Source organism: Lactuca serriola, chromosome 4 (assembly GCF_051521515.1).
Source record: "Lactuca serriola cultivar US96UC23 chromosome 4, Lser_US96UC23_V15, whole genome shotgun sequence".
NCBI lineage: Eukaryota > Viridiplantae > Streptophyta > Magnoliopsida > Asterales > Asteraceae > Lactuca > Lactuca serriola.
The window spans coordinates 104,885,772-104,957,641 of NC_136411.1; the positions used below are offsets into that span (position 1 = coordinate 104,885,772).

The 71,870-nt window shown below is 35.9% G+C and overlaps 4 protein-coding genes, 1 non-coding gene and 1 pseudogene across 13 annotated transcripts; 2 read left to right on the plus strand and 4 right to left on the minus strand.

The window, feature by feature from the left end:
- Positions 1 to 2,259: 2,259 nt before the first annotated feature.
- LOC145098681 (protein CANDIDATE G-PROTEIN COUPLED RECEPTOR 7 pseudogene) lies at positions 2,260 to 2,949 on the minus strand (annotated as a pseudogene).
- A 5,063-nt stretch (positions 2,950 to 8,012) lies between these two features.
- ATSPO11-1 (Spo11/DNA topoisomerase VI, subunit A protein) lies at positions 8,013 to 29,261 on the plus strand. 4 transcript variants are annotated; one of them, XR_013706077.1, is made up of 23 exons: positions 8,013 to 8,131; positions 8,257 to 8,356; positions 8,986 to 9,059; positions 9,143 to 9,244; positions 9,429 to 9,502; positions 9,616 to 9,632; positions 9,695 to 9,764; positions 9,878 to 9,914; positions 10,044 to 10,091; positions 10,191 to 10,249; positions 10,319 to 10,350; positions 10,427 to 10,532; positions 10,616 to 10,736; positions 10,805 to 10,868; positions 10,953 to 11,062; positions 11,186 to 11,263; positions 25,675 to 25,789; positions 25,897 to 26,524; positions 26,590 to 26,673; positions 26,772 to 26,975; positions 27,514 to 27,584; positions 28,123 to 28,160; positions 29,055 to 29,261. XR_013706077.1 is itself a non-coding variant. In XM_079039598.1 (17 exons), the coding sequence occupies exons 1-16, from the start codon at positions 8,065 to 8,067 to the stop codon at positions 11,215 to 11,217; spliced, it is 1,113 nt and encodes a 370-aa protein (XP_078895724.1). In that variant the 5' UTR covers positions 8,013 to 8,064; the 3' UTR covers positions 11,218 to 11,263; positions 19,204 to 19,347. The 4 variants fall into 4 exon arrangements, 1 of the variants encoding a protein (XP_078895724.1); XR_013706076.1 differs by lacking the exons at positions 28,123 to 28,160; positions 29,055 to 29,261 and having other exon boundaries at positions 25,897 to 26,143; positions 26,214 to 26,524; positions 27,477 to 27,559; XR_013706075.1 differs by lacking the exons at positions 28,123 to 28,160; positions 29,055 to 29,261 and having other exon boundaries at positions 27,477 to 27,559.
- Positions 26,988 to 30,144, minus strand: LOC145102224 (uncharacterized). Of its 6 annotated transcripts, none has more exons than XR_013706080.1 (5): positions 29,633 to 30,144; positions 28,532 to 28,599; positions 28,078 to 28,139; positions 27,445 to 27,543; positions 26,988 to 27,196 (listed from the first exon to the last, which is right to left on the minus strand). XR_013706080.1 is itself a non-coding variant. In XM_079039602.1 (5 exons), exons 2-5 carry the CDS (start codon positions 28,547 to 28,549, stop codon positions 27,006 to 27,008), a joined length of 378 nt encoding a protein of 125 aa, XP_078895728.1. In that variant the 5' UTR covers positions 28,550 to 28,596; positions 29,633 to 30,133; the 3' UTR covers positions 26,988 to 27,005. The 6 variants fall into 6 exon arrangements, 3 of the variants coding, with proteins under 3 accessions (XP_078895728.1, XP_078895726.1, XP_078895725.1); XR_013706079.1 differs by having other exon boundaries at positions 28,078 to 28,136; positions 28,424 to 28,599; XR_013706078.1 differs by having other exon boundaries at positions 28,424 to 28,599; positions 29,633 to 30,142.
- A 3,940-nt stretch (positions 30,145 to 34,084) lies between these two features.
- LOC145098682 (uncharacterized) lies at positions 34,085 to 36,069 on the plus strand. Its single transcript, XM_079036294.1, has 2 exons — positions 34,085 to 34,312; positions 34,473 to 36,069. Exons 1-2 carry the CDS (start codon positions 34,085 to 34,087, stop codon positions 35,997 to 35,999), a joined length of 1,755 nt encoding a protein of 584 aa, XP_078892420.1. The 3' UTR covers positions 36,000 to 36,069.
- Positions 36,070 to 36,169: 100 nt separating this feature from the next.
- On the minus strand, positions 36,170 to 38,881 carry LOC145102225 (Sec14p-like phosphatidylinositol transfer family protein). The gene is made up of 11 exons (XM_079039603.1): positions 38,604 to 38,881; positions 38,494 to 38,522; positions 38,293 to 38,376; positions 38,132 to 38,185; positions 37,945 to 38,022; positions 37,733 to 37,786; positions 37,577 to 37,636; positions 37,397 to 37,492; positions 37,095 to 37,196; positions 36,898 to 36,978; positions 36,170 to 36,696 (listed from the first exon to the last, which is right to left on the minus strand). Exons 1-11 carry the CDS (start codon positions 38,755 to 38,757, stop codon positions 36,379 to 36,381), a joined length of 1,110 nt encoding a protein of 369 aa, XP_078895729.1. The 5' UTR covers positions 38,758 to 38,881; the 3' UTR covers positions 36,170 to 36,378.
- A 15,903-nt stretch (positions 38,882 to 54,784) lies between these two features.
- Positions 54,785 to 54,891, minus strand: LOC145103464 (small nucleolar RNA R71). The gene has a single exon (XR_013706556.1). It is a non-coding gene; the product is annotated as a small nucleolar RNA R71 (small nucleolar RNA).
- Positions 54,892 to 71,870: the final 16,979 nt, after the last annotated feature.

Below are 71,870 nucleotides of genomic sequence, written 5' to 3' on the forward strand. Positions count from 1 at the left end.
AGTGCATGACCCCATAAAGAGCTTGGAATTTCCTTTTGGAGCTCATAGGGCCATGCATGCACGTAAAGTTTGCAACTTTACGTGATAAGCATGCCCTAGGAGCTTAGATCTACGGTTTGGAACCATTGCATGTCTCAGATTTGGTTTGTATGGGAGGAGAGTGGAAGGGACTCGGCGAGTTCCAAAGTGGACTCGACGAGTTCTATGAAGATGGTCTTAGACTCGACGAGTTGGATGAACAACTCGGCGAGTACTTTGAAGATTGCCTGGTACTCGACGAGTTGTTCTTCAAACTCGGCGAGTCATATGAACTGTCACTGAGTTAAGACGGGTTTAAGTGTAGAAGGTCCAACCCTTTGTAGCTGCACGCAGAATTAGCAATTTAACGTGTAGCAATTGTCCCAGAAACCTAAATCCTCAAGATGGACGCTCTGGTGAGGATTTAAAATCGAGTAGGAGATCTGCTCGTGGGACTCGACGAGTTGTTCTCGGACTCGGCGAGTCGGATCGTGAGTCGGTCCAAGCGTCCCAAGTAGTGAGTTATGGGTGACTCAGTGAGTGGAAGAGGGACTTGATGAGTTAGTACCGGGTTAATAGGAGAGGGACTCGGCGAGTCTGTGCCATGACTCGGCGAGTCCAGTCAACTGGAAGTTGACTTTGACAAAGGAGTTGACCTTGGACCAGGGGTAGGTCAGTCATTTGACCTAAGGGTATTTATGAGTGACTAATCTATGTTATGAATTTATAGCCGGAGGATTACCGGTGCAGCAGTCAGACGTCTAGCAAGCAAACTTTCAGCAGCTACTTTTCGAGGTGAGTTTCCTTCCACTAGGAACGGGTCTAAGGCACCAAGGCCGGCCCGTATAGACGATATGATAATATCGGAGTGTGGGTAGAGCCCGTATCTTATAGTTGAGTTTGATGATGATATATGCTAGTGTGGTAGAATTTTTTATACTCGTTGTCTGTGTGATACTTGTATGTTTTGGTTTAGTAGCTGAGTGTGGGTGAGGCCCGTATCTCCCAGACAGCGGAGTGTGGGCGAGGCCCGTATCTCCCAGCTAGCAGAGCGTGGGCGAGGCCCGTATCTCTATGAGTGTGGGCAAGGCCCATATCTCCTAGCTGTTCATTATATGATTGTGTGGTATGTGGTATTATGGGGGAACTCACTAAGCTTTATGCTTACAGATTACAATTTTGTTTTCAGGTACCTCTTCTTCGAAGGGGAAGGAGCTGGCGCGGTAGCGGTACATCATACACGCACATTGTTTTCCACACCATGAGTTATTCTGGGATTTGTACTTTGACATTATGGTTGTTTTTATGTTTTGGTTTTCAGACACGAAATATGTTTATGAAATGATGGGATCAAAGGATGTTTATTCACAAATGTTTTCCAAAGTGTTGATTGAAAAATGAAATTTTTGGTTGTGAAAATTGGGTCGTTAAATTTTATTTATATGTGAAGTCTTGGATTTGAAAATATTCTTTAAACCATTTCAAGCTTTAATCTTAACATCTTAATCTTAAAATGTGTGGCCTCTTGGTTTGAAATTAATATTAAAACCAAGCTTTGATATTAATCATCTCCATCTTCATTCAGGGCATCCACAATGCATTGAACTCTATAGAGTTCAATGGAGTGTCACATCATCATTCACTATTCCATACAACTCTATTCATTTTTGTCTCACAATGCATTAAACTCTACAAGTTCAATAGAACATATTAAAAAAATATTCATTTAAAGATTTAAAGACTTTCATTTTTCTCATTAAAGAGTTCAATGGCCATTGAACTCCAAATCCATTGAATGCCAAGGTGGCATTTCACAATGGTGGAGTTGTATCCATTGAATGACAAGTAGGCATGGCACCTCATTCAACTCTTCCATTAAACCCCCATTGTGGATGCTCTCAAAACCAAGATTTCTGCCACCTTACGTGTCATACATGAAATAGTATTAAAATTTTGTTTTTAAAGAACTTTTATTCATGTTTTAAGGAATATGAAGTTTGGGTTTGATGGCTTTGATTTATGTAGGTATCATGTTCTGAAAAACAACTCTAATTATTAAAAAAAATCCAAAACTATCTTACATACCAAAGTTATAGTAGCTCATTACTCACGAAAACACCTATCAACGTACCTACACAAACCTAAAGCTTGTGGACGTTTTAAAAGAAGAAAAGAATATCAAATTGTTCTAGAAAATTAAACCAAAAAAAAAACATAGTATGAACAAGAAAAGATATTCTCTTAGGAATTTCGAACCCCATACTCCTCATCCAGCAAACCCATCCTAGCTGTCTTTTCTTCATCATCGTCCGAAACAAATGGTCTGTACATGTAAAACATCACCATGCAGAAAACAAGATTGACGATTTCCTCTCCGGCATTAATCACCCACGACCACTCGTAAACTACATCGTCAGCAAATCCATTAACAACTATCCTCATAAAAAGATATACAGAAACCACCTTCGTAAATGATAACAATTTCGCTAAATGTCTAGCAGCATTCCCATCAACCTCACAAGTCTCATTCAACAAAATATACGAACGATAAATGGGAACAAAAATAACAAAGCAGGTGAGGAAATCGAAATGAATAAAACCTATGTTCTAATTCAACCAGTGTTCACTATAAGGGGAAATATCATCATTACAAAAGCCCGTTTCCCCTATCAACATAACAGATCCATTAGCTATAACCTGAAACAAGAACACAACAAGCAAAACAATCTTTTCTCTTTCTTGCAAAGACGGATTCCATAAACACCATCCGCCACTTATCAACACGATCAATGTGAAGCAAAGAACAGTTCTGATAAACCGAAGTATGTAAAACAAGACATCCCATCCATAAATGCCTGTAACCTTGAGGTAATGTTGATCAACTGCGGCAGACATTACGTGAATCAAAGTCACAACAAGTATCACACCCATTACTAAATGAATCTTGTGAAAACATAGCTTGTTCTTGAAGCATACGAAGATCCAAAACCCCTAGATTAGTGGATCTTCGTATGCTATACAACATTGATGTCTACGGCACTACCAAAACCCCTAGATTGGTGGTTGCATTAGCCCAACTGATAAATAGTTTTTGATAGTGCCGTCGACATCAATGTTGTATAGCTCTGTCCGGACGTCCATCGTTACCTAGGATTGGTGGTTGCAGTTGGCGAAGTAGAGGGAGTGTACACCGGGATATGACACTGGATACGTTTTGTTAAAGGAAGATTGCGGATAAGGGTAAACATGATCTTGGAAAGTAAAGAGGAGTGAGATGAAGTTGTTATCCAAAGGGCACAGTTCAAGGTTTTTTCTGGATTCTTGGAGGTAATCGTCTTCCACTTTAAACGAGAGAAGGAAGAAACCGATACGTGAAGGATCAGGTTCTGGTAAGTTGGAGTTGACGGACACGGAGGATATGTCGAAGGAGACGTGACCGGTATGCGAGAATCCAAACTCCGAGAAGAGTATGGTAGACCTGTTATCGGATCGGAGCTTCTTAGATATGATTTCCGCCGTAGATGGTGCACTGAAGAGGAAGAAGAGGAGGAGAACAACAACGATAATTTTCCTGAAGATTCTCATGTTGGATTCCCTGTGGTGTGAAAAGTTCAGAGAAACAACATCACAAAGTAAGGTGTTTTCAGCGAAGACAAATAAATAGGATGAGAAAAAAGGGATACAGATGAAGTTTAAGAAAAAAAGGATAACAATGATCAAGTTTAAATATGAAAGTAGGAGAGAGACTAGGGATAGAGATAAAACGATTCCATAATCCAGATTTCCCTCTCATTGTGGAATAGCTATTCCAAGGAGCGAGGAAACCTTCCTTGTTACCATCTCAGAATCTTTATTTGTTTTGATGTCAATTTTTTTTGCTTTCTTTTTGGCTTAATAGTAAGAGACAAGACAAAACTGAAAAATTGGTCTTTGTTTGCGATTTTCTTTTGATTAGTGGTGTGTTGGACAAAACTAACTGGTAGCGGGTAGTTTGCAGTGTTTTGTTAAACGCTATATGAAATAGCTTTTGGATTTGGAGCGTTTTGTTTAAACGAAATGCTAGAAATTTGTAGTGTCAAACAAAACTTTCTGTTCAAAAAGGAACGTTTTGAAAAACGCTAAAAGCTAGAAGCCTTCAAACGCTCAGTGCCAAACATGCTTAAGGTCTAAAAAGTTTCAAACTTGCGGATTTGGTATTTATTGACGACTTTTATCGTGGTTTTGGTTTCTTCTCAAATTTTTATTTATTTATTTTATTATTTTGAACCGGCAAATCTAATCTACTCTTAAATTAACACTTAATTTTATCTATGTCCACGACATGACTTGAACCCTTGACCTAAAAGAGAGAGGACAACACTTGATACAGCTGGGCTAGAAGCTCTTTGGTCTCTTCTCAACTTGAAGTGACTATTTTGGCCTTCAAATATTTTTTTAATAATTTATTAGTTTTAATATATTGTTGGATGTAAACCCTTATCATTTTAAAGATAAAATTTTGGAACAATTTGTATAAAATATTTAAATTATTAATTTGAATATAACATTATAGAGTCAACTTAGATATAAATTTTAGTTGAACTTAAATAACCCAATAAATATTTTGTAAATAGTAAAAAGTTATTAATTGTAGTGTCTAATGATTATAAGTTGGTTAATAATGTTAACTAAATATCAAACCTAAAGTGTAATCATAAATATACTAAATTTCAGTTTTAAAATAATATTTTTACTTCTACTTATAAAGTTATGTCTTTAACTTTTAACATATTATACTTAATTTATTAGATTTAATATGTTGTTGTATTTAAACCATTATCAGTTTAAAGCTACAACTTTTGAACAGTTTAGACAAAATACTTAAATTGTTAATTTAAATATAACATTAAAATGTCAACTTAAATATAAAATTCAGTTCCACTTAAAAAAACCAAAAAATATTTTGTAAATAGTTAAAAGTGATAAATTGTACTGATAAATGCAAAAGTAATTGTAATCTCAATTTAACTAAACTATTTCCTAAAGATATTTTTATAATCGTTAAAAGTTTTCAAATAAATAGCTTAAAATAACTTACAATAACAATAGTTAAAAATAACTCTATATAAATGATTATATTGTTATCTTTAAAATCAAAAAAACAATGTTTGATGTTTTAAATAATTATAATGATAGAAATTAAAACATCAAGCAAATAAATTTTAAAAAATTAATTAAAAATAACAACTATAAATAGCATTAAACCATATATTACATTTAATTTTATTCATGTGTAACTCACATATAGAAGTTATTCAAACGATTGAGATTATGCAGTTATAATAGATGTATATATTACAATATAATTTAAAATAATCAATATATTATATCAATTTAGTATACGAATTATTATATCAAATTTAACAACGTTATTGCTATATTTAAAAAAATATATATTTGTAAAGACTTTAACTATATAGGTGTTTCTGTGCAACTCGCAGGCATTCGCCTGGTATCTTATAAAGCTAACATTTTTTCTTGAACCTCATGCATTTTAAACTCCCAAGACTATTCAACTTATATAATTTAATTTATGATTAATTGAAATGTTGTGATTTGTAACGTTCAAAACTCTTCAAATAATGATATTTAATTGATGGGTTAAATGAAATATTTAGCCTATATAAGAACATTGTAAATGCAAGTAAAATAAAGCTAGTATTTTTTCTTGAACCCCATACATTTGAAACTCCCAAGACTACTCAACTTATATAATTTAATTTATGATTAATTGAAATGTTGTGATTTGTAACATTCAAAACTCTTCGAATAATTATATTTAATTGATGGGTTAAATGAAATATTTAGCCTATATATGAACATTGTAACTTACATATTGCATGTTTGTCAACACAAAATGATAGATTTTATTGGTAGCGTTTGAAAAGTTATGTGAGTGGTTCCATGGATGTAAGAGAGCAATTACAACTTTTCTAAATGTAAATGCAAGTAAATGTAAATATTGGTGCATGTAAAGTTTTATATATTAACCAAGCTTCAAATTTGGGTATGTGTGTAAAGGCATACATGAAACAAAATTTTTAATTTTATATGTTATTGATCTTTTTATAATCACAAGATGATGAAGTGAGACTGATAATTACTTCTCACAAGCTTTTGACAAATCAATCTTCAAGCTATTTATCAATTAGAATAATTAACTTTGTTAACATGTATGTATCTTTATGTCGTCTTTCTATTTATGTTAAGACAATCCATTTCTATCCAAAAGAACATTATTCAACATGTATTTTATGCTATTAGTTATATACTATGTTAGTTTCTATCGTTTATTTTGTTATAAATAAAATCGATGAAACTTTGATAATTGATTTTGTTAAAAGGAATTTACAATTATTATTCCAAATTGTTGGTGATAATGATGAATTAGAACGAATGATTTTACATATGATATGACTTTATTTTTGAAACCAAGGATTATTTATGTGTTATAAAAATATATTCATTATGATCTTGCAAAATTTATATGTATGTATCCATTTTCATATGTTTTATAATAAAAATGAATACTGTATTATATCTTATTACATTAGTCAATTTCCATTTTCCTATTCGTTATTTACCATAAAGTTCAAGTAAAAATACAGGAAATATTAATACTTTTATAAAGAAATATAAATGATAAAAATATACTTCAAGTGTAACACTCCCTACTCTTAACCCATTTTAACATTTTTTTAAAGATTGGTCTTGGTACTTAAATATTACTATAACTTTGAATTTCAAATCATTATTTTATTTGGACGCTTCATTCCCTTCCAATATTTCATAGCTATAATAACAAAAGCAAAAGTATAATACTGAAGTACGATAACTTTTTTTTAAAATATAATAATGAAATTTTTTCGAACAAATAGTTTTTAATTAAATACAAATAATAATAGTTTAAAATAAAGTAAAACTACAAATAGATTATATTATATTAAAATGACTGTTATTTGAAATAATAATAATAATAATGATAATAATAATAATAAATGAAATAAAAATACTTATATAAATTATTTCAAAATCATTTAAAATTATCCATAATTATTTTTAAATTAGAAATTTTATTTAATTTAATTCAAACACAACTTATTATCTCTATCTTATCGCATACTTAAAATAGTTATAAAATTAGTTACAACTTAGTCTAAAAATCATTATTTTAATGATAAATTCTAAAAATATTGTTAGTATAACATATAATTGTCAATATTTATACTACATTATTGCATACAGCTCAAGTGTTTGAAACTTCTATTACAACACAAGATTTTTCTAATTTAAATTTAGTTTTGATTCCAAATTTAATGTAATTAGTAATGCCTCTTTATTTTTCATTACATTCAAGAGTTCTTTTAAGTTATAATTATTAATGTTAAATATTTTTTTTTATTTTCCACTTATCTATACACAGTATAGCATGGTACTATATAAATATGTTTTGATCAAAATGTATTTGAAAATATTTGTGATTCAAATATAAAAAAAGTTGAAAAAATGAGTTATGTCGTATTTCACTGCGATTTTTTTATAACAATGTTTATATATATCAAATGTATGTTGAGTTCTAAATATTTATTTTAAATGATTTAAAAATGTTTAATAAGTTTTCTTTGATGTAAATGTTATACTAAATGTATAACGTTTTTATGTTGTTAAAAGTTATAGTATTTTTTATATTATTTATTATTTGTTTTATATACAAATCAACATATGTTTTATATATAATTGCACAATTTAAAACACTATAAAATCATTAAAAGTTATAGTAGTATTTATTTTTTCATACTATGTTTGCTGTACGATTTACACAACATAAATCATAATTTATAAAATTTTATTATTTAAATTAAATATTATATTCGCGCCGGACGAATCGCTTAGTTTTTGGTATAGAAAGAAGTTACCATCTTTTACATTCCAAATTTAAACGCCCGGATTTTAAGGAAGTACCGATAGAAATACTCCTAGATACCAGGTTCGTAATTCTCGCACATAATGGAAAACAAAATAGAGGGAAAACGTTCGAGTTCAGGATCCAACCATTTATTGCAGAAGATAAGAGGTAAGATGCATTCAAGTTTGATAAATTTTCTTATATTTAACGATCTACAACCATTCTCCACGATGATTTTGATACTATTCCTTGCAATTTGTATACGCCGGACGAACACCGACGTGCATATGCAGATTTTACTCGTTCTATTGTTGAAGATCTTTCTCTTGGTCGTTCTCCGGTGATTTACATTCATCGTTTCCGTAATTACTGCACTGATACTTCAGGAAACTGGTTAGTAACGTTCGTTCTCCCAATTTCAAAAATTCTCACGAGTTAGGACTACACAGTCACTCAGTAAATCACGAACTGCTTTGTGTTATATTTCCGAAACCCAGACATTGAGAACCAGTCTAAATTTTTTCAAATTCTGATGATGGATGTGAATCCCATTCTTTGTCCTAATTTTCGTAGGGATTCCTAAAAGAGCGGGAGATTCAAATGGTTTATAGAAATATACTTCAACATAACATGGCTTTTCCTTTACTATGTGAATCTCTAGACACAATTCTATGGTCTCTTTTACTCTGTGACTTGTCTTTTACAAACAGAAATATGTTTTAGGAAACTGGTAACTTATTCATCTGTAGAGAGCAACTGATTGTATTACTTTATAGTTCTTGTGGTACTTTGAGGCGCATTAATGGAACTCTATTGTTACTTTTGGGATCCAGAAACTGTCAAGTTTTCTGGTGAAAAGGATCATGAGCTATAAGCTTTCTTGTCCATTTACAGTTGTTCAACTGATGTTTTGGTGTTATGTTATGTGTCTGAAAAAATGGAACAAATGCACAATTAACAAGAAAGAGATGAAAGAAAAAGTTCATAATACATATTGAAGCAATGATCTCTTATGTTTGCAGCTATTGCAGCCATGACTCAATTAAGGGAGTGGAAATCCTCACACTACAAAGAGAGTGCCATGCACGTAGGTTGGGTGCGTACACTTGGCCAATGTAACAAATTTTGCATTCAAATTGCTTTAATTTCAACAAATTTCTAAAATTGTTCTTTTCACAGATATTTTATTGCGAGTGCTACTTATTGTTCAACAACTTTTGCAAGAGAATAGACATGGGTCAAAGAGAGACATTTATTACATGCATCCTTCTGTGTTTCAAGGTGAAGTTGAATCTTTATAGCACTGATTGTATAATGTATACTAAAGTGTATCATGCCATCTTAATCTATAGATAAAATGTGTTTATACGCAAAGTATTTTTCAATTGCATACGTGTTTCTTCTTTGACACTTTAAATTTCAAGATTAATTTAATCCCTTAATATATCATACCATACAATACCAGAACAATCAGTTGTAGATCGAGCTATTAATGACATCTGCATCCTTCTTCAGTGCAGTCGCCACAACCTAAATGTTGTATGTATTTTTGTCTTTTCACCTTTTTCCATTTCTGTAAAAGTATATCTATGAATTTGCATCATCACAATTCACAATTAGTCTAATTCCCCTTTCTACCCCTTCCTCTGTAGGTCTCTGTTTCAAAAGGGTGAGTAGTTTAACATCATTAAAATCATTTTTGTTTCAAAATTTGAGTGAAAAAGTTTTCAGATTGGTGATGGGTTGGTTGAGATTCTCAGAAGCTGATAGGATAATCAATTGCCTAAACCACCCTGATCATGTAAGAAAGAAAATGTTATATATATATATATATATATATATATATATATATATATATATATATACACACACATATTTTTTTGAGACAGAAGTTGATTGGTTTATATCTGGTAGGCACACTCTATTCCAGTACATGTAGAAGAAGTAAAAGGTGTGTTTTTATTTTTTATTTTTTTATTCAATCACATAACCCCATCATCTATCTATCTATCTATATATCTATCAACATTCAACAATGATAACTGATATATCCTTTGGCTTTGGTTCTTATTGTGCATAGATATAATGAGTGTTGCAGACTATATACTAGTTGTGGAGAAGGAATCAGGTGAGAGGTCTAATTCTTTCTTTAGCAAAAAGCAAGAAGACTTTTTTGCTATTTGAAATTTTGATACATGTTTTTTTTTTTACACTTTCCACTATACAGTATTCCAAAGATTAGCAAATGATTGTTTTTGCAAGAGTAATCGTTGCATTGTCATCACTGTAAGTGTGTTGTCATCCATTGAAAATCTCCAGAGGAATCAGAGCCATTAACTAACTGTATTTCTACAGGGAAGAGGTTATCCTGATATTCCAACAAGAAGGTAAAAGATTCAGTTATTTGTAGGTTTTCCCTTTTATCCATAAATTGTAATAGCAATTAATGTATTTCTGAATCAGGTTCTTGAGGCTACTAATCCAACAGCTGCAATTGCCAGCTTATTGTTTGGTTGATTGTGATCCATATGGCTTTGACATCTTAACCACATATCGCTTTGGCTCAATGGTAATGGCATTGTAACAATCATATTTAATTTTCATGTCAATAATAATAATAATAATAATAATTATAAGTTTTCTCTCATGAAGCAAATGGCATATGATGCAAAGATACTAAGGCTTCCTGAGATTAAGTGGCTTGGAGTATTTCCATCAGATGTAGAGAAATATAATTTTCCACAACAATGTCTCCTCCCTATGACACCCCAAGGTGTGATCATTACTCTTACATTTTTTTTTCTTTTTGAATTTGAAAACTGTTTGTTTGTTTGTTATCAGATAAGGTGAAAACAGAGGCAATTTTGAATCGATGTTATTTGCAAAGACTAGTGCCAAAGTGGAGGTTGATGATGTTTTTTTTTGTCTGTATGGCTTTGCAAATAATAAGCGTTTAAAAATTTATATATCTTTTGCTTGTGGTAATTAGGTTGGAACTAGAGTTGCTGCTGAAAAATGGAGTAAAGTTTGAGATTGAAGCATTATCTGTGCACTCACTTAGCTTTTTATCAAAAGAGTATTTACCATCCAAGATTCAAGGTAAAATTTTCTTCCACTTTAATGGTGAAGTTGTGCCATGTGCAGACATCGTAAAACCATGTGGTTAATGTGTGTATAATATGAAGATGATGGATTTAACTGAATATTGTTTTGGTTTTGAAGGGTTATTATCTGAAAGTCCATTTCAACTATGAATACAGATGAAGATGATTGAAGTCTTTTAGGTTATTTCGATCCCTGGTAAGTTTTTATTTTGAATTGCATTATATTAGGGGTTTTAATAATGATATGAAGGAAATTGATTAAAAAAACCAGAACCAAAACAAAAACCCATGCTCCTTGGGTGGAAATTGACCCTCAAAAACCAACCCGCATCAATGCCATTTAAAATAATAAATTATTAAATTATATATATAAAATAGTACTATTAGCTTATTTCCTTATTTTATTATTTGATTTTGTCTTAGTGGTAGGCTTGAATTAGGGGGTGTGCAACTGTGCATAGGATCAAACCAAACCGCCCGCAAACCATTAAAAATCATTAAGTTAATAGTCCATTTCTTCGATTTCCAGCCCACAAACACTAATAACCCGGTGTGTAAGCCTAACCCACTATTTTAGGTTATATGGACTAATTTAATTGTTGTTGTTGTTTTTTTTTTTTTTCACAATTTGCTAACAAAAATATTGAAATACATGTGCACCAAGTTCATACTATATATAATCATTTTTAAAGCCTAATAGGCCATAAGTTGATAAATTCCTACCAAGTCATATATGTGGTATATTAAAATTCATGCAACCACAACAAAAAGTAACCATCATAGTTCACATTTCATAAAGAAATCATAAACATCTTGTTATCACCATGAAAAAGAAACAATAAATCATTATCCACTTAAACATTGTAAATAGAAAGAAAAACCGTAAAAAGTAAGGCAAAGAGCCCAAACAAAAGTTAAAGAAAAACCAAAATAACACAAGAGAAATATACACCAAAATATAATATGTGATGTGCTAGCAAGTGAATCCATATCTTGTGCATCCTTGGAAAATTTTTTGCACTTTAAAAGTGTATCTACATAAAAAAAAATATATGATAATATTAGTATGTGTTTGAAATATGAAGGTAGCCACCAACTTCTCATTCAATTCCTCTATTTGTTAATCCGGTATAGTACCAATTAGCTTAAGAACCATAGGTGACGACCGTATCTAATCTTCTATATAAATTAAGGCTTCCATGAATGACCCAATCGTCGGTACTAAATGTCGATTCCGATGTAACTGTACAAATCGACATTGTCAAGGCAAGCCTAGCTAGTTTAGACAATATAAGAGATTCAACTGAATTTGCTTTCCACCACCCCAAAAAATAGAATTTTTTTTTTCCGCCCGCTAAATAAATATTCACTTCAATTTTAGTCTCTTGATATTCATAATCATATTTGTGAAATTTAAGCTCCAAGTCACCAATAGTTGTGTCATCAAAACTACTCGTTTTTTTATTGGAAACACCATCCCCATTTGTAATTTTGTTTTCCTTTTATTTATTTATTTATTTTTATTTTTGTAGTGGTTAACGAATTCTTGAAGAATCTTCTCCATCTTTTCTAGTATCTTTTTTTTTGGAACTTTTACCAAAATTATTTCAATGTAAAAAGTGATGTCAAATGTTAATTTAAGACAACCACAACATACAAATACAAAATCCATGTTATCTTTGTCGTCCCAATATCTATCATATTTAACCTTCATCGAATTTCCCATTTTTTTTGTTCATCTAGACTCGAGGGCAATCATGGGCTCGGAAATATAATTTATTCGATGTTACATACTTGTACCATCATGTCTTGGTTGTAACATCGGAAAAAAATTCAAGTACTTTTAAATATAAATAACAACATGAAAGTATTCAAATGATTAATACAAACTATAAATCTAAAAAGTTAATCGTACTTGGCAGTCTTCCAATCAACTTCACTCGAAGCACCGATTACTATATCATTTCATTTCCTTTTCTTGTGCATCTACTTCATTTCAAAATAAGTTCCATAATTGGAGTCTATTCTATTGAGAAAATAAAACATACACAAGGTATTAGTTTTCTTAGTTAAAGAAAAAATCAATATACAATATACCTATTAAATGCTTTTCCACAAAATTAAATATGTTGAATGCCATCTAGTATCAACATCAAGAGAGATTTTGTTTACATGTAATAGCTACCCAAGCAAAATAGTTTTCACATTTTTTATGTCTACCCGGTGATGATCTCACATATGTTATCGTGCCTCAAACTTAAGTAATATAATAAAAATGTTCTTCCAAACCATTTCTAACCATGAGATTGATGATATTTGCACACCAACATTGGCGCTGACTTTTACAATTCAATACATCATTTGGTCATTTTAATGTCCTTTTAAAAATCAGATAGCTCCATCCTTAGAGGACGGATCATCCACCTTGACAGTAAACACATTATCAATACCCCATTGTCTTATGCACTCTTATACAAGGATCTCAATGGTGTCACCCTTATGATTCTTTATCGGTCGAAAAGTTATATATTTTTTTGGTTAAACCCAGTCATCGTTGATCCAATGTCACAAAAAGTAAGGCACATATTATTTTAATTTTGAACCAATGACCAAGTGTCAATAAGAAGACAAATTGTTTGATATTTAGGCATATCTTTTACTTTTTTCACTCCTTATTCATAATCAATAAACAATCTTGAGCTACGATCTATCATGAAGCCCTGCCACACTTAAAGGTCTAGTATGCACTTGTCTACTGGTACAAGCCAATACTTTAGTATTTTTCATCTTTTACTACATGCCTTCTACACATGTAAAATGCCTCCAAACAATTGATGTTTTTTATTTGTAAACTTATTTTCCTATTTGATGTTAACTTCACGTGTTGGTGCCATGGTTCTTCATCTAAATCTTTATTTTGTTTTATCCATATCTAGATCAATTACAGGTTCTTCAGTAGACATTGCTACATTTCTATTTGCTAGTCCTAAACTAAAAATAGAAGAAACACAAACATGTTTATCAAACACAAAGACCCCTTAACGTTTAACATGATTTAGGTACCACTTAATGCGTAAAGTCACAAATATGTCCATAAAAACAAAGATCACCAGACATTGCTACTTGCTAGTCTAGATCAATGACCACTTAATTCCTAAACATTTCATAATTTCACAATGGGAAGGTGGTAGTCGGCTAGTTAGAAATAGAGTCATAAACTACTTTAGTAGATGGCTAGATGCACCTGAAAAGTTGGAATTTATACTGAACTTTGAAATTTGTGACCGAAAACAAAGAAATTGCTACTTGTTCCTTTGATACTACTTAGTAACTAGCCGGTAATGACCAGTATAGTGAATAATGTACTATTTAGTAACACATCTTCTGTTAGAAATTTGGGGTATAGAAAGGCTTGGAAATTCTGAGAATCGTGTTAAACACTTTCATATTAAAGTATTTAGATGGTAATCACAATATTCTTTAATCGGATAAGACTCAGAGAGACAAGAACATAGAGTGTTTTGATGATGTTTTCACATATACCAGAAAATGAGACTAAAATTGACTTTAAAATCTTTGTCTGAAAACTGTCATATGACAGTTTCAAACTATCACAGACTACTAAAAACGGTCATAAAACGGGTATTTGAATAAAAGTCAAAATGAGTTAATTCTAAAAAAATAGATTTCTAATGCATTTTTATATAGTAACATAACCCCGTTCAATATCACATTATAATATTTATCAAACTTAAACAAGTGTGTACTCCACACCAAAGTAATCCCATTACACTTAAATAATATTGATGATAACAAATCACCAACCCCCCCCCCCCCCCCCCCCCCCTTTAAGTGTACTCTTGGTTAACTCAAAATGAAACATAACACCAACTAATTGATGCATAAATAAAATGTCGTGACGATTGAATTTCACATTATTATACAATCCAAATATTCGAATATCAGGGTGTCATTAAGGATTGAACCCTTTCTACCCATAGTGAATACATGAAGATAATACACACAACAATTTACATTTTCATAAGTTCTAACTTGACACTATATTTTACTAGCTTGTGTCCCATCCTTCAATAAGCATATCAAAGCCAAGTCCTAACTTCATGAAGCAGCTAAACTTCTTGCTTATATAGGTAGTTCTTTTATTCGTGCACCTATAAGTCAAACCATAATCCTTGGTTCCTTTCAAATACTTGAATATTCTATTTACTGCTTGCCAATGATGTGCAGTAGGATTACTAGTATATCTACTAAGTTTACCCACAACAAAAGCTATATCATGCCTAGTACTAATCTTGACATACAAGACAACTAATTGCTCTAGAATAATAAAGTTGAGAAACTGGAGATCCTTTATTAGGTAGAAGTTTAAGATTAGGATCTATAGGAGTGCTTACAGGAGAACAATTCTCAAAGTTAAACTTTTTCAATATCTTTTCAATGTAATGAGATTGAGAAATTGAAACCATTGTTTCCTTTTCTAATTCTTATACCAAGAATTACTTCAGACTCCCCTATGTCTTTCATGTCAAAACTAAATGATTAAAATTTCTTGGTATTATCAACTTCACCTTGATAAGTACCAAAAATTAACATATCATCAACATATAGACAAATTATAACTCCTTTACCAGAAGAATCAAATTTGCTATATACACATTTGGTAGCTTGGTTTAATGCAAAACCATTAGACAATATCACATCCCCAAACTTTTGATGCCATTGTTTTGGTGCTTGTTTCAAACCATATAATGATTTTTTCAACTTGCACACCTTATGTTTATTACTAGGCATCACAAACCCTTCAGATTGTGTCATATAAATTTCCTCATCCAAATCACCATTCAAGAATGCAGTTTTCACATCCATTTGGTGAATCACAAGATTATGTACAGCTGCAAGAGCTAACAATAATATAATTGTGGAAATTCTAGCAACAGGAGCATAAGTATTAAGGAAGTCAATGCCTTCCTTTTACCTAAAGCCTTGGATAACCAATCTAGCTTTATATTTATCAGTTGTGCCATCCTGTGACAACCGTCAAATTCTGGTCAAGTCAAAGTCAAACAAAGTCAACAAGTCAAACCGGTCAACTTAGTTAACCCTTGTATATTAGGGTTTACGTTATGAAATTTCTGTACAACACGCTATTCTAATGAGAAATCATCAATTGAAAAGTTCGTATATCTAGATTTCTTTAACCTAAAACTGTGGTAAGTAATGAACCAAAGCGATAAGAGTAAATTACACGAATGGTCCCTATGGTATAGGGTGATTTGCTCGTTTGGTCCCTAACTTATTTTTTTAACTCGGAAGGTCCCTACTATTTGTTTTTGTTACGCGCTTGGTCCCTGTCTTACCTAAAAAAACTATTTCATCATTTTTCTCTATTTAAATAATAGTTTTTTAAGGTAAGACAGGGACCAAGCGTGTAACAAAAACAAACAGTAGGGACCAAACACGTAACAAAACCAAATAGTAGGGACCTTCCAAGTTAAAAAGTAAGTTAGGGACCAAGCGTGCAAATTATCCCAAACCATAAGGACCATTCGTGTAATTTACTCAAGCGATAAAACACTATTTCATATTCATCGGGAGTGTGTAAGATCCTTAAACATGGCTTAACGGGGTTTACGGACCTTGCGTTGCGAAGCCGGACACACAAAAAGGTCACAAAAGAAGCCTCTCCCAATCTCTCTCACTTTATTTCTCTATACCTCAAATCTCTCCAAGCATGTGAAATCTCTCCCAAATCTCTCCAAGCATGTGAAATCTCTCCCAAATCTCTCTAAGTATGTGAAATCTCTCCCAAATCTCTCCAAGCATGTCTCTCAACTTCTTATAACCACTCGGGGCATCCCGAATCTTAATTTAATCAAGAACCGAAACCTTCCTTTGAACCAAGCCTTCTCATAGAACCGAAAGGCAACAGCCGAGACCGAACCTCGCAGATAGCCACCGAGACCGAGCCTCGCCTTCTGTTCCTTCTCCTCGCACTCTTGGTTCCCTCTTCACACCTTCGATTCCTCTTCCCCTTCTCTCGATTCCTCTCCAGCGACCGAACCCTCCTCTCGGCTCCCACCTACTTTCGGTTCTAAGCATCAGGAACCGAACCTCCGGCCCAAACTTCAGATTTTCGCCTGTTTTTCCCAGTTTTTGACCATTTTCACATATTAAGCCCGTTTTTCGTGATTTTAACGCGAGATTTTCTCCAAAAATCATATTTTAACATATACGACCCTAAATATTCATAATTTAAACATATTTTTATGGAAATCTTTATTTAAGAATAAAATCTAGTGGGTGAATATCTGAGGTGGAGTGTTGACTTTACCTTAGTGTGTAACATAAGCAACCTCCCATACCCATTCCTTGACCATCCATAGTCACTATTCCACCATACCTAGTCAATCATTGTCCTCTTCCTACCATAATTCCAACCATACTCTTGGTCAAGGTCTAGAAAACTCTTATCTCTCCTCACTCTTCTCTCATTCTCCACCAAAGAACAAACACCTTTCTCTCTCACTTCTCTCTCTCTCTCTCTCTCAAATTCGAGATTCAAGGGTTGATCATCAAGTTTTCTTCCACTTTTGGTAAGTGATATTATCCTCCTTATGATTATTTCACTTCCTTCTACCCAAAATCATAGAATATTTACACAAATTCCATCACATTTGTGTTAGATCTTCGAACCTTTAAGGCATCTTCTAAGTGTTCTTGAGTTGAACACTTCTTTTCTTCAACATCCATTCACTAAGAACACACAAGGTGATTTCATACCCCTATCTTTTCACGATTTTCTTAAGTTTTAAGGGGGGAATACATGTTAAAACACCAAGAACACAACTAAACTCATCCAACAGCTTTCATCAGAAAAGTTTAACACCATTCACAGACTGTTTTGGTCAACTTGAATATTTTAGTTTTCAAAACTGTATTAGGTGCAAATAGTTCAGGTTTATACCTTTAAAATGACTACCTGCACATCTCCATACGATTTTTCTACAATTTATGGTGATTTTTACAAAACTGCCTATCATTTCAAGAACAAATCCGGACCAGTCTGTGATTATGGACTTTTCACACAAGTTGGAGGTCACTAAAAATCATAATAAAATTTATGAACAAACTAGAATCATTTTCCAAACTTTCAGAATTTACAGATTCTGATTTGGACCTTTGATGATTTTTATATAAATTTTCTAAGAACAGTAATAGAAATGTTAACACTAGAAAAATGCTATCAATTTCATTTGCACCTTGTAACTTGTTGAGCAAGGTGTGTATCATTATGTGTGTTTTTACATTACATGTCATTTCGTCTTGGTGTATTGACATACATCAGAAAACAAATGGATTTTTACCTTCATAAGTATGGTAATTAATTTGTTGTTATAAACAAAGTTTACATCTGTTGTATACAAACATTTGATAAACTAAGGAAATATACTTTATGTTGCTTTTACATTATAAATGATTATAATAAACTATAATAGGTATAGTTTATGTTTCATTACATTTCAAACTCTTTACCTAAGGTTTCAGTTCCCGTAAATCTGTTAATGAATAAATTTGTGAGACATTCGCTTCGCGTTACATCTAAGTAACGAAATCAAAAGTCCTGTAAATTGTAACCAGAGTCTCTTGTAGGGAGAACGTGATAGTTGTGTATAGATCTATATTGGGTATGACAAATCCACACCTGAGCTGCATGCAATAGCTAGACCGGCAGGTCTGAGATGACAAGTGTCATTTAACTTGCGACGCCTGAAGAATGTCGTATTACGAGGCCGTCTGAGTCATAGTATGGTTATAATAACTCACATGTGGTGTTAACAAAACATAAGATCTACGGGTTTTACTTCTAAATTTAACGAGTTTATGTCGATTTAAACTTGCATAAATTTCTTTAAGTATGGAAAAATACTTGTACACTTCGGTCTTGACTTTTAAGATTACAATGCATTACATAAGAAAACATGGGATCTTTCTCGAACAAACATAACTTTTACAAGAAAAGGATTTTAGCATCACCTTCAAAAGCTTATGAACTCACCAACTTAATTGTTGACACTCTTTCAAAACTACTTGTATTCTCGGGAAATCCATAAACAGGTAACTAAGTGCTTTTGAGGATGGGACGTAAGGCGTCAAAGATTTCATTTTTTTTGTCAACATAATGTAATTTATTTGGAAACATGTAAACTCATACTATGGTGTAACTTTTTCAATTATATTTATGTTGGTTGTGTTTACTTTGATCACTATTGTAATTGTTGTTATGATACTATACATGAAGTCCTCCACCCCCGGACGTTTCCGCCATCCTTGGTTTGGGGCTGTGACACATCCACCTTCATTTTCCTTTTGAGGATCCACTTACTTCCCAATGCCTTGCAACCAGGAGGTAAATATAACAATACCCACGTATTGTTATGCATGATAGAATCAATCTCATCCTGAATTGCTTCTTTTCAGAGATGAACATCCCTAGAAGCCCTAGCTTCACTAAAAGTGTTTGGATCCTCCTCAATATTAAAACAATATTGATGTTGACATAGAGTCTCATTCCTTGTTCCTTCAACTAGATAAAGTGGAAAGTCGGATCCAAAAGACTTAGCTTTTCTAGCTCTTGTGCTTTTCCTAGGTTCAGGTACATAAATTGCACCACCAGAGTCATTAAATTCTAAAACATATAATCTTATATGCTTTGGAATGCTCAGCATATCCAATAAAGATACAATCTACACCTCTCTCACCCAATGTTTTCCTTTTGTGTTCAGTGAGCCTTACAACTGCTCTATAGCCCTAAACTTTAAGATAACTCAAATTTGGTACCTTTTTACATTGAATTTCATAAGGAATATTCTTACTCCTTTATTTGGAGTTCTGTTCAAGATGTAACATGCATTTAACATTGCCCCACCCTAAGACCCTTCACTTAATCCAGAATAGGACAACATGTAATTAACCATTTCTTTCAAAGTCCTATTCTTCCTTTAAGCTACACCATTTTGTTGCGGTATATAAGGAGCTATGGTTTGAGGTATTATTTCAGTTGATTCAAAATAAACTGGATCGTAATACTCACCACCACTATCAATACACAAGACTTTTATTAATTCATTTTTATGAAGCTCAACTTGTTAATAAAATTTTAAATTTTCAAGTGTTTCATCCTTAGAATGTAGGAAATAGACATAACAATATCTAGATGCATCATCAATAAAAGAAAAAACATACTTTTTGTTTCCAAGGGAAGGTGTTGCATGGAAATCACATAAATCACTATGTATAAGTTCCAACACCTTGCCTTTCCCTAACAACATCTTTGAAAGGTTGTCTTGTAATTTTAGCTAACATGCATGTTTTACATTTTTCATTATTTTGCAAATCAAAAGCGGGAGTTAAACTCATGTTAGACATGTCTTTTAATCTCTTGTAATGAATGTGTCCTAGTCTAGCATGCCATAATTCATATTTACTAATATTATTGCTAGTACTAGTAGAAGCCATGCAAAAGGATAATTAATATTAAGTCTAATCATTCCATTGCATACATATCGAAATCCCATAAAAGAACCATGTCTAGACAATATACACTTGTCACTTTCTAATACTTATTTGTAACCATAATTATTTAAAATAATTTCAGACACAAGATTCTTTAGAATCCCTGGTACTTATAAAATATTGTTCAGACACAAACACTTTCCAGAAGTAAAGTAAAGTAAAACAGATCCTAAATCCTTGATTGGTTCAGTTGCAACATTTTCCATTTTCACCACAGATCCATATTTAATTGGTTGGCATTGCATGAACCAACGAAGATCTTTACATATATGGCTTGTTGCTCCCGAATCAACCCACCATGCAACATCATCATCCTGCACATAAAATGCTTCTGAAATCACAGAAATATAATTCTGAACATATTTAGAATCCTACATGCAAATAGAAATTTGACCTTTTCTGGATCCTTGGATCTACTTGGTCCAACACCATCCTTGTTCACTTTGCGAAGATGACAATCTTTCTTGAAGTGACCCGGTTTGTTACAATTCTAACAAACCAACATAACCTTCTTGTTGGAAGACTTGTCGTTCTTTCCTTTAAACTTCCTTTTTCCATTAGACTTCTTGGGATTCTTTGAACTTTCTCCTTCCACCATGAACTTTCTCACCCAAGGTTTTCCTTTTGGGTCTAGTGGGTCTTACAGTTGCTCTACAACCCTAAACTTTGAGATAACTCAAATTTGGTACGTTTTTATTCCAAAACTGATAAGGGGTATTCTTACTCCTTTTGTTTGGAGTCTATTCAATATATAACAGACTGTCAACATAGCCTCACCCTAAAATCTTTCACTCAAACTAGAATAGCATAACATGGAATGAACCATTTCCTTTAAAGTCCTATTCTTTCTTTCAACCACATGATTTTGGTATGGTGTATATGGAGTTATGGTTTGGTGTATTATTCTAGTAGATTCAAATTTGGTACGTTTTTATTCCAAAACAGATAAGGGGTATTCTTACTCCTTTTGTTTGGAGTCTATTCAATATATAGCAGACTGTCAACATAACCTCACCCTAAAATCTGTCATTCAGACCAGAATAGCATAACATGGAATGAACCATTTCCTTTAAAGTCCTATTCTTCCTTTCAACCACACCATTTTGCTATGGTGTATATGGAGTTGTGGTTTGGTGTATTATTCCAGTAGATTCAAAATAAACCAAATCATAATACTCACCACCTCTGTCAATACACAAACCTTTTATCAAATCATTTTTATGCAACTCTATTTGTTTTTTTATAAATTTTAAATACATCAAGAGCTTCATCTTTTGAATGCAACAAATAGACATAACAATATCTAAATGCATCATCAATAAAAGTAATAACATACATTTTATATACTAAAGAAAGTGTTCCATGAAAATCACATAAATCACTATGTATGATTTCCAATACTTAGCTTTCCTACTTAACATTCTTAAAAGGTTGTATAATGATCTTAGTTAACATGCAAGGTTTACATTTTTCATTATTCATTTAAAACACGGGTATTAAACTCATTTTAGACATATATTTTCATCTTTTATGATGAACATGTCCAAGTCTAGCATGTCATAAATCTGATGTATTTAAGTTATTACTAGTATTAGATGAAGTCATGCAAATTGAATTATCATAAGAAGGATAATTAAGATTAAGCCTAATCATATCATTACATACATAACCAAACCCAAAAAAAAGTACCATGTCTTGAAAAGATGTACTTGTCACTTTCCAACACTTGTTTACAACCACACTTATTTAACACAATTCCATACAAGAAATTCTTTCGGATCCCTAGTACATATCTTAATCCTTTGGTTGGTTCAATTGCAACATTGCCCATCTTCACAACATATCCATGTTCAATTGGTTAACATTCTTTAAACCAACGAAGATCCTTGCAAACATGACTTGTTGCACCAGAATCAACCCACCAATAGGGGTGCAAACGAGTTGAGTCAAGCCTGAGCTTGGTCAGGCTCGACTCGGGCTCAAGCTTGGGTTGATTCGAGCGTTCTTGTATTGAGCTCGGCTCGAGCTCGTAAAGAATAATACAAGCTCGGCTCAGGATCGGCTTGTTTTTTGTCTGATGTGTCTGAATAAGCTTAAGCTCGGCTCGAGCTCATTAAGAAATTTGTTTACTAATACCTAAAATCCCCAATTCCCCAAATATGTTTTTATTTTAATATATAAATATAATAACAAATTATATTATATAAAGGCTCGTTTAGGCTCTTGAGCCTAGTTACAAAGGCTCGAGCTCGAGCTAGGCTCGGGATCACTTAAAATTGGTTTCAAGTCAAACTTTTAATGAGTCGATCCCGAGTAGTTTGGCTCGTTTGCATCCTACCCACCAAGCATCATCATGCACATAAAACACCTTAGAAATTACAGAAACATAATTTTGAACCAAATTAAAATTTTACACTAAATTATAATTCTGACCTTGTTGCTTTTCTGGATACTTAGACCCACTTGAACCAACATCTTTAGTCACTTTATGAACACGACAATTCTTCTTCAAATGACCAGATTTGTTACAGTTCTAACACGCCGGTTTGGACTTTTTGTTGGAAGATTTATCATTTTTTTCTTTGCACTTCATTTTGCAAAATGGTGTGGTTGAAAGGAAGAATAGGACTTTAAAGGAAATGGTTCATTCCATGTTATGCTATTCTGGTCTGAATGACAGATTTTAGGGTGAGGTTATGTTGACAGTCTGCTATATATTGAATAGACTCCAAACAAAAGGAGTAAGAATACCCCTTATCTGTTTTGGAATAAAAACGTACCAAATTTGAATCTACTAGAATAATACACCAAACCATAACTCCATATACACCATACCAAAATCATGTGGTTGAAAGAAAGAATAGGACTTCAAAGGAAATGGTTCATTCCATGTTATGCTATTCTAGTTTGAGTGAAAGATTTTAGGGTGAGGCTATGTTGACAGTCTGTTATATATTGAATAGACTCCAAATAAAAGGAGTAAGAATACCCCTTATCAGTTTTGGAATAAAAACGTACCAAATTTGAGTTATCTCAAAGTTTAGGGTTGTAGAGCAACTGTAAGACCCACTACACCCAAAAGGAAAACCTTGGGTGAGAAAGTTCATGGTGGAAGGAGAAAGTTCAAAAAATCCCAAGAAGTCTAATGGAAAAAGGAAGTTTAGAGGAAATGGTTAGTCCCATGTTATCCTATTTTGGTTTGAGTGACAGATTTTGGTGTGAGGTTTGTTGGCAACCTGTTATATATTGAATAGAAGTCCAAACAAAAGGAGTAAGAATATCCTTATGAGCTTTGGTATAAAAGATACCAAATTTGAGTTATCTCAAAGTTTGGGGTTGTAGACCAGTTGCAAGGTTTACTGAACCCAAAACGAAAACCTTGGGTGAGAAAGGAATACATTGTATCTTCATTGAGTATATTGAGCATTTCAATTCAACAATCTTCCAACACGAACACAACTCAAGCTAAAGATGTTTCTGGTGGTACAGATTCTGTACCTGGATCTAGGAAAAGCACTAGAAGTAGAAAAGCGAATCTTTGGGATCCGATTTTCAATTTTATTTAGTTGAAGGAACTAGGTATGAGACTATGTCTCAACATTGATATTGTTTTGTTATTGAGGAGGATCTAAAGACTTTTAGTGAAGCTATGTCATCTAGGGACGTTGTTTTCTTGAAAGAAGCAGTCTAGGATCTAGCGGCGACACCAGACAATAGCGGCGACATGTAATTGACGCGTTACATGTCGCCGCTATTGTCTGGTGTCACCGCTAATGCTTTGTTACAGCGATCCGCGTCAAACTAACCCCATCTGTCCGATTTCTTTTCAATCTAACGGCTGTAGAGGAAAGCGAAAAGACGCGCTGACTTTTCCCTCCACTGGTCGCCGCTAGTGCCCTAGTGTCACCGCTATTGCGCATCCGTCGCCGCTATTGCCTGTCGCCGCTAATGCGCGTGCAGATATCCCATTCCAGTTTACCCTTCCTGCGATTTCTTTTCTGCACTTTTCTTTCTTTCTTCTCTCGTTTTTTCTCTCCTTTCTTTCTTCAATCTCGCTTATTTCTTCCAAATTGGTGGACTAGGAAGTGCCTTTTGGGACCGGTGCTAGCCCCTCCTTCCCCCAAGACCGCCACAGCCCCAAAACTAGCGACCTTGAGCTACATTCCGAAATTACCCCCCAATCAAGGTCGAATTCCTCCTCTTTTTTTATGATTTTTCTGTTTTGGTGTTAATTTAGATGATAAATTGTAAGTAATTTTCAATTTTGTTGAGTGATGATGTTTGTATTTTGAGATATGAAGTGGTTGTGCATTTTGTTGGATTGTATGCATTTTGTTAGATTGTGTGTTTTTTCAGATTTGTGGGAATTTTATTATGCATTTTGTGTATGTTTTGTAATTTATGTTTAGATTACATTGGCTTAAAAATGAAATTTGGCATGAATATTTGTTGGATTGTAATTTATGTTTAGATTACATTGCCTTAAAATGAAATTTAGATGTATAAATTTGTATGAAATTGGAATATGCAAATTGGATGTATATATTTGGCTTAATTGTATGAAATTGGACGAAACTGGAATATGCAAATTGGATGTATACATTTGACTTAATTTAAAAAAAACATTAAAAAATAATAAATTAATTGTAAAATCAACTTAAAGTAGTTTTAAATCAAGTTAATGTTAATATTAAAATAAAATAAAATTAGTTTAATAAATTAAACTAATAACAAAAAAGAAAATATTTATATTTTTTTATAATATTGATTTATTTTAGATAAACTAAGCCTTAGATTAATTAATTTTTAGAAATTATTAATTTCTTACCATTTTGTTATCGACTTAAAGGATATTTTTTTTATAAAGGTTATATGTGTATAATGAATTAGTGCATTGAAAAAATTGAACAAAAAAGTAGGATGTAATAATGGAAACTATAATGTTATAATAGAAATTTTATTATTTTTGTATATGTAATATGTGTAAATTCTATTCATATTGTAATTTTGCAGGCTATACATGGGGTTTAGTTGGGCGATACTCTCTACGTGATGGTGGGTGTTATGGGCTTAGGACATGGAGGTGATGGAGCTGGGGATCCACCACCTCCCGGAGGCTTTGGTCGTGGTCAGTACGAACATGATGATAAGTCTTATTATGATATATTTGTTAGATATATTTTTATTCATTTATTATAAGCTATCGTGACTAATATTTTTAATTATATTTTTCAGCTGAGCTCCCTAAGAAAATAAGAGGCCTAGCAAAAAACATTCAATTATCAAAGATAATACGGCAAACAAGGGAAAGCCTGTAGATTTGGATTTCGACAGGGAGCTGACATATTCCCCTGTCGGGAACCATGGTAATTGGTTTACCCGTGAGATTGGGAAGTATATATGGATGAACATCCCTTTGAACGTATCTGGTTGGGACAATGTTTCCCTCGCTTTAAGGAATGCCACAGTGGTTCATTTAAATGTAACTTGGACAATATTTTAAATTTAGTTCTAATTGGTATTTAACTAATTAACTTTTTTTGTATTTGTAGAATAAGTTTGATTTAGATAAGGTTAACTTGGATTCCGAGCGTGCTCAGTTATTGCAGAGCATTGATGCGACCTTGCAAAGAATTTATAGAGGCCGGAAAAATAAACCGCATACGTATTTTGAGAATGTCGGGGGGGCTTATAGATATCCCAACCCGATGGTATGTCACGTGAAAATTGGGTGCAAGCAATCGAGCATTTTCAAACTCCTGAATTTCTAAAGCGTTCGGCGTCAAACAAAGGAGTCCGTGCATAACAACAAGTTGTAAATAGAAGGGGATCGTGCTCGTATAGGAATGCATGTTTCAAAGAAGTAGGCTATGATATATTTAACTATTTATTTAAATTATAATTAATCTAATTTTTAATGTTAAATAGGACATCGCTCGAATCGAAGCATTTCGTAAGGCCAACATTGATCGCCAATGGGTGTTTAGTAGTCCTGCAGTCGAGCAACAATACGTTAGTTGTTAATTGGTATTTTTATATAAGTGCTTATATCGTCAATGGGTAGTTAGTAATCTAATTTTTATTATATTTATTATTTTTTGAAAATACAGAATGCTTTACTCTTTGAGATCAGTCAACAAACTCAAGCTTCTTCTGAAGCCAGCGGTCTAACACCAAATGATACACAAAATTGTTTTGAAAAAATTTTGGGTGTTCGATGTGGCCATATCAGAGGCATCGGACGTAAACTTTCTACAGTTGTGTCGATGTACGATCAGGAACAACCACTAACACAGCCACCACCATAATCACAGGTGACAAGACTATTTAATTTTGGTAATTGTTTAAAATGTTGGTAATTGTTGGTTTAGTAATAGTTTCAAATTTTGGTAATTATTAGTTTGATAATCCCCTAATCTAATAAATAAGTACAATTTCGCCACGTGGCAATCTCCAAGCCCCCCAAAATCGAATTTTCCCGCTTCTTTTACTAAACTAAATTGTCCAAAATGCCCTTCATTTCCTTTTGTAATCCCTGTAAATCAGCCATGATTTTAGAATTTATATAATTCAATCATAACGAAAAAAAAACTATTTATCCACAATATACATATTTTCCATATTGAATTCGGCAATACCATATCTTCTCCCGTTTAATTCGTTTTTTTATTGTTAAGATTATCAACATTTTTTCATCATTCCATTCCTTTTAGAATAGAGTAAATCTAAAAAAATCAGGAAATAGATTTCAATCCACGTATTCTTCATATATTATTTATTTACCTGTTGAACGTAAAGGCTCCTTGCTGTTGCAGAATACGTTGTCCCTGACATTCTGTTTGCATATCACAGTGGTTTTCCTCCTCTTACTGCTTTCGTTTTCTTCACCTCTTCCACCAAAGACAAAGATCAAACAACAGCAGGTTGGTACTTTCATAATTCGTGTTTTTTATATGTTTATAATTTATAGTTTTTGCTAACATTTTCATTAAAAAAAATTGTACATTGAATGTATAAAGAACAGTTCCCGTTTAAACTACATACAAGAATTTTTTACTTGTATAATCGAATTTTGCCTACCAAGTTCACATTTTTTGCTCTACGGTCTAATTTCACAGATCGACCATGTGAAAGTACAAAAATTATTTTCTGTTACTAGCACTGTACTTTCACATCACTTCATATAAAATTGATCTATTATTTATAAATATATTTCTGTTTGCTTTGCTATTCTTTCTGAAATAACATTGTACTGATCGAAAATACATGTAAATAAATTCAAATTCTGATAAAGCTTTTACATGCATTCAAATTTATAAAATGAAATGCATTAAAGATGGCATATTTAACGGGATAATATCATTCTATGATTTCAATTAAATTCAGATTACTATTTAAAATGTTCATCATTCTCACCTGATTTTATTCCCCTCTGTCGTGCATTGTTTCACGTTTCTGAAGTTCATATAGTCAGCCTTCTGCAACACATTGCAAATCAGGTTAGCCTTTTGAATTTGTCATTGTTCTTTATTTCATTCACCGTTTTCTGCTTGTGTTTTGTGTTTACTGCAAGTTACAGCTAACAACAATCATCTCTATTTCGTTTTTTTGTTATTATCTATTTGTTTTTTACGACAGATAACAAAGAATAAGATATATAGTTTAGAAAAAAAAATCCCAGAAAATCAGGAACAAAATTTCAATTTACCCCTTAATATATGACACCCTAATTATCATTAATAAAAATCACGCAACTTATTACCTTAAATATCGTAAAAACATGATCCCTTTAGTTTTTCAATTGTATCTTCACCGATTGTAATCATCATTCATGCATTATTTGAGATTAAAAATACAATCGGCTCATCACCTTTACACAAATAAGCATTCTTTCAAGTTTTTCCGTCTTTGCTTTTCTTCCTTGGCATTCGTTTTCTACTGCAGCAAATCCAATAAACAAAGGTATAATTCTATTTTTTTTTTCCAATTCAACCATTATTGTTAGTTGAGTTGAGTTAAGCTTTCGTACATAAACACAGGCAAATATGGAAATTCTGATAATCTCATGCTTTTTTTCATTGTTTTAAACTATAAACAAATTCATGTAATTTGAATCTGCTTATTTAAACTATATTTCATAATTATATGTTTAGTTATTTAAAAATAAAACAAAAGCAATAGTCTCTACCATGATGACATATCATCCATACATGTACCAGTTATACAGATGAGATAGCGTCAAATGGAAAATGATTGTTGTAATTTTTTTAATAATCAATGTAGTAAGTTTTTAAAAGGGTATTGTTCTCCTTTTTCTGGTTTTTGATGGATCAAAACATGGATACAATAAAATTTCTACATGTTTTTATGGTATTTTTTCATGATAATTGCAGCAATATCCATTCGGGTTAGGAAGGCATTTGTAAAAAGGTCAAAGGGCAAATTGGTCTTTTTAATAATTATTGTCAATTGTGATAGGTTTATTCAAGTATGTATGAATTATGATGACTTTTGTAGGCAAGGGATAGCAGAATTCGGTGTGATTATTTGAAGTTTTAGTGTAAAACTAAACTAAAGGGCATTATTGTCTTTTTTAGGATTCTATCATATTTAGTTATCTTCCAATATGCTTTTCTAAAAGGCATCAAATAACTACACATTCATATAATATATGAATAGGAAGGATTATTGAACACATAAATGGTCCCTATAAATGCTCACCGTAAAGTATAAACTCAAAAAAAGATGGTTCCCGTTAAACTATAATTGCAAATAAGTACATTTTTCTCAAAATAGCTATATTAATTACAAAAATGGTCCATGTAACGTGTATAAATTGAATGTGTTACTGGTTCTTTCATTTTCGTTTATTCAATGAATATTGAGAATATGAGTTGCTATTTTTGTGTCAAGTTCATAAGAATTAGTATACTGCATTGAACACCAACTATTTGATAGTGTAAAGGCTTACCTCAATATCAATCGTACTCGAGTAATCAATATACTCTTTTCTGTTCACCGGATCCGTGAGCCCATACCCCGTCATCTTTCTAACGAACTCAATCAGGTGCCGGAAACTTAACATCAACTGTCGTCTAGCATCTGAAAGTATCATATCAGTCTGGCGGCAGTGGCGGTAACAACTCCACCGATTAAGCTATTATATGAGTGGTGGCACGCCAGCTATTGCAATCAATCGAAAACCCAAACGACTAAACGTAATTTCTCATTTCCAGATGGATGAGAGGCCATCACATAACCGCAGAAGACTAACAGTTTCTGCACTCTGAAAATCGTCGGTGTCTGACAAAATCGGAAGATCGTCGTCGAAGATTCGAGACGGTCGGTATGATTCGTTCATAATCATCCGGTTATGAAACTCGATCAAATAGGGATCGATCAGGACGTCGGATTGTTGGATAGAGTAAATGGAGGATTCATCTGTATAATTAGGGTATGTGGTTTAGGGTCGACCCATTTAGTGGAATTTAGGTATGTGGTTTAGGCGATCCATTTCTTGAAAGACTGATCATGTTCGGATAAAACTAATTATCCAATTGGACAATTTGGATTGGACTATTTGGTTCGGATATTTAGATTTTTGGATTGGTTTTCAACAAAACCGAATTATTATTTTGGATTTCGGATTGGTTTTGGTTTATAAAATAAGAACCGAATAGTCCAAAAAAACCGAATAAACATTTATTATTTATCTATTTAAAATATATATATCTATAATTATTTATTAATTTTGTAATTTATTTTTTCAAATATGTTCAAAACGTTTTACCCGATAAAAATAACATTAATATGTTTTTCTCTCAAAAGTTTTGTATCTATAAAATATTTAACTATAATATATCTTCTTATTAGTTGTTTATAAATTTCAAATCACAAATAAATTATTTGTTTTTGCTTCTTATGTAAAGTTGGATAATATTATAATTATATGTCGTTTTAAAATGTTTCGGTTTTTAAAAACCGAATTATAAAAACCGATCCAACCGAATTGTAATTGGATCGGATCGGATCGGATTTGAATTTAGTTTGGACAATTCAGATCCATGTTTTGAAAACCGAAATCAATTTGGATTTACTTGATTGGATCCAATCAAACCGATCCATCCAAACGAACACCCCTACTTGAAACGTACTAAGCAACATAATACTACGAATTTACAAATAACTATTACATTTAAATTGAATTTTTAACAAAAATTTATGAACTTTTTACTTTGTATCAATGTTTTTTAAAATTAATATTTATTTCATGTTAAAAATCATATCATGTGCTCGTCAAATTCTATAAATAATTAACAGATTTCTACTTTAATAAAAAAATTATATTTATTGTCTTGGGTTTACATCTTACAAATATTAATTGTGTTTAATATAAATTTAATTTGTTTATATTTTATTTTATCAATAGTATATCAATTTAGGATAAACTTACTTTTAGTAAACCACAGTTCATCCATCATATTAATTAATTTATCCATAAATACGTATTGTATTTTTTTTATGTTAATTACATAACTAAAATGTTTTGTTTGTTTTATAGCAATTCAATTTCAATGATTTTTTCTATTTATTTCTCTTTACTCAAATGTATGTTGTATTATGCAAACTCATGACTTTTATCAAATAATTGGACTTACATACTTATTAAATATCTATAAATTATAAAGTTAATAAAAACACAATACAATTCATAAGTTTTCTAAATTAATGATATATTATTTTATTACATAATTAATTTTTTAATTCTATTTAAAATTAGCACCCGTGAGTCCCACGGGTTTTAACCTAGTAGTTTATATATTGGTAATTGTTAGTTTGGTTATAGTTTGATATATTGGTATTTTATAAGACTATGTTGTTTTATTTGTAGTTGGAAATGCTTCAAACAATGTTAAAAGATCCGACATGTAGTGTTGCACTTGAAGATTGGTTTCGTTCGTTGCCACAACGAAATGAAACTGGAGGAAACGAAGAGAGCGATGATGACGAGTAGATAGTTGTAGGATTTTTTTTATGTTTTATATGTGCAGGTATTTTAGACTAGTATTTTCGATATTTTGTTATATGTTAAATCAGACGAGTATTTTAAACAAATATTGTATTAATATTTTGGAATGGAATGATGTAGGATTAGATTAATTAATATCATCCAAGTTTTTTTTTTCAATTTTAATGAGAAATATATATATATATATATATATATATATATATATATATATATATATATATATATATATATATATATATATATATATATATATATAAAAGAAAAACACCAATACCGGCGACGCCTTTAGTGACAACAATAGGTTATTACCGGTGACAGGTCTTTAGCGGCGACATTAGCTTATTAGCGGCGACATGTCTTTAGCGACGACAAACAAGCATTAGCGGTGACAATTTGATTAATAGCGACGAAACATCAACGTCGACGTTTTAGCGACAACGCGTCGCTGCTAATAGTATTAGCGGCGCCCCACTTTTAGCGAGGACGATTGTCGCCGGTAATACTCTAATTTCTTGTAGTGTAGCCAAGGGTCTGTCAGGAAAGGCTGCGAGACAAGGCTGTCGGGTAAAACTGCCGGACAGTTCCGTCTCGCCAATTCGCCGGCTGGCTAGCAGCCAGGTCTAGAAATAGACCTAACGTTATCAATATATATATATTAGCTTTTGTAATATTCTCAGAGTTCAATAAATTATAGGAAAACAATAATAAAGTTGAGTTCAATAAATTATAGGAAAACAATAATAAAATTATATGGATTGTAAAAAGATGATGTAAAAATTCTATATGAATTTCTATGCAACATGATTAAAAAAAAATAGTAAATGTAGGCTTAACCACCCCTTTTGAGAGTGCATATGGTAAAGACAATGTCCCGAAGCAAAAAAAGATAACTTTTAGTTGGATGATTTGACATCATGCATAAAGTTTACAAATTTTTTGTGGGTATATAATATATATTAACTATATATACTAGATAAAGTGTTGACTCTGTTGAATCATGTTCTTAGAAAGGTGGTGCTTTGGGTGGTGACTGTGATTGTGAATACTAGTTTTGGCTCTCCGTTCTGTCCATATTGTTGGTGTCCATTTTTTTGGTTTAAATTTTAATGTGTCATAGCTTTGGTTTCTTGCCTCTACGTTCGCCTATATTAATCAAAAGAGTTATGTGCAATGAAGAAAAAATAGAAGCAACGACGTAAAAATTAAAAGAAAATTAGGAGTCCTTCATGTCAGTTAACATGAATATTAGATTATCATGTAAAAGATTTGAGATCCCATATATATATGAGAAGACATAATCTATGGAATCATTAAAAAATCATAATCTATGAAATCAGTAACTGCAGTATCAAAAAAACAATAAACCACAAATGTGGCGTTTGGATTAAAAAAAATCATTTCCATTTCATCAAACACTCTATATGCATCTAAATCAACAGATTTGTTAGAAAAGAAATACATACACTGATATTGGATTCCGCTTGTTGATAAATTATGCTTCTTAATCACTTCACAACATTGATCGATTCTGTTGCAAAAGCTATGTTAATATCAGTCGGCTAAAAAGCTGGGGGACATGGTCCCATTCATCTTTTCGCCTATGTATTGACACATTTGTTACATGATTAGCAATAATTGAATTTTGATGATAATATCATGTTAATATATGATGAAATATTTCATATTTTAATTGAAAGATATGTTTGTCATGCATAGAAATGGATGGTTAAGAATGAGAAGGGGTTTGAAAATTGTAATGAAAATTAAACTTCCTTAATAATTGTATAAATATTATCCGAGAATTTCTCCAAAACTTCATGATCTTCCTCCCCCTTCCCCTTGGCAAGTTTCTTTCAAAGCAAATTAAAATAATAGAGAAGAGTGAGGTTTCTAAATTTAGAAAAAAAAAGGCCTTCAATCTTTCTCTTTCTCTCTTTCTCCCTCACCCTAATGATATTCCCAAAAACAACATTTTGAACTTGTTCATGTTATCTTCCTCCCAAAAAACCAGGCTGACCTCCTGTCACCATCCTTCCTTCTGTTATTCGCTTTTTTGCAGTCGGATCTCTCCCGTTTCAAGAGAAAAGAAAATTCCCCATTCTTTTTCCTCCAATTTAATGGTGTATCTCATGTAGAAAACAAGAAAGGCGAAAGATCTACACGTCTGAGCCAGAAAGCGGGATCACAAAGACGCAACGGATCCCTCGAGGTATTTACGTTTGATTACATTCTCTTAACACATGCATCCATATATACGTTATGTTGAATAACATCAATCAGAAATATCGTTGAACTTTGATTCGTGGTCATATAATATACCTTTTATTAATATCTTATTATCGTGATTTTGATTTATGTTTATCTATATGAATCAAAGGTGGATAACAGGAAACAATGTTTAGTTTTCAAATAAGAACTCGTCCAAATGTGGCAACTTCTCCTTCAAAACCAGCAGCTTCTCCCTCTCCATTAACAGGTTCTCCCAAAGGCTCTCCTGTAGTTGGAGAGATCGATACAAGGGCACCTTTCCAATCTGTCAAAGCTGCTGTTAATTTATTTGGAGAAACATCACCAAAATCAGGAAAACCCGCTCTCAGAAGGTCCAGAAGTAAAAATGATGAGGTATATATATAATATCTTGATATATTGATATTATGATATAGATAAAGCAAGGAGTTTGTATATATATTTCGTTATGCATGCATGCATGCATGAATGGGTTTAATGAATTCTCTCTCATATACATGATAATATATATGTACTTGTTTTGTGGTTGATACAGAAAGTGTTGGAGAAGGAGACAGAGCTACATTGGACATTAAAGGAGCTTGATAAGTATAAAGAACTTGTAAAAAGTTCAGAAAGTATAAAAGCTCAAGCACGTCGTGACCTAGAAAAGGCAAGGACCACGTTGCATGAGCTAACTAGCAAGTTAGAGATAATAGGTGAAGATAAACATGCAGCCCTTGAGATCACTGAAGCTGCAAAGTATAAAGCTCAACAACTGGAATTGTTAAAATCCAGCAGCACAGAATTAAGTAACGATGGTTGGGAAGAAGATCTTGACATGGAGAGACAACAGTATAGAGCCTCTGCTAACGAGCTAATCTCAACCAAACAAGAACTTACTAACCTTAAACAAGATTTTGATGCAGCTTTAGAAGCAAAGTTAGCTGCTTTTCAACAGGCTGCAGATGCCCAACATGCTGCAAAAGTTAACAATGAGAAAATGGTTGGTTTAACTAAAGAAGTTGACCAAATGCGTGAAACCCTTCATCGGGTGAAACTTGCTTCTCAGAAAGCTCATGAAGAGCATCTCAATCTTATAGAAGAGAAAGATTATCGTGTAGAGTCAACCAAGAAAGCCAAGGAGGAACTTGACATGAAAATCGAGTCTTTGAGAAAAGAACATCAACTTTCAGAACTTAGGATTTTAGGACAAAAGCTAGAAGAAACAACCGAAGCGATTAACGTTTTAGAGGAACAATTACGAGAGGTGCGTGTAGCAGATAAGGAGACTTTAGAAAATGCAAAGTTAGAGGTTGTAGAAGCCAAAAAGAGACTTGAAGAGACAAAAGAAGAACAGGTTTCAGTTGCAGCTGTGGTGAAGACATTAGAACAGGAGCTTGAGAAAGTGAGGCGGGATATTAATTTGTTGAGGGGAGACGATTTGAAAAGGGAAGAACAGCAAGCTGAATTAGACAGAATTAAAAACGAAATCGAAGAGGCTTCATTTGAAATAACAAAAGCAACAGATGGTATCAAGGAACTAGAACTAAAGATTAAAGAAATGGTATTAGAAGCCGAAAGAGCAAAAAAAGAAGAAGAGAGCGCTAAAGAACAAACAGAAGCACTCAACAAACAAGCTGAAAACAACAAGGGTTCCAACAAAGAAGCCGAAGAGAGTCTGGAAGTTGCTCTTAGAGAGCTTGAGAAAGCAAAAGCAGCACAAGAGCTTGCGAATGAACAAATACAAAAAAAGACTTCAGAGAAGGATCAAGCTGGGAATGATAACAACAACATGATCAAGATCTCAACCGAAGAGTATGAAGCATTGAAAAGGAAAACAGATGAAGCAGAAAAAGCAGCTGATGAAAAAATAGCAACTGCAATGGCTCAAGTGGAGACAATCAAGAAAAGAGAGAAAGAAACACTTGAGAAGCTGGAAAAGATCACAGAAGAGGCTAATGGTATAGACGAGTCCCTAGCTGATGCTTTAAAAATGGCTGAAATGGCTGAAGCAGCAAAAGAAGCTATCGAAAGTGAACTCAAAAAGTTTAAATATAAGGATCAGAAAGATGGTAATTAATTAATCAATCAACACATAGATTTGATCAGACTAAATTCTTTTGATCATATCTTGTACTATATCTTTATCTTGTCACCCTTAGTTTTAGTGGATGACAGATGTTTCTGATCACTTGTAATTAATGATACATACAATAGGTGCAGTGGTACGTAACTTTGCATGTATATATATGTATACAAAAACAGCCACCTTAATTTGTAATTGTAACAACAGAAAGTAGTACAATAGGATGATTGCTTTATTATGCATCTCTATATGTACAATCACATCGAAATACCTAGATTATTACATTACGTTACATACATTGCTTGTTTTTCACCACATGCTTGTAATTTATGAGAAAACACATCAAAACAGAAGGCCAAATGGTTTAATTTAGTTAATCACTGATCTTGATATCATGTAAAGAGATAGAAAGATCATCTTGAGTTTCAAACTTCCTCCACTCAGAAGCCAAGGTTTTGCAGAATTCGGTCTTTTTAGGGTCTGCTAAGGGTAGTTGTACATGCATGGATCCTTGCTTGAAGGGTTTTGTAGGTTCTTGAATCCCTGATTGGTGTTTCATGTAGTTGTATAGTTCTTGATGAAAAGGATGATCCAATGAGAAGCAATCTTCAGATGTGTTGTTATTAGATCTTCGCGAAGAACCAGACCCTTCTCTTCGACAAAAATGAGGAAGGGCAGAATAGTCCATTATCTACACCAGGTAAAAAAAAATGTTAGTAAACTCATTTTATCATAACAACACAACTGACCTTTTATGTCATTTTATATCTTTCAGTTAGCTTATCAGCTAGTTTTACCAAACGTTATTTTTTATCAGTTAACTACCTTTTCAGCTAACAACTAGTTTGTCAAACATAGCCTTAAATGGGGAGATAACACAAAATAAGTTCACCTTCAATAGCTCATCACGTCCACAGCCTTGCAAGACTTGAACTTTCAACTTTGTTCGCTCTTGCAAAAGGGGCTTTACAACCTGCAAATAGTTTTTAAAAAAAAATATAATTGTTCATATTTTTCGTTCGAAGAGAATTTGAACATTTCAAAGTTTAGTGTTTTTGTAAGATATGAGCAACATGGTATGTATCTGACCTTCCAACAAGCTGAAAATATGTATGGAACATTGACTATATAATATGTGATTGTCTTCTCAGGATAGTTGAGGTCATCAATGGTAGATATAGTTGTTAGTAGCTGCAATCATGAAACACAGATGAAATTAGGTCCCAATGCAAGAAATAGCAATGTACTTTAAACAAAAGTACATTGCTATTTCTTGCATTTAATCATATACAAAAAGTGCTTTTTATGTAGAAAATTTGAGAGATATCACCAGGTATATTTATATCTTGTGACAACTAAAATAGTTTTTTTTTTTTTATAAAACGACTTACTTTTATTTGGTTCAATGCAGATAGTTTAAGGCCACTCATATCTAAAACCTTCACACACTTGCCAATATATCTTCCATGTTTCTTTGTTGCAGCAGGCTACATTACAATTAAATTAATAAATTCAATTTCAACACATTTAATTCTTACAAGCTAATGAACAATATAAAAAACTATCCTCACCAATATTACACGATCTCGATACTCGTTAATTTGAATATGCGATTGCACATAGTAGTTAACCTGCAATAAATACATCAAAATAAACCATAAGACTCTTTTATGTAGTTTTAAGTCTAATAAAAGTTGTAAAAAGGGAATATTATAAAAAAGTCTTACAGATGCTTTATCAAATGTGCTGAGACCTACACCAATAGCAAAGACTGGAAGACCCTGTTGTAGACAAAATGAGTAAATCTCAGTCAAGTTGACACAAGATACAACAAAAACAAAAACAGTAACTTTTTGTCGCATCATTGAAAATAGGCATACAAATTGTCAAACTCAGTTATGTATAGTAATCTCTTATGAAATTGGAAGCAAATGCGCACCTCTTTTGTATAACCAGAAACTCCAATCAGCTGAGAATCACGCACTCCTCTGTAAAAATTAACAGGAAGTATGGGTTTCTGCACGAAATAATTTGCGAATTATTCGTATTATTATATAAATGTTCGATATTAACTAAGGGAAAATTCTACACCCATGAAAATTGAAATGAATAATACTGATGCTTACAGATAATATGTCATCGATACCATTTTGCAGCCTCCAGTTTAAGCTATCTACCAACTGTATATCAAATTTATGCAAAGATGAGGATCCCACGTCAATTTCGGGAAGAAAAAAAATGAGATTTTAAAGTAATTGAAAAATAAGATAATTAATTAAGATCGAACCATCTTGTGGGCTTTGGCAACATTCCCCTCTCTTGCTTTTAAGAATCGATCCAAAGTTTCGACTATATATCCCTGATGAACATTCTGTAAATAAAGATAGTAATTTCTGGTTAGCAATTTAATTTCTATTTTCTAAAACAAACAGATGTAAAAGTGTAAGAGGAAAGATAAATTGGAAATTAATGGGGAAAGTTTTCAAACCTGAAATGTTCTTTTAAGAGGCTCGTCAACTGCATATATCCCCGCCAAACAAGGTCAAAAATTAGTGATAATCATAAACAAAATGGTGAAGAATTCAATTGTAAGCGAACCTTGGTCCATCAAGGCTTTCAACTGGTTGATTGCTTCATGAGTAACGACACCCATTTGCTTATTTGTTGGTTGTTCCAAACCAAATGGTTTTTGTGAAGAAATATCACGATTTTTCACTTCAAAGATTGAGACTTTTTTGAAGTTTCGAAGCATTCTATAGGTCTTGTATCGACTCTCTGGGCATTTTCCATTTACTACTGAATATAGCTAAAAGGGTCTATTCTTCTTCTTTTATTAGTAGTAGGTGCCAGGAGAGAGAGAGAGAGAAAGAATTTATTTGTATTGTAGGGTCAAGAAAGGCAGGTACGAAACCGTCGTCTTTCTATTTTTCCTTATGTCCTGTTATGCTTTTTCCTCCCGCTTTTTTCTTTCAAGAAATATCTTCGAATTTAATGTCCTGACTGGGTTGGATGGAAAATGGAGTAAATTACGGTTCATCTTGTTTGATTGGATCTGTAATTTTAGTTCAAAGTTTTGATATTTTTTATATTGTGGTCCATCTCGTTTTCAAATCTTACAAGGTGAAATGACATTTTGGCCCTCAAACTAAAATTGATAAAAGTTACTTAGAGCATTTTCAACAGTTAAGTCATATGACTTAAAACTATTGTCATGTATCATGATTAAACCACTGCAATATCGTTCAGAAAAATTAATGCGAAAACGTATTACAGAATAATGATAAAAAAATACTGAAAAAAATAAATATAATCATTAGAATTTTATATTCCATATAAGAAATGTCATTAGATATTTAATATAAATAATTAATTAGTAAATAGATAAAAAATATTTAAAACTAAAATATATTTAGGAAGGTAAAATGAAATATAAATAAAGTATGAGGGGGTTAAATGACAAAGTATAGAAGTATATTGACCACTCAATATATATTAAATGATTAATAAAAAAAAAGCAAATAAGCTCCATACTCTAACTAATAAGCTATAAAAAAAAAATAAAGATCAATAATAATAAGTTATAAAAAAATGACTTGTGGAGATGCTCTTACTTTAGGTACCAATTTTGAATTTCCGTTCGATAATCTTGACGTGATTTAGATTATCGTGCCACAATTTTACATCATAACATATTTTTCATCCGTTTTCTCTAATTGTTACTTGATTGTTACCGACAATATAGCTCTAAAAGATGCTTTGCTTTAACCCGTTAGTATCCAACTCGATGGCAAGAGCTATATCTATTAGAGTTATGTTATGAAGATCTTTTTTGTGGGGGAAGGATGTGAGGGGAATTGTGCTAGGTACAAAGGACAAATCAACAGATGAGAAAGCTGCAAAATATGCAACCTTACTAGTGGGAGACAGATAATTCCAACATTGTTATTTGGATTAACAATTATGTAAATCATTCTATTGACATAGAGTTAGCAAAGTATGACATATCAAAAGAAGTTTGGGATCACTTTTTTTTAGAACGGAAAATCTACTCTACTCCTAAACTATTCCTAATTCCACATATGTCTCCAATGAGGCTTGAACCCTCAATCTCTAGGTGGGAGGGCAACACCCGATACCGCTGGGCTAGAAGCCCTTTGGTGATTGGGATCACTTAACTAGACTGTACATACATTCTAATTTTGCAAAACAGTATTAATTACAGTTTGATATTTAAGCTCTCCAACAAACTATTGTGAGTATTCAAAAGTTTTATGCATTTATGTCTGATTTGTAGGATCAATTGGCTTTTACTAAATATGTTGATCTGAAATCCTTCCAGCCTTACATTGCCACAAGGGATGTGCAATGGTTAGTTCAATTTTTTATGGCTTTACATTCTGATTTTGAAGGCTTACGTGAATCTATCTTGTATTGTACCCCTCTTCCCACTGTTGATTCGGTTGTTCATGAGTTGATTATTAAAGAAACTTGTATCAAGTCTCAAGCCGACAAAGGGTCTAAGACAACCACCACTCCAATTGTTTTTGTTGTTCCATAACGACCTCAAAACTCAAATCAGAATCACCCTAAAGTTGCATTTGATGAGTGTGCCTTTTGCAAAAAGAAAAACTATTGGAAATCACAACGTCATTTGTTGTTAAGCAAGGGAAATCAGCAGCAACAACAAATCAGACCAACTAGACAGTTTCAGCCTCCATAGCAAAATCGGTATTCTGTACAATTCTTGCCACGCCCCACTTCAGGTATTCCTTCATCCTTATGGATAATAGATTCTGGTGTATCTCATCATATGTCACCATATTTGTCATTTTTTGCTTCGTTATCTTTTGGTTCACCTATTTATGTTATGTCAACTAGTGTTACAACTATGTCGGTAATAGGTTTGGTTTTGTTGTTACTGCTCATATATCTTTGACCGATGTTTATTATATTCACACAGTTGCTTTGAATCTTGCGTAGGTCAGTCAGCTGTGTAAGGGGTTGTTTGATAAGGCTTCTAACTGGGTCCAAATGGAGACTGGGTCCAAAAATTTTGATTTGGCTTTTAAACTCATGGACTCGGTCTAAACCTTGGACTCGGTCTATGATATTCATCTGATTCGGTCCCTTCTCAAAATTTGAAGGATCGGGACAAATCTGGAGAAAAAGTGGAGATTACCCATATTGCCCTAATCCTTTATACGAATCTCCCCTCCTTTGATCATCGCATCTCCAGGCTCCAACGATGTTTCTTCTCTATAGATCCACCAACGACATGTACGTCGACGCGTCGCACCTCCACATACGCCTTCGTCCACATCCGCTCGTCGTCGTGCCTAACCTGAGATTGACCTCCTTCAAGCTGTAGGAAAAACCCTTCCCCCCCCCCCCCCCCTTTCTTGCTTGCTCCATTGAACAATTCTGACGTCTTCCTCCGACTCAGGTGCGTATTGCTCTTTTTTTCTTCTTGTTTTTATTAGTTTGTTGGATTGCTTTTTCGTTGTTCACATTTGCCAATACTCCTGCTATCTAAATGTTCTATCACAAAATTTATTGTGTTTGTTCGATTTTAATCAAATTTTGTTTTCAAAAGCTAGAACATCATCTATTCATCATTTGAGTTTTGGAGTTGGTTTCTTGTGAAATTGTTAGATATAAGGTTTATAGATTGACTAACGGTTGTTTCAGATGTGTTGTTAACAATTATAATACCAGTAGTAATGATTGTAAAAGGTTGGACGATATTGCCCATGATGTTATTGATCTTCTTTTTAACCTGTTTGTGGGAATGAAGTGAAAGGAAGGAAGATGGAAGCATGATCTTTGTCATGAAGCGAGAGTCGTAGTGTGAAGAATGAATTGCAAAAGTTGAAGCCTTTCTTTCTTCATAGCCATGTTTTTTATTTTTTGTTTTTGCTCATATGATTTCATGTGGGTCGTTTAGGATGAGATTCTAGAATGAAAAGGATCATATTGCAAAACATTATAGTTTTTCTCAAATGTGAAGTGATGATCTAGAATGGGTCAAAGTTTTAGTTTGTAGGTGGTTTAGGATGAGATTCTCTATTTTTTTATTATTAAGTGTGTAACGCCCGTAGATCCAGGCTAGTCAATTTAGATATAATAGGGGTCGGAAATGACTTTTCGGAAAAATATTATTTAGAATAAATAATCTTAACCAAGTTGTAGTATATGTTACAAGGTTTCCGTACATATAAAGACCACCGAAATCCGAGTTATAACGAAGAAGTTATGACCCGTCGAAGTTTCGTGACGGAACCGACAGATACTGGGAAACGTAAATAGTGAATTTACGATAAAGCGATATTTATCCTTAGCGATCTAAACGAAAGTCGTAGAATACGTTAAATTAAAAGCGTCCATGAAAAGAACGCCCAAATCTGACTTCATATGAGGAAGTTATGATTTTTCGAAGTTTCGGATTAGCAGTGTACAGCCCGAAGTTCGAGTATTAGATCGAGCAGTTTTTAGCCGACACAACCTAAATGAGAATCGAAAATCTCGTTATTAGTAGCGTAACGATAAAAAAGACAGACGAAAATGGACATCGGATGAAGAAGTTATGAGATTTTAACGTATCAATCCTGTCCCGGCCTGTTAAAAATATAACTTTAAAAATAAAGTCAAATTAGTCGACGGAGACTAAACGAAAGTTGTAAAGTACGTCTCCACCTACGCGTGGGTATAATTATATAAATAACGTCAAAAACGGAGTTCGTATGAATGAGTTACAAATTATAATAGCATATTTACGTATTAAAATAAAGTATAAATCATATATATACATACACATATATATACATATGTATATATCATTAGAAAGGTATCGACGATGCGGTCATTATAAGACTAATGTTGAGTTCTTTCGACATTAGTTTAGTACAAATATCATTAAACCCATTTAAAATAGTATTATAGAGGGGTGTTTAGTTGTTTATATAACTAAAAGGTCATTAAGTAATTATGGAGGGTAGTTTTTGAAAATTCAATTAGTATAAATAAGAGACTTGGGCTCTCATATTTCTTGCACCATTCTCTTGATTCAAGAGTCTTTCTCTCCTTATCCCCCGAGCATTTCGGCCCCTCGTGATTCGACTTCTCTTTCTGTAGTTTTAGTATAGTAAGGTGAGCGCTGAAGCGCTGCACAAATCTTTCTTAGAAAGATTCAGCGACGAATTTCTGCCCTTGCAGAGCCCGACTCCTAGCTAAAATCCCCTTGTAAGTAAGTTATGCTTACCCTATTTTAAATATAGTTTATATTTAAAATTAGTATTGTTATTATAAATTTATAATAAATATTTGAGCTATTATTATGACTTATAAAAGTGTTGTTATAATATCGTTTAACTACTCACGGTACGGGGAATCTGGTTTAAAGGGCCGCATAGGGTTGTTAGATTTCAGAAGTGCTATACGCCAAAATGGTCATACCCTCCGGTGTTTTATGTCTGGCCCCTGTCTGTACATAGTGGTTGGAAAGTATTGTTTAAACGCTTATATAATAATAATAAGACTAATAATTAGTCACGATAAATATTAGACTAAAAGCTAGTGGTAATAATACTAGGTTTCGTCGAAGGAAATTATTTTAAAGTAAACGAAGTGTTGTCTGAGTACCGAGTCACCACCTTCTCAGGTGAGTGCATAGTTACTTTCATCTTACACATAGATATGAAGTATTTTATATAAACTACGTGCTATGTGTGCATATTATCTGAATACTTGTTGTCTATGCTGGATGAACGTTTTTTTATACATGTTTTAAATGATTTGAACTGTATACGTATTTTAAATATACAAGTATGTTAGGTATGAGATGGGTAGATGAATGATGAGAGATAAAAGATGATGTGAGTAAACATTGGCAGCTATAGACTTAGTGCCTAACAAATAACATCGGCAGCTATGGACTTAGTGCCTATTGGACAAACACTGGTAGCTATGGACTTAGTATCTGTTAGGAATTGGTAGCTATGGAATTAGCACCTATTAGATAAACACTGGTAGCTATGGATTTAGTACCCAACAACTATGGAATTAGTGTTTTACGAACGAGCATTGGCAGCTATGGATTTAGTGCCAGTCCTATAACTCTGGAAGCAAAGGACTTCAGAATGAACGAATGCGAGATAGATGACTCTTAGGATAGATCCTTAAGAGTAAAGAAGATAATGGAGATGAGTAATTGGGTCGATTGTTTGATTGTTTAAACATAATAATTATATTATTGTGGGTTGAAAACCCTATGTACTCACCAGGTTTCCCAACCTGACCCACTCAGCATATTTATATTACAGGTGTTGAGATGAAGTCACATTACACTAAGAGATTAAAGAGATGTAGATCACTAGTTTAATAAATGTAAGTTCTGTTTATGCTTATGTTTCTATATTGACGATGAGATCCCAAATGTTTTAAAACGAATTAAAAATACTTTTCTTCGGAAATGCTTTGATAACGTATTTATCATGTTTTACTGGGAACAAATTCCGCAACATTTTTATTAAAAGAGGTACTCTGAATTTTATAAAGCATAAACAAAATCGGTCTTTTATGGCCGTGAAAATGGGGGTGTCACAAAGTGAGTATGCATTTAAGAATAATATCAAGTGTTTTTTGGTTAAAGATTTGAAGTCATTAATGCTTTTATTAAGTGTCGTTTTGGATAAAATGTTTGGATATATTATTAGATCAATGAACAAAATTGATTATTTTCTTGTAGTGTTTTTTAAAAAAAATATTATTTGAGGGTAATATAGTCATTTTGCATAGTCAATCAAATGCAAAATCAAACAACAAGTTTCAGTCAGAAGTTAACTCAATCATCACTTCTAACCCAACCAGTTTCTAACTCAGGCAGCCCTAACCCAATCAATAACTATCAAACGACCCCTAAATTTGGTTATTATGTATTATATTCTTATTCATTATGGTATGTACATGATCAATAATCTCGGATCATGATTGGGATCAACAGTAGACTTGGGGAGCTTTATGTTTTTAGACCAACTACAAGTGTCAAATTTCGCTGCCTATAGTGTCGATTTGTTATCTTTTCGTTTAAATCATTCGTTTTCTGATTTTTATCTTTGCATTCTCGTTAAGGGCATGTTTCAGTATCACGTTTAAATTTTTTAGCTTCTACTGGTGTTTTAGGTCTTTTGAACAGTCATGATATTTCATACTGTTGTGGTTGTAAATTGACAAAATTTTATGCTCTATCGTTTAATAAAAGTGTCACTCGTTTTTTTGCTTCTTTTGATCTTGTGTATTTTGATGTGTGGGGTCGCTCATCAGTTTCCTCTAAAGGAGGATCCACTTACTATGTTAGGTCTTTTGATCTTGTCAATCTCGGCCTATCCTGGCCACTAGCTCTAGAACCAGAACCTCTCATCATCACCATACTGAAAATAAACACATATGTACATAAAAAAGGCTACAATTCATATTGCTTTAATCAACGTGTAAAGACTAACCCTCAGGGTTTATGACTTCCTTGTTACGCGTATGGGTCATGTGCTTTCAGTAGTACAGGCCCATACTACCTTCCACACCTACCCATATATTGTCACAATGGATCATCACAAATTACACAAAAAAAATCCACATCTACAACACACATGCATCCTATCCTCACTCTCTCGAGATTGGATAATCCTTCCTCAACTGGCCTGCTATACCCATATACTTACTCATGAAATTTTCACCAACACTGTAACTGCTCGTGCATTCTAATCATAAATAACACTGAATCCTATAGACATTCGAATACTTGATTCTACCATAAGCCCACAACCAAAGAAGGAACAGGAAATAAGGATGAATCAAACATTTTAAGGCTATAGAATCTTAGTTATGTACAACTATGATGCACACACACTAAGAAACTACAGTAATGATTTCGATTTCATCTAACATACAGAAAGTCTTCCTAGGCTATCAGGTGTAACATCTTGTTTTGAGGTACTTTCATTGTTTTGAGATTTATTGCATATTGGTCCCTAAATAAAAGAAAGAGTGCAAAAGGGTCCCCTAGTGGCACTTTGGTAAATTCGAACTTTGAGGAGTATGCTAAGCGTATGTGTGTACGCTAAGCATACTAGGGTGCGCCTTAGTACATTGGGCGTACACCTCGTATGCAGGGCGTACGTGAAGATCATGAAAACCCTAATTTTTTAGGGTTTTGGCACTATAAAATCATCATTATAACCTCATGTCCCTTCCTTCTTCAACCACCCTCTATGAGAACGACCCCCAAGCAACCCTAAGTGAAAGAGTGCCTTTTTGAAGCCCATTGGAGTGTTTAGATGAATTCTTGAAGGTGAACAGTGTAGTATGAAGAGCTTGGAGTTAGGAAGCACTTTGGGTCTGGGATTTCTTCCTTGTTAGCAAGCTCCAGAAGGTAAAAAAGCTTGCATCTCTACCACTCCATCTTGTAGATCTAGATTCTTGATCTTTTAAGACACTTTTTGGTCCTAAAATGGTGATTCTTGAGCATGGAATGTTCTTGACCCATTAAGCCGTCCTTTCAGACCTTATGAAGGGTCTTGAGCCATAAAAATGGGGTCTTAATGGTTGGTTTTGCTCCATGCATTCTTTAGAGTGTAATAATGTATTAATATGTTGAGTTAAGCACTTAATGGACATGCAAAGTCATAAAGTTGGAAAATTTATGACTCTTGAGGATGATTTAGTCTTGGATCTGAAAGTTGGACGTAAGAGCTTAAGGCATTAAGCTCTTAATGAGGTTTTGGGAAGACTGGGCGTACGCCCTGTGTAACCTAAGTACGCAGCGCGTACGTGGTCAACCTCCCCGATGGTGGTCAATACTTGAGTACACCACACATACATTTGGAGTACACCCCGCGTACGTGTTTTGTGTCAACTCAGTTAGGTTGACTAAGTTGACTTGTTGATTTTGACTAATTTGACTTTGACTTTGACCAAGTTTAACCAATAGGTATTTTGGGTAATTTCAATGGTGTTTGAAAATTGGTCATTTGGATGAATAGGTGTCGGTTAGAGCTTAGATTCCGAGTTGGGACCTCATCAGCTATCATTCAGACTGTGAGGTGAGTTTTCCTCACTGTACTTATGGGTCGAAGGCACCAAGGCCAGCCTATTGAATTGATATCCTACTATACATTAATATGTTGAGTATGGGATATATTTTCATGATTATATGCTAGTTGCCGATATGCTTAGACTGGTAGAGCTCTAGGATTACTTGTGATTCTGTCTGCATGATTATCTGCATGTTGCTTATGTTTGTTATCTGTTATATGTCGACATATTGTGTTGGGTTGAAGTTGTACTGCTTTGTGCTATAGCCAAGAAAACTAGCAGCATTCCAAATATGAGTCGAGGGCCGGTTGGCATGCCAGATTCATACTGAGGGATCAGGAGCATTCCAGATACGAGCTCAGGTCTGGTTAGCATGCCAGACTCGTATTGAGGGCCTGAGGTTATTCTAGTCCGAAGACCGAGTGGACTCATTGTATATTGGCATTCCAACCTAGGGTATTCCATCCCGAGGATGATTGGACCCGGAGGTTGACGGGGCTTGGGTTATTCCAACCCGATGGTCGATGGTTGATTGGACCCGACATGTTGTTATATATATATATATATATATATATATATATATGTGTGTGTGTGTGTGTGTGTGTGTGTTATTTTTTTGTGTGTTGGTACTTTGGGGAACTCACTAAGCTTTGGCTTTTGGTTTTTAGTTGTTGTTTCAGGTACTTCTGATGATCGCGGGTAGGCGAAGGTGTGACCATACACATCCTCTATTTATGGCTTCATGATTTTTGGGATACTCTAATATGGATAAACAATTTGAAAAAATGATTTTGTAAACATTTTATGACTATGGGTTGTTTTTAAAAGTTTAAATTTGTTATGATTTTTATGTACGTTACAAGTTGGTATTAGAGTCTTGTTTTGAGTGAATTGGAAGAACACCCGTGTGAATCCAGTCTCAAACTAAGGAAATGAAAAGGTTTTATAAACGATTTTCAAAATAATCAAGAGTAGATGTGATGTGTATGATCAGTCGGAGCCAGTAAGTAGACCCCAAATTACCACACTGTTATTTAATATTGTGATAAGTTAGAACAACATGCTAGTAATAGGCTAGGGATATTTAGGAATCACATGATAGAATTGTCTGATTATATGATGTCTGATAGCCTAGGATTTTCCTTATATGAAATTTTAATCATTACTGTAGTTGCTTAGTGTATGCATCAAAATTGTACATAACTAAGATTGTATAGCCTGGAAAGGTTTGATTTAGCCTTATTTCCTTCCTTGTTTGGTTGTGGGCTTATGATAGAATCAAGTATTCGATTGTATATAAGATCCAGTGTTATGTATGATTAGCATAAACGAGTGTTGCAGGGTTGGTGGAAGTTTCATGGATGAGTTATGTGGGGTCAGCCGACCAGCCGAGGGATGTCTAGCCTTTCTCTAGGAAGTGAGAATTGGGTGCATGCGTATTCTAGCGAGTGCTATTAGGGTTGTTGTGATGATCTTCTAAGACAAATACGAGTAGGTGTGGAAGGTATTATGGGCCAGTACTACCAGAAGCACACGACCCGTACGCGTAGCAGGGGAGTCACAACCCATATGGTTTTGTTGGGAACTGGTCCTTATGGTATTAAGTGCGTTTATCTGATATCTCCCTTGTTTATTTTCAGTATGGTGGTTACGAGGCGATTTGAGTCAGGATCCGGATCCGGACTAGGAGTGGGTGCCCAGGATAGGCCAACATTGACTGAGGACCGGGTTAGGGAGATCATTCAGAAGGAGGTTATTTCCATCTTCTGGGGTCAGATACCGGAGTTGTTTGGGTCTATTAAGACCGTTATGATGGAGTTCTTCGACGATCGATCTGCTGCACTTTCTAATATTGTTGATGTTCTAGCCACCGCAGTCGTTGCTGCTGTGGCGATTGTCGTTTGGGTCTGAGCATGTCAGCTTCTCGGCATGCCTGACCTTGGACTCTATGATTGCCAGGGCGCGAGAGAGGGAGATGGATTTGGAGCACCTCAGGAAGAGGAAGGCCGACACTAGACAGGTTGCAGGGGCTTCGGGGAAGAAACCCAAGGGATTCGACTCTAGGTCGAAGGGCCAGTAGGGCCGGGACCACTGTGGAAAATGTGGTCGGTCACACGAGGGAGCTTGTCGCACTGGTTCGGGTTCTGGCTGCTATAAGTGCGGCAAGGTTGGGCATTTTGGCAGGGATTTTACTTCCCTCTCCCTGACAGTGCAGACGACATATCTGATTTGCTTTCATTGCAATCAGAGGGGCCACAAGAAGGCCAATTGCCCTAGATTGACAGCAGCGACAACAGCAGCACCAGCAGCGACGCTAACCCCAACAGCAACGCGGGTTATGGATGGACGAAAGGCCAAGTTAGAGGCTCCAGTGGTGCGGAGCTGAGCATTTCAGTTGACAGCCGAGGAGGCTCGCGCTGCACCCGATGTGGTGACGGGTACGGTTTCTTCTCTTATTTCTTTATGATATGTCGCTGTGATTTTGATATGTTATATGTATGATCTGTTTAGGATCGTTCCATGTGAACGATATCCCGGTTCAGGTATTGTTTGACTCGGGTGCTACCCGATCATTTGTTTCTCTTGCGCTTACCAAGAAGTTCCCTAAGTCTTCGGGTATGTTAGACTTCCCTCTAGAGGTCGAGATTGCGGACGACCGGTCAGTGCGAGTATCATAGGTCTACCAGGATTGTGTATTGAGGCTGTTCGAGGAACGTTACCTGGTAGACTTAGTTCCCATACCTTTGCGGGGGAACAAGGTTATTATTGGTATGAATTAGCTAAGCCCCAATGGGCAGTGATCCACTGTGCTCAGCAGTTTGTGCGGATCAGGACCCCAAAAGGGGGAGAGCTGGGGATCCAGGACGAGAGGCCACAACGAGGACCAGCTTTAAGTTCGGTAGCAAGAGCGAGGCGCTACCTCTAGTAGGGTTGCACATGATTTGTCGCCTATGTTACAGATACACGGGAAGCGGGTAAGGCGACGGTGGGCGATGTGCCCATGGTGTGAGAGTTTGTGGATGTATTCCTCGAGGAGTTGCCTAGGATACCTCCGGAGAGGCAGGTGGAGTCCAGGATCGACCTCGTCCCTGGTGCGGCTCCGATAGCCAAGGCACCATATCGATTGGATCCTCCTGAGATGTAGGAGTTGTCTACACAGCTGCAAGATCTGTTAGACAAGGGATTCATCAGACCGAGCAGTTCACCCTAGGGAGCCCCAATTCTATTTGTGAAAAAGAAGGACGGGTCGCATCGGATGTGTATAGATTACCGGGAGCTGAATAAGGTAACGCTGAAGAATCATTACCCAATTCTGAGGATTGATGACCTCTTTGACCAGTTATAGGGTGCATCTTGGTTCTCCAAGATTGATTTGCGCCCGGGGTATCATCAGATAAGGTTCAGTGAGGAGGATGTGCAGAAGACTGCGTTCCAGACGCGATATGGCCACTATGAGTTCGTGGTGATGCCTTTCAGGCTCACCAATGCTCCTGCCGCGTTCATGGATCTCATGAACCGCGTGTGCAGACCGATGTTGGATTGGTCTGTGATAGTTTTCATCGATGACATCTTGGTTTATTCCAAGACGCGAGAGCAGCATGAGGAGCATTTAAAGGAGGTTTTGGGTACTTTGAGGAAGGATAACTTGTATTCTAAGTTCTCCAAGTGTGAGTTCTGGTTGCACGAGGTGCAGTTTCTTGGGCACCTTGTCAACCGGGACGGGATTTCGGTGGATCCGGCCAAGGTGGAGGCCATGATGAGGTGGGAAGTCCCGAGGTCTCCATCTGAGATTCGGAGCTTCCTGGGGCTGGCAAGCTACTAGCAGAGATTCATCCAGGACTTCTCCAAGATAGTCGTACCTCTGACCAGGCTGACACGGAAAGCCGTGGTCTTTCGCTGGGGGCCTGAACAGCAGGCTGCGTTTGAGACATTGAGATAGAGATTGTGCAAGGCACCAATCTTAGCCCTACCGGAGGGCATGGAGGATTTTTTTAGTGTACTGCGATGCGTCCATCTTGGATTTGGGCGCGGTATTGATGCAGAGAGGGCATGTTATTGCGTACGCTGCGAGGCAGTTGAAGTCTCACAAGGCGACCTACACGAAGCATGATTTGGAGCTGGGGGCGGTTGTTTTTGCCCTCAAGATTTGGTGTAATTACCTCTATGGGGTTCGTTGTACCATTTACACGGACCACAAGAGCCTGAGATATCTCATGGACCAACCGAATCTTAACATGAGGCAGCGTCGGTGGTTAGATGTGGTGAATGATTATGATTGTAAGATCCTTTACCACCCGGGGAAGGCCAATGTGGTGGCCGATGTGCTCAGCCGCAAGGGAGCGCCAATTAGAGATATCTGCATGCGGATGACCGTGGTGACTCCGCTGTTGGAGCAGACCCGAGAGGCCCAACAGGAGGCTATGAAGGAGGAACATCGGAAGAGCGAGCGTATTGTGGGTCAGGTTTCCCCTTCGACTATGATAACCGGGGGTTGTTGACCCTCCACCATAGGGTGTGGGTCCCTTATCATGGATTCGTGCGTCAGACATTGATGGAGGAGGCGCACAAATCCAATTTTTCTATCCATCCTGGGGCGACGAAGATGTATAGGGATCTTCGTCTTGACTATTGGTGGCCCTGCATGAAGCGGGACGTAGCATGGTATGTGGAGCGGTGCTTGACCTGTAGGAAGGTCAATGTGACATCCCCAATTTCACGGCCAGAAAAGACCGATTTCGTTTATGCTTTTTAAAATAAAATCAGAGTAATCATTTCATTAAAAGTGTTGCGGAATTTGTTCCCAAAGCCAAACATGATAAAAATTTATCAAAACCTTGCTTTAAGAAATATATATTTTTATTTCATAACAAAACCTCGGGATGTCATGTTCCGATACAGATCAAAAGCATAAACAAGACATTATAAGCCTTACAACAGTTATTTATAACTAATGGCCTATAATCCAAAATCACTCATCATCATCATCCGACTATGCTCGGGGTCCACTACCTGTAATCATAAAAAGCTGAGAGGGTCAGGCTTGATAGCCTGGTGAGCATATAGGGTTTTCAACCCACAATACATAAATTTATTATGTTTAAACATCAATCAGTCAACCAAATTACCCCAACTACCCATTCCCATTATCCTCACCTTACGCCCCTAAAACAACTATCACAAGGGACCTAGCCTAAGGATTTTCATTAGGGGTGACAACATTGTTTTCCTACAACAATTTAGGTCAAATAGGCACGAAGTCACATCGTTGCCAAGATTTATCTAATAGGCACTATGTCTCATAGTCGCCAGGGTTTACCTAATAGGCACGAAGTCACATCATCACCAAGGTTTACTTAACAGGAACTAACAACATTGATCCCCACATACTAACCTTATATAGTGATCTTACTAGATCTAGCCTAAAGGATCGATATGAACAACTGATATTGCCATATTTATACTTATTTTTAGGCAATATTTAAGTACATTTTTATTAAAAAGTTGGTAATTTGTTTAGAATAATGGTACTTATGAGCTTAAATGTTATTTACAGCCAAAAAGAAGACATTTTGAAGAAAAGGGGACTGAAAGTGTTAAAGAAAGAAACTTTGGGAATTAAAAGATTAAAAGTGAAGTAAATCTGGAAAAAGGTTATTCACGACGTGAGACGTAAAGGATTCACGACGTGAATCGTTGGTTCTAGAAGATATGTATGCGGGTGAAGGAATCCTTGACGGGCACGGTTATCTACAACTCACGACGTGAATTGCTTACTATTCACGACGTGAATTTATGGATATCAGCAACTATATAAATCCTTGACAATTACGAATAGAATAAGCTTTTGGCAGAAGAAAGGAATTCCAGAAGACGATTTATAACGAAAGAAAGGTTCTGGAAGAGGGTTTTCAACACCAAAAGAAGTAAAGGTTTATTTTTAGTCAAATAAGAACATGTCTTTCATTAGTTTTAGCTGTGTTGATTTAGTTGCTATGATGAGCAGCTGAATCTAGCTACTCTTGTTTAGCTAGATGAAGCTTTGAACTTATGAATAGTTATATACTTATGGATTAAGTTTAGTTGGTAAAAATTGTTTGTGTTTGATTTGTTTAACCTAGCATGTTATTATTTGTTTATCTAATTGCTTGATTGCATGTTCTGTGTAGCTTAGTGACCATTAAACTACATGAACCTGTTTACCTAATGATTTAGTGAACATTGAATTGTTAGGGCTAGGATTGACCAATCTTAGTTAGTAATTAGAATAAATAGGCTTAGATGTGCTAGAGAACGTGTACTGTGACCATAATTGCGTTTATACAACAAATCTTACATAACATATTTACATTCATAATTAGTTCTGTGTTTAATTATGTGTGAACATACATGGTTTGACATGAATTAGTTAATTATTGATAAGATAGAACTAAATTACTAATACAACTAAAAACCAGCTTAATAATCCGTAATCATTAGCTAGTCATAAGGGAGAAGTGGATTCGAACTAAACAAGAGTGTGTGTTTTTAAATATTGAATTTGAATTTAAGTTCATCTGATCTTGTAAAATCAGATAAAACCCCTTTTAAACTTGTTAAAAATTAGGTTAATTTAATAGTAAGTAAATTAATTAGTAACACCGTTCCCTGTGATCGACACCCGACTTACCCAAGCTATACTGTAATCTGACTAGGTACACTGCCTATAAGTGCATAGTTAGTTAAGTTTGTTAGGTTATAAATATTAAAATTAGTGAGTACTTTTGTGCACATCAAGTTTTTGGCGCCGTTGCCGGGGAACGGCTTTCAATTAATTTAGTTTATTTGATTATTCGTTATTTGTTTTTAGTTAGTTTTTTATTATTATTTTAGTTTTATTTTCGTTGATATCATTTCACTTGCATAGATAGTATATATTTTTTTTTGTCACAGAGTTCACGATGTGAGTTTTAATAAACTCACGACGTGAAAGCTGAGAGTTCAGTTTTTAATTTTTCTTATTTTAGTCCAGTTTTACGTTTTAGTTTAGCAAGTTGCAGGAGTTCATGACCAGAGGCTCAAACACACCCTTGGTGCCACCACTTGAAGATCCCGAGTCTGCAATTCACAAGAAAAAGACGCCCTTGCAAGAATTGAAGTCAGCTTTTTCAAGGAAGTCGGGAAAGAAAACAGGAGAGTCAAGTTCATCCGCGAGGCACAAGAGCAATATTGAGCACTTTGATCAGACACCCGTCCAAACCGAGTCCGAATACGATACCGACCCGGAATTTGAAGAACACACAAGCGAACCCGAGAACGAGCCAAGGAACGAGATGGAAGCAATTGAAGAAATGTCCATGGGAGCTTACAAGAAGCGGATCCGAGAAGATATGGGTCCCGGTTTAGTCCAACCCGAAATACCTGCCACTGCCACATTCGAGCTGAAGGGACACATATTGACTGCCCTGAAGGACATCCCATTTTTCGGGAAAGATCATGAGGATGCTTTTAAGCATCTAGATGAAGTCAATGACATTGCGGACTACTTCAATGTCCCAAATGTCAGCAGAAACACAGTCTTGCTTAGGATGCTTCCCATCACTTTCAAAGGAGTTGCTAAGGAGTGGTTAAAAGCACTCCCACCGGGTACAATCACCACTTGGGCTCAAATGCGTGAGAAATTCCTGGACCAGTTTTGCCCGCCATCCAAGATAGCCAAACTCAAGAAGGCAATAGCCAACTTTGAGCAACAGCCAGGGGAGTCCCTATATGAAGCATGGGAGCGGTACAAGGGCTTACTCAGAAATTGCCCTCAGTATGATCTAAATGTGCAGCAAGAGATGTCAATCTTTTATGATGGGGTCAACGTGATGACAAGACAACTCCTTGATTCTCAAGGACCTTTGACAAAGAAAAATCCAAGGGAGGTCAAGGAGCTAATTGAAGAATTCGCGAAGCATTCTTGCGAATACCATAACCCGAGGCAAGAAGGAATCAAAGGCGGAGGAGGGTCCCAAACTGAAGAAATAGCAGCGGTCATGGCCATGTTAAATAATATGGACCGCAGGATAACACAGATGGACCAGTCGATACATGCCATAAGAGTAGGTTGCAAGAGATGCAGTGGTCCACACTTGACAAAGGACTGCAATGTAGATGATTATGGGAACAGAAAGGTTCAAGTATGCTACTCTAGTGGGGATAAATTTGATGAGGACTGGGGGAAACCGAAGATGGAGTGGCTGCCATATGAGGAGTATAAGAAGCAAAAAGAAGAGAAGTATAGGCAGACAGGTCGAGGCCTCTATCAAAAGGAGCAGCCACCAGCCGAGAAGAAACCCGACCTAGAGACCATTTTAATGAAGTTTATTGAAGCATCGGAAAAGCGACACGATGCCACTGATTCTGCTATTCTGGAACAACAAACTTTGATAAAGGATCAGCAAGCCTCCATCCATAACCTTGAAGTACAATTTGGTCAACTAGCCACTCTAGTTCATGAGAAGTTATCCCCGAAGAATCTCGAAGTAAAGAACCAATCTCATGTAATGGCCATAGACACCAAAGAAGAAGCCATCTCGGAGTTCCTGGAAGCATTGGAAGAAGAACCACGGAAGCCCGATCAAAAGATGAAGAAGATCAAGCTCGAAAATCATGAAGCTGCTGAGTTCCAGAATTCACGACGTGAACCTTATATGTTCACGACGTGGGCCCATCATGAACAGAAAAATTCTGCAGTTAGTTTGGTTTATCAGCCGCATTTGCCTTTTCCTTCCCAAGCTACCCTTAGTCCACTGGAGAGAGAGCATATAGAGTTTGTCAAGCATGTGAAGGGGATCCTGATTAATACTCCCTTTGTCGAGTCCCTATCCAAAACTCCCGAGCATAAAAAATTACTGCAAGACTTGATAGACACTTGAAGGCAATTAAAGAAGCAGTCTACAGTGATTCTAAGTGAACAAACTTCAAAAGTTGTGTTAGGAGAAACACCAGAAAAGATGGGGGATCCTGGACGCCTCACTCTACCGTGTGAGTTTGGTAATAAATTGAAGGTTAATGCTTTAGCCGATTTTGGGGCTAGCATTAATTTGATGCCTTTTCATTTTATCAAAAATTAGAGATTCCGAAGATGAAGGCTACAAGAATGAAGGTTCACATGGCGAATCGTTCGGTGACACAACCCCGCGGCATCGTGGAGGATATTTTGGTGAAAATTGGAAAATTTGTTTTTCCAATAGACTTTGTAGTCTTAGACATGAAAGAAGATCACGATGTTCCAATTATCCTTGGTCGGCCATTGCTTAACACTGCTGGAGCTCTTGTTGATATCCGCGAGTCTAAGCTAACTTTGAGGGTTGGAGATGAACAAGAAGTCTTTAGGATAAAAGATGACTTTCAAGAAGATAAAGAAGAGGTGTTCACAATTAATGAAGAGAATGAACTAGAAGAACTGGAAAAGCTTATGGAAGAAGAGATAAAGGCAGTTCATCAAGTCAAAAGGACAAAACCAAGGGCATCTGTTCCATATTTGATTGAAGTCATAGCTTACAAGAGCCCGCCTTCTTGGGTAAGCAAAGAGGATGAGGAAATAACAAGTGATGAAGAGGAAGTCACTTCCAGAGTAACAAGGCCGGTGGTGAAAGAGGAGGAGAATGACATAAAGTGCAAGGAGGAATCCAAGGGCACAAAACGCAAGCTTGAAGAAGAGGGAAAAGCTAAAAAGGAGAATTCAAAGAAGGCATATAAAAGGCGAGTTCAAGCTTACAAGAGGCGGTTCAAGGAACAAAAGATCTTGGTGGAGGACTCTTCCGAAGACTCAACGTAGGAGGCACGGAGTCCAGCTCAAGACTCCAAGAAAAAGAAGCGCTTCTCGGGAGGCAACCCGAATTTGGTTTGAAATTTTTTTTCTTTCTTTTTGCATTTTAGTTTTAAAAAAAAAACTTAGATCAAGTCATCCAACTCTATTAGAACAAAATGTAGGGACCCTAAAATGGAAGTAGTAATAATTGAGAACTTAGTCACAATTGATTTTTTTTTCAGACTTTATTCACGACGTGAATAGTTAGCCGTTCACGACGTGAATTGTGAATGAACCGGACACATAATCCATGATATGGCTTAACCCATTAGACTAGCAAGCCCAAGATCAGTCCGTGAGTACATGGCCCAAATTTAAGCCCAGACACTATTCACGACGTGAATCGTATAGAATTCACGACGTGAATGTTTAAAGGTACGGGACCACATGATAAGTCCCTGGAAACCAGTAAACCCTTTCATTTGTTTATTGTTCACGAAGTGGAAACAGAAATTGGTCCCCATTGCTGCGATTTTAGCCGACAATTCTACTAATCACCCTTGTGCTTACGTAATACTTCCAACAAAGGTACCAATTATTGATTATTAAGTTTAATTTTTGGTTCTAGTAGAGGAACTTAGGGTTAGGGTTTGTTAAATGACGAAATTAATTCTGTACAGTTCGTAAATAACCTTGGAATGTTCATGCTAAGTGTTTGGAAGTGGTATAGGAGTAAAACCTAAGGATATTTTGACTGGATTTTCCCCGATTGTTAAGATTCTGCCTTCTGGGAATACGAACTCACGACGTGAATCTTACATGATTCACGACGTGAATTCTGGGGCTGAACAGAATTCATATTCCTCTATGTTTAATTTGTGGATATTTGTTTTGGCTGTTTCATTTCCGTGTTTTTGCAGGAATGGCTCCAAGAAGAGATGTTCCAGCTGGGGTTGCGGGTTTGCACCCGTTTTACAATTTTCCCGCAACAACGGCCCGTGATGTTTTGACCCGTTGGAACAACAGATTGGGGTGGCTTTACAACAGGGAAATTGCAGTTGCTCCAATAGTCAATTAGACAAGATTGAGGGAAGTAGGGCTCGTAGACCGGGTGGGCCCGTTCTTGACAAAGATATTCATTGGAGATGGGTATTCGTTCACCTGTTCTGGTTGGCAAAATCTGTTCCGGGTGCAAGAGCGGGTCTACAAGGAATTTTGTGTCGAGTTTTTCGCAACGGTGACATTTCAGGAAACGGTCCAAGATCCACATTGGCCACAGGCGTTGGTATTTCGATTGGGGGGTGAGTACCGGGAGTGCAGCCTGATTGAGTTTGCTTGGAGAGTAGGACTGTATGATAGACAGGAGGCTATGACTCCCGAGTTTGGCATGTTTTTGAGTGGGGCTGCTAGAGGATATGCGGAGGGTGTCACGGGGTATTCTTTTTGGCATAACATTGCCTCCGGGATGTTTAATTCCGGAGTATCTCCCGAGAGCAGTATTCGGTCCCCGATCCATCGTTTACTCCACCGGTTCATCACCTTTTCCATCAACCATAAGAGGCATGGAGACAAAGTGACTAAGCAGAACTTATTTTTCTTATGGTGCATCTTACAGCCTGGTGTCTGTTGCCACATCCCGTATTTTCTAGCCCGTTTTCTGGCCGGGTCTGCCGCGAGTTCGCTCCCTGGGAGCCCTATTTGCGGGGGGCATTTTGTTACTCGTTTGGCCCGTTCTTATCATTTGGTTGTTCTTGATATTACTAGATCCATGACGTGTGTGGACGAGCATGACTTTGGTATGGGATATTTGGAGACTATGCGGGTGGTCAGAAATTTTGGATCGCATTGGGGCATAGTTCCATCGGATGTTGAGGGTGATTATGAGGATGATCAGCCAGCCGATCCACCTGCGCCAGAACCTAGACCGAGGCGCAGGAACGTGAGAGGAAGGGGAGACCGCGGGCAGCCGATACACCCACTTGCTTCCATGGTTGGTGCGCCTTTTGGGGGCGATATGGCTTGTTACTTTGACTAGTTATCGTTGAGTGTGAATTGGATAGGCGGCACGATGGAGAATGTTGTTCGGCATCTTGGGATGGAACAACCGCCTCATTTAGGGTATCATTACCCGATTTGCCCACGATGGTCGGAGTATGGTGGTCGTGGAGGTGATGGAACTGGTACCAGGGGAGCGCAAGATAATGAGGAGGATGATTGATCGTTATTTATTTTGTTTGATTTGTTTTTAGTTTGTTTTTATGGAATTGTAAGAACTACTTTGAATATTATGCTACTTTTATTCTTCGTTGTTGATTGTTTCTCAGAAATTGCTAAGGAGCGACTAGGAGGGATAGCGAGTTATGAATGCGTACGTTTTTAGCCGGGAGTGTTTAATGCCGAGAGTCGAGACCCATATTTTCAAAATAAGTGTGGGGTGAGTAAAGAGAGTGGAGTGTCAGCGAAAGAGTCATAAACTGATGACTTTCGAAGAGGCTTAATACATTAAGACATTAGAAGAAGAATTGGACAATGTTTTCTGCTTGTCCAGTTTTCACGACGTGAACATTTATTATTCACGTCGTTAGTCAGTTATCAGGAGGTTCTCAGAATACGCTCAATTTCGATCTCACGTCGTGAATTATTCCACACTCACGTCGTGAATATTAGATTTTTACAAGATTCAAGGCCCTTGACATTTTAGTCTTTTATGGGTTAATGCTATTCTTCTTGTCAATATATTCAAGATTATTTTGGCTCATTTTTTTACCACCATGCAATGTGGCGTACGCTTTCCCACATTTGAAGACTTACACCATATTTGAAGACGATTGAAGCCTCGATTTCGTGTTTTGCCGGTACACTCCTTATTTCGCGAGTTCAAGAACCAAGTTTCTATTTTTGGATTCCATATTCAAGATGCACGTTTTCCACACTTTTGGAGATCTTCACGCCATTATCCCAGGGGAGTCTGTTCCTTTTTCTCCCTTTTCTTCAAGTTTCTTTAAATTTGATGCATACAATGAGGGCATTGTATGAAATAAGTGTGGGGTAGGGGTAGAAGAAGTAAATTGCTAGAAAATTTTGAAAATTTTTAATAATTGAATCTAGTAATATTAATTAGAGCTATGATTGCTAGTGTTATGTGGGATGATCCGATGAAAGTTCAAATGTTTAGTTGAGCCAATACACGTTATAGTGCATTTGTGGTCTCCCTTATTTTAGTGAAATCATGGAACAAAAACATAACCCACTTGGTTTGAGGGATGCAATATGTTTAGCAGCCTAAACCTAAAATGTATCCAGGAAAATTATTATCATTAACCAATAAAGGTTGAGGTTGAGCGCCTCTACTTAAGCATGTAGGTTTTGAGTGAAAAAAGTGAGGTACATGTTATAAAAAAAAAGAATTACGAGGAAAGTAGAATTTTGGAGCAAATAAAGTGAAGATCAAAAGATCAAAATTCTAAAGAAATCCAAAAAGTTGAAGATACCAGAAATCAAATAAGGTGGTGAATTCAAAGAAATCAAAGATCAAATGTCAAAGAATTGAAGAATTCCAAAAGAGCTCCATAGTGGTATCGAAAAAGTTGTAATTCTAGATTATGTATGCTTAGGTTGCTCAACTAAAAATACCTTGAGGTTAGGAGGTTTTCTGCGGATGGATTCGGAGGGTTGCATAAAATGAGCATTGTTCGGAAAAAGTGGGCGAGTGTTTATGAAGATTGTGAGTATTTAAAATATGGGGGGTATTTTAGGAAAATTTTAGACACAAATGTATGCGTTGAGGTCTTGGCATAATGGCTGAACTAGAGTCGGATTGTTCCATGTGATGTTAGTAATCAAGGATTAAATTTAAATTTGCTTGAGGGCAAGCAAAGCCTAAGTGTGGGGTATTTTGATATTGCCATATTTATACTTATTTTTAGGCAATATTTAAGTACATTTTTATTAAAAAGTTGGTAATTTGTTTAGAATAATGGTACTTATGAGCTTAAATGTTATTTACAGCCAAAAAGAAGACATTTTGAAGAAAAGGGGACTGAAAGTGTTAAAGAAAGAAACTTTGGGAATTAAAAGATTAAAAGTGAAGTAAATCTGGAAAAAGGTTATTCACGACGTGAGACGTAAAGGATTCACGACGTGAATCGTTGGTTCTAGAAGATATGTATGCGGGTGAAGGAATCCTTGACGGGCACGGTTATCTACAACTCACGACGTGAATTTATGGATATCAGCAACTATATAAATCCTTGACAATTACGAATAGAATAAGCTTTTGGCAGAAGAAAGGAATTCCAGAAGACGATTTAGAACGAAAGAAAGGTTCTGGAAGAGGGTTTTCAACACCAAAAGAAGTAAAGGTTTATTTTTAGTCAAATAAGAACATGTCTTTCATTAGTTTTAGCTGTGTTGATTTAGTTGCTATGATGAGCAGCTGAATCTAGCTACTCTTGTTTAGCTAGATGAAGCTTTGAACTTATGAATAGTTATATACTTATGGATTAAGTTTAGTTGGTAAAAATTGCTTGTGTTTGATTTGTTTAACCTAGCATGTTATTATTTGTTTATCTAATTGCTTGATTGCATGTTCTGTGTAGCTTAGTGACCATTAAACTACATGAACCTGTTTACCTAATGATTTAGTGAACATTGAATTGTTAGGGCTAGGATTGACCAATCTTAGTTAGTAATTAGAATAAATAGGCTTAGCTATGCTAGAGAACGTGTATTGTGACCATAATTGCGTTTATACAACAAATCTTACATAGCATATTTACATTCATAATTAGTTCTGTGTTTAATTATGTGTGAACATACATGGTTTGACATGAATTAGTTAATTATTGGTAAGATAGAACTAAATTACTAATACAACTAAAAACCAGCTTAATAATCCGTAATCATTAGCTAGTCATAAGGGGGAAGTGGATTCGAACTAAACAAGAGTGTGTGTTTTTAAATATTGAATTTGAATTTAAGTTCATCTGATCTTGTAAAATCAGATAAAACCCCTTTTAAACTTGTTAAAAATTAGGTTAATTTAATAGTAAGTAAATTAATTAGTAACACCGTTCCCTGTGATCGACACCCGACTTACCCAAGCTATACTGTAATCTGACTAGGTACAGTGCCTATAAGTGCATAGTTAGTTAAGTTTGTTAGGTTATAAATATTAAAATTAGTGAGTACTTTTGTGCACATCCACATCTAACTACGAAACTGCTTCAGAAATCCTCTAGCAGCAAACAAGGATCGATAAAGATATTGAATGAATGGACTAAGTTTAACTACGAACCTTTGTTCGTAAAAGAAAGAACCACAAGACAATTAAGTCAGGGGTAGTTATCAATGCCTAGGCTGTGGTCTGAATATCGTGAGGTATATAACCCCCAAACGCACCCTATCCAGCATCGAACTTTGCCTAGGCTGTGGTCTGAATATCGTGAGGTATATAACCCCCAGACGCACCCTATACGGCAATGGAAACACTAACTAATGCCTAGGTTGTGGTCTGAATATCGTGAGGTATATAACCCCCAGACTCACCCCTATCCGGCATCGGAAAGGAAAACACTGACTCATGAAGCTCGTCCGATCACTTCACAAAAGAAACGAAGACTCCAAATCTCTTCAAAATAAAAGCATAGGGAAAATACTAATAAAGTACTCCCGTACCCTGACACGTAATAGTGTCAAAAAGAAGAATTAACGGATGAACACATAGTTCAAAAACACCTAAGGAACATATAGTTCAAGAACACTTTATGAACATATAGTTCAAACATACGTACCGATTATGAGTCTACTAACGTTCCACTGGACTATCTAAAATAGTCTGTGGCCGTTGTCTATACTCTGTTAGATGACTAGATCATCTTAAACATCGATACCTCTCATCACTTTATTTTATCACACACCAACTATCTACCCATGTTCTACCCAACATATTTGTAGATAAAAATATATATACAGTTTAAAACTTGTATAAAATATCAACACAACAGTCACCTCAAATAAACAACTAATATATTTACACGTAACACATATTTTAAGGTAAATACTTCATATCTATGTGTAAATTGAAAGTGAATATACACTCACTTGATTTGATGATAATCGGGCAGCAATTCGTTTCCTAAAACGATCGTTTCTAATAAAACCGGGAGTTTTATTGAGAAACCGGGCTTTGTAAAAGTCGGGCTTCGAAATTGAAAAGATAAATTTTCCGGGCTTCACGGGCACTTCATGGAGTATTACGGGGCTTATAATCGATACCGGGGCTTCGGGGGATGATAATATGAAAGAAATATGGAGAAAGGGGCTAAAAATAACAAGTTTTCAAAATAGCCCCGGGAGGTCTCGCACCCTTCTATTTATAGGGGAGGAGGACCGAAGGCTCGGATCTGAACCGAGGAGGGGATGGCACACGTCTGCGAGGCTCGGACCAGGTGGCTGCTTCGGCGAGGCTCGGACTGGTCAGCTGCGAGCTTCGGATTGGTCAGCAGCCTCGGTCCAATGAGAAGAGTCCACGTATGCGAAAGGGGTGTCCGAGGAGCATCCGCGGGGTGTCTCTTGCGAGCCTGTCCGAATGCGAGTGGACCGCGGACTTGGTCCAATCAGAAGACGACACGCGAAGCTCGGTCCTATCAGGAGGTGCCACGTGGAGGCCTCGCATGCGAGGGATGACGTGTCCGAGGTGACTCAACGAAATTTCTCGGTTTTGGGGATTTTTCTCGTTTTTCATGCAAAAACTTCTAAAATCCATAACTTTCGCATACGAGCTCCATTTTTGACGTTCTTTATATGCACGCATAGGTAAAATTACGTTCTACAACTTTCATTTAGACTCCGTCGGCTAATTTTGACTTTAATTTTATTATTATTATTTTTAACAGATCGGGACAGGAAATCCGTTAAAAATTCATAACTTCTTCATCCGACGTTCGTTTTCGTCAAACTTTTTACCGTTGTGCTACTAATGATGAGACCTTCAGTTCTCGTTTAGTTTGTGTCGGCTAAAAATCATTCGATCTAAAATTCGAGTTTTTAGTTGTCAACTGCTAAGCTGAAACTTCGAAAAATCATAAGTTCTTCATACGAAGTCAGATTTGGGCGTTCTTTTTATCGAACTTCTTGGTTTAACGAATACTACGGCTTTCGTTTAGATTACTAAGGCTAAAAAGTAGTTTATCAAAACTCACTTTTTACGACATTCGGCACCGTGCCGGTTTTGTCACGAAACTTCGACAGATCATAACTTCTTCGTTATAACTCGGATTTCGGCATTCTTTATATCCCAGAAATCCTTGTTTCGACCACTAAAACTTTATGTAAAGATATCGGGCTTCTCTCACACTTTAATTTTGACGCTTATTTTTATTCTTAATTAATTAAATCCTAATAATTAAGCATAAAACACATAATTCACATAATTCCTTTTCATTTCTTCTAAATGAGTTACAAAGGTTAACTTAGACCATTATGTCAATATTAATGTCTAGCCTAGAAACACGAGCGTTACAGTCAAGGCCGAACATCAAAGGCCACTCGACAAGATGCAGCCATTGGATATTCCCATGTGGAAATGGGAAGATATCACCATGGACTTCATCACCAAACTTCCCATGACCGCGCGGGGAATGGATTTCATATGGGTCATTGTGGATAGTTTAACCAAGAGCGCCCACTTTATACCGATCCAGTAGAGTATATCGGTCGATAAACTGGCCGACATTTATATTCGAGAGGTGGTGGTGCGACACGGGGTGCCAGTGTCAATGATTTCAGACGGGGATGTGCGGTTTACTTCCAGGTTTTGGAAGAAATTCCACAACGAGTTGGGTACTCGTCTCCACTTTAGCACCGCTTTTCATCCGCAGACGGATGGTCAGAGCGATCGGACCATCCAGACTCTGGAGGATATGTCGCGGGCATGTGTGCTAGACTTCGGTGATAGCTGGGATAATTACCTCCCATTGGCTGAATTCTCCTACAACAACAGCTACCAGGCGAGTATCGATCGTCCTCCCTTTGAGATGTTATACGAGAGGAAGTGCAGGACCCCGATATGTTGGGGTGAGGTTGGCCAGAGGGTTATAGGGAGCACCGAAGTGGTGCTCAAGACGACAGAGAGGATCCAACAAGTCAGGACCAGGCTCCAGACTGCACAGAGTCGGCAGAAAAGCTATGCCGACAAGCGCCGTTCAGACCTGGAATTATAGGTCGGCGATAGGGTTCTCCTGAAGGTGTCGCCTTGGAAAGGCGTCATTCGATTAAGGAAGAAGGGCAAGTTGGGCCCCAAGTACAATGGACCCTTCAGGGTTATAGCCTGGGTGGGCAGGGTGGCATATCGGCTGGATTTGCCGGCCGAACTCAGTCACATCCACAACACTTTCCACGTCTCGCAGCTGCGGAAGTGTCTGGTGGACGACTCGGCGGTGGTGCCCCTATAAGATATTCAGATAGATGACAGCCTAAACTACATTGAGCGGCCTGTGGCGATCCTTGACTGGAAGTCGAACGATCTTAGGAACAAGAAGGTCGAGCTGGTGAAGGTGCAATTGCAGCACCGGAAGGGCTCAGAGTGGACATGGGAGCCGGTGGACGAGATAAGGGAGCATTATCCGGAGCTGTTCCGGGATCGAGTAGCAGACTACGAGGACAAAGTCTAAAATAAGTGGGGGAGATTTGTAGCACTCGGTTCCTGGTATGTATTTCATTAAAGTGTTTTTCAATTTGGACTAAGACTTAGCGAGTTGATGGACAACTCGTCGAGTAGTAGCGACTTGGACCCGGGGGTTAAGTGGCGGACTCGTCGAGTCGGCGGCATGTGTAACACCCTGTTTATTTATTAAATTAATTATATAATTAATTAATTAATAATAGCCCTAAAATAAATAATTATATATGCAGAGTGTTGGGTTCGAGGAGTTAATTGCCACATTTTTAGAAAACGAGGGTTAAAAGTGTGAGTTCGGGACTCATTTTATAAATATTTATGAAGACAGGGGCTCCGTGGTAATTATTTGGATTTAATTTGAAAGGAAAAGAGGTAGAAGGGCTTAGTATGTCATAATTAATATATTCGGGGCTAAAGGGTAATATAGGGAGTAGAATTGTAAAGATTTTAGAAGATGGGGGCTGTTTGGTAATTTATGGGACTTGATATGAGAGGGATTTTCGAGGCTAGGGTTTAAAAGGTAAATACAGGATTTATTTTGAGATGATTTCTGGATGAGGGGCTAGATTCGGCATTATGGAAGTAAGTTTGGGGGATCAGGGTATATAACCCGTCACCCTCCCGCTTCAACCCTAACCCTAGCGGCCTCTTATCAGCCACCACCCTCACCTTCTTATCCAGCCGCCGCCACCATTCCATTAGCCACTTCGCCATCGGGTTGTCACCACCACTGCCGGACGACGTGTCTAACCGTGGATAACCACTGAGAAAATTCGAGTGAAGCTGTACCGGTTGGATACCGGCGAAACTGATGTCGTGCTCGCCGTCATCATCCCTTCGCCACCTTCTGGCCGCCGCAACTTGTGGATGGAGGCGATGTGTGCGATCGGAGAGTCATCGTGATCGAAGAAGCAGTCACGTTCATTGTCGTGCGAGTTGGGAAACGATAATGTGTGTGTTGCTGCCATCGTTCAATCGATGGTTGGCCTACAGTCGCCGCCACCCTTCCTTTTCCGCCGATACATTGCAACCGCCGTTGTGGCGCCGCTGTGGACGTTAGTACCACTATTGTTTCGCGGTTTACCACCCCGAAGGGGGCTGCTATGTGGGTTTCATGTGTGTTTCCGTATCTCAGTCAAGGTTGTGAGTGTTTCAGTCGACACTGCAGGAGCGTGTGGGTGAAGGGTTAACTGGAAAATGCTAGAAGACCACCATGGTGGTTGTCGCCAGGAAAAGCTTTTATGCCACCACTATCCATCGTGAAAGGTGGTTGTGGGTGTGTTGTGGTGATTGTGCCCATGTGTTGTGATGGTTCGAAGCTACAAGAGGGTTTTCTTGGCCGGAGATCCGAAGAAGGACCCCACCGCCACCACGAACCACCGTGGGTGGGTGTATCATGTGTGTGTGTGTTGCTTTTGGTATTTCCATTGTAAATTGTAACAAAAAAATGGAATAATGAGAAAGAAATTCGAAACCACCACCGGCCGCCGTGTCGGGTGGCGGTGTGCTTGTTGTGTTTGACTCGTTCGGATGTTTGGACAAGGGACTAAGAAACCCTAATGGGCCCAATGGGGATTAATGGGCTTAATGAACCCTAATGGGCCCAATGAAGCTTAATGAACCCAAAAGCCCAAACATGTGACTAATGGGTGTAATAAACCCTAAATGGCCTAAGGAAAACCCTAATGGGCTTAAGGACTTAGTTTTGGGCCTATTGGGCTAAGATGGGATTGGAAACCCTAATTAGGGTTTAGAAAACCCTAATATTGGATTTATGGGCTTGAACTTATTGGGACCCACTTTTGGGCTATTAGAATGGAATTGTGTGATTTAGCCCAATAACACCATATGACTTATTTAGAAGAATAATGGACTTAATGGATTAAGCCCTTAATGGGTTAAGTGAGAAACACTTAACCCTAATCGTCATTTTATATGAAAACCCTAATTTCACTTGGGTTTATTGTTGGGCCTTTATTGGGCCTTGATGTTTGGACTATTAATGGGCCATCCAAGATCGAGCAAATAGACTAGAATAATTATTGGGCTTTGTGGTAAGGCCCATAAGAGGAGTTGGGCCTAATTTGGAAAATTGGGCCATAGATGGGCCATAGTTTGGGCCTTAATGATTATATGATGTTGGGCCTTATAATGAGACCATGTATAGGCCTAGGCCTAATTTGGAAAAGTGGGCCATGTGTTGGGATTTGATTCCTAATTGACTTTGGGCCTATGGATTGGGCCTTGGGCTTGAATAAGCCAAGCTAGGGGTAATGTAGTAATTACCTAAAGAATGTACTTATGGTTATGTAGTGGGACCCAATTATTAATTGGGTGTTATTTTGGTGTTGACAGTTCGGGAATCTGTCAGCCAACAGCTGAGGTCGAGTCTGCGGGACTTCAGCAAGTGTGGGATTGTGTATTCGGGACTTCAGCAGTGTGAGGTGAGTTACCTTCCAGTAGCGGTGGGTCTACGGCCACAATGTCGGCCCACCAGTAGGAGTTGTATGTTAGATGATTGTCTTTGTGATATCATCTAGGTTTGCTACTACCTGATATGTTATATGTGATAGTAGTAGAGTTCGGTTGTTAGGACCGAAGGGTAGGCCAGACACCCCAGATATGTCTGACAGTATGTGATGATATGTTTATATGCTGGCATGATATGTTATATGTGATAGTGGTAGTAGGAGGGGAATAGTCCCCAAGTTCGGTTGCTAGGACCGAAGGGTAGTTCGGACACCCCATATATGTCTGATAGTATGTTTATGTTATGATATATATGATAGTAGCAGTAGGGGTGGAATAGTCCCTGAGGGTCGGTTGTTAGGACCGACGGGTAGGTCAGCACCCCAGAATGGCTTGACATGGTATGTGGTATGATGAGGGAACTCACTAAGCTTCGTGCTTACGGTTTTCAGGTTTGGTTTCAGGTACTTCGTGTTTAAAGGAAAAGAGTCGGCTTGATCGTAGCGCATCACACTATGGTTTTCCGCACATGAGATCTTTGGGATTACACTCTGATATTGTTTCATGATAACATGTTTGATTATTTCTACTTTGGTTTTGACATGACATGATATTACAGATGTTTTATTACACTGTTGGTTTTATAATGACGTACTTAAAAATGAAAATTTTGGCCCGTATTTTTGGGACGTTACAGCATGATTCGACGAGTAGACTCTGGCTGGACAAACCCTAATCCAAGGGTTTGCACCCTATTTAAACATCTTATTCAGCCTCCCTCATCCCTTATGCTCTCAGAATCCCCTCATATCAAACCCTAATCGTCCTTGGTGAAGATCTAAGGCCTCTTTGGTGGATTTTGGTGGTTGTGATCACAAGAAGGAAGGAAAAGATTGAAGAGTCAAGAGGAAATCAGAAGATCTCGAGCTTGTGCATCATCCACAGTTCTTTGGAGGTATAAAGCTTATACCTTGCTCCTCCTTGCATTAGATCCCTTTTTAGGGAGCTTTAGGGCTTTTATAAGCCATTATTGTTGACCAACCATGATTGTAAGCATGGTGGGGGTTAAGGTTTCAGATCTAGGCTCATTAAAGGGTTGGAAGGCAGAAAGGGACTGCCTTTGCACCCATGGAAAACCCCATGCAACCCAAGAGCTTCTTTTATGGTCTTTTTAGTTCATAATCCCATGCATGCATGAAAAGTTCGTAACTTTACGTGCTAGATCTAACTTAGGAGTCTAGACTTATCATTTGGACAAGTTCTGTACATCAGAAATCGAGAAATGAGACTTGGACAACCTCGACTCGGCGAGTTGTTCTTGGGACTCGACGAGTCTGAGGCTCGACTTCCCTTTACTGTTAGGGTTCAAAGGAACCCAGTGAGTGCTAGAATGGCCTTAGAAGGGTCTGGGGGAGTGACCCAACGCATTGGACTTAGCCATAGTCCTGGAGTTCATAGGACTCGACGAGTGCATGAGCAAACTCGGCGAGTCCAAGGCAATCTCCCAACTGTTGAAGGTAAACTCGACGAGCTGTTCATACAACTCGGCGAGTCAAGGTCAAGACTCGTTTGTAGAACAAGGATGAACTCGACGAGTTGTTTATACAACTCGGCGAGTCGGATGAAGGATCATTCGAAGTTGTTTTAAAAGGATAACCCTTCGAGTCATTGCTAAACTCGACAAGTAGAAGCGTGGAGAAGGACAGATGAAGGGTAGGGACACGACGAGTTGGAGGCCCAACTCAGCGAGTCAGGTCAACTGGAGGTTGACTTTGACTTTGAGTTGGTCAGGGGTAAAATAGTCATTTTACCTTAAGAATAGTTATCAGTGTCTGACTAAGTGTTTTATGGGAATTATAGTCGGAGGATCACCGGAGCAACAGTCAGACATCTGTCGATCAACTTTTCAACAGTCAGCCTTATGAGGTGAGTTATCTTCCAGTAGGGGTGGGTCTACGACACCAATGTCGGCCCACCAGTAAGTGATTATGGTTGAGATGGTTATCTTTGTGATAATTGTATGGTTGCTATATATGTGCTGAGTATGTGTTAAGTAATGGTAGGGAACACTAGCCCTAGTTACCGTTTAAAAGATATCGAGGACGATTATCGGTTGAAAGATATCGAAGGGGTGGGTAAAACCCATACATGTATAGTAGTATGATTATGATATGTCATTATGTGACTCAGTATGCTTATGTATGTTAATATGAAACCAATATGTTTATGACCCGTAATATGTGATAGGGATAGGGGTGAAATAGTCCCCAGATACCGGTTGAAAGATACCGAAGGGGAGGTTAGTTCCCAGATACCGGTTGAAAGATACCGAAGGGGAGACTAGCTCTTGATTATCGGTTAAAAGATATCGAAAGGGAGGGTAGCCCCCAGTTACCGGTTGAAAGATACCGAAGGGGAGGGTAGCTCCCGGTTACCGGTTGGAAGATACTGATGATTATGTGCTATGGGTATGATGGGGGAACTCACTAAGTTTCGTGCTTACAGTTTCAGTTTTGGTTTCAGGTACCTCTTCGTCTAAGGGGAAGGAGACGGCGGTGTAGCAGCGCATCACACACACACACACACACCTGTTTTCCGCATGGAGCTTCCTAGGGATGTACTTTGATTTATTTTACTTTTGACAAAATGGTTTTATGGGGACATGTTTTGGATTACTGACACGTTGGTTGTGCAATGAGATATCATTATGAATGTTTTTATACCGATGGTTTTATGTTATAACTAGGCGAATGTCCGCGTGTTGCGCATAAACACCTATATAGTTGAAATCTTTACAAATATATGTTTTTTTAAATATAACAATAACGTTGTTGTTAAATTTGATATAATAATTCGTATACTAAATTGATAATATATTGATTATTTTGAATTATATGATAATATATACATCTATTATAACTGCATAATCTCAATCTTTTGAATGGCATTTACTCACGGGTTACTCATGAATAAAATTAAACATAATATATGGTTTAATGTTATTTATAGTTGTTGTTATTGTTAATTAACTTTTTAAAATTTATTGCTTAAGGTTTTAATTTCTATCATTGTACTTATTTAAAACATCAAACAATTTTTTTTATTACAAATGTAACAATAATCATTTATATAGAGTTATTTTTAACTATTGTTATTGCAAGTTCTTTTAACGATTATAAAAATATCTTTAGGAAATATTTTAGTTAAATTGATATTACAATTTAGTTTTTGCATTTAGCACTAAAATTTATAACTTTTAAATATTCACAAAATATTCTTTAGGTTTTTTAAGTGAAATTGAAATTTAAATTGACGTTGACCTTGTAATGTTATATTTAAATTAACAATTTAAGTATTTTGTCCAAATTGTTCAAAAGTTGTAGATTTAAACTAATACTGGTTTACATACAATAACATATTAAATCTAATAAATTAAATATAATATGTTAAAAGTTAAAGACATAACTTTATAAGTAGAAGTAAAAATATTATTTTAATATTGAAACTTAGTTTGTTTATGATTTCACTTTAAGTTTGATATTTATTTAACCTTATTAACCAACTTATAATCATTATTAGAAAGATACTACAGTTTATCACTTTTAACTATTTACTAAATATTCTTTAGGTTGTTTAAGTTGAACTAAAATTTATATTTAAATTGATCCTGTAAGGTTATATTTAAATTAACAATTTAAGTATTTTATACAAATTGTTCAAAAGTTGTAGCTTTAAAATGATAATGATTTACATACAACAACATATTAGACCTAATAAATTAAGTATAATATGTTAAAAGTTAAAAACATAACTTTATAAGTAGAAAAAAATATATTCTTTAATATTGAAATTTAGT

Excerpts from the sequence above, each read along its gene's own strand:
- ATSPO11-1 (XM_079039598.1), top strand. The coding sequence starts at position 8,065 with ATGGAAAACAAAATAGAGGGAAAACGTTCGAGTTCAGGATCCAACCAT. Across the intron at positions 8,357-8,985 it reads ACTGATACTTCAGGAAACTG|CTATTGCAGCCATGACTCAA; the intron begins GTTAGTAACGTT and ends TTATGTTTGCAG. Across the intron at positions 10,533-10,615 it reads CATATCGCTTTGGCTCAATG|CAAATGGCATATGATGCAAA; the intron begins GTAATGGCATTG and ends TCTCTCATGAAG.
- LOC145102224 (XM_079039599.1), bottom strand. The coding sequence starts at position 29,776 with ATGATACTTTCAGATGCTAGACGACAGTTGATGTTAAGTTTCCGGCAC. Across the intron at positions 28,140-29,632 it reads CGAGTACGATTGATATTGAG|AAGGCTGACTATATGAACTT; the intron begins GTAAGCCTTTAC and ends AATGTGTTGCAG. Across the intron at positions 27,552-28,077 it reads ACAGAGGGGAATAAAATCAG|AGGTGAAGAAAACGAAAGCA; the intron begins GTGAGAATGATG and ends CTTTGGTGGAAG.
- LOC145098682 (XM_079036294.1), top strand. The coding sequence starts at position 34,085 with ATGTTTAGTTTTCAAATAAGAACTCGTCCAAATGTGGCAACTTCTCCT. Across the intron at positions 34,313-34,472 it reads CCAGAAGTAAAAATGATGAG|AAAGTGTTGGAGAAGGAGAC; the intron begins GTATATATATAA and ends TGGTTGATACAG.
- LOC145102225 (XM_079039603.1), bottom strand. The coding sequence starts at position 38,757 with ATGCTTCGAAACTTCAAAAAAGTCTCAATCTTTGAAGTGAAAAATCGT. Across the intron at positions 38,186-38,292 it reads TTGCCAAAGCCCACAAGATG|TTGGTAGATAGCTTAAACTG; the intron begins GTTCGATCTTAA and ends TTTGATATACAG. Across the intron at positions 36,979-37,094 it reads TATTTTCAGCTTGTTGGAAG|GTTGTAAAGCCCCTTTTGCA; the intron begins GTCAGATACATA and ends AACTATTTGCAG.